The following is a 64,841-nucleotide window of genomic DNA, read 5'->3' as shown; positions in this document are numbered from 1 at the left end:
GATATTGAACAATTATGGCGAAACCTTAGTTCTCTGTGGGATTCGACTCCGGACTCTTAGACTGGATTATATTTGCAGCGACCGCTCATCCTTTCTAGGACTAGAGTTGGGCGTGATCAACGAGGTTACTAGCTCAATTAATAAGACTAAGAGTACAGTTTTCAGATTATGTAATTAAGACACTTCATCTTGATAATGCTAGTGAATTTACGTCCTAGGCCTTTAAGGATTATTGCATAGCAACTGGGATAACAATTGAACATCCAGTTGCTCGTGTTCATACTCAAAATGGTATAGCGGAATCATTGATCAAACGCCTCCAATTAATTACTAGACCAATGTTTATGGGAGCAAAACTTCCTATTTCAGCATGAGGCCATGCTATTTTGCATGCATCAACTCTTGTGCGGATCAGACTCACAAGTTATCATAAAGTCTCCCCAATACAATTGGCTTTTGGTCAGGAGCCAAATATTTTCCATCTTAGAATATTTGGAAGTGCAGTATATGTTCTAATTGCTCCACCACAATGCACAAAGATGGGACCCCAAAGAAGATGGGGGATATATGTTGGGTATGAATCTCCTTCTATAATAAAATATTTGGAACCTATGACTGGAGATTTATTTACGGCAAGATTTGCTAATTGCCATTTTGATGAATCAGTATACCCAATATTAGGGGGAGAAAATAAGCAATTTCAAAAAGAGATAGATTGGAATGCCTTATCACTATCTCATTTAGATCCTCGAACAAATCAATGTGAACACGAGGTTCAAAAGATAATTTATTTGTAAAATATTACAAATCAACTGCCAGATGTATTCACTAACCTACCAAGGGTGACTAAGTCACACATTCCAACTGTTAATGCTCCTATTCGAATTGATGTCCCGATTGGACAATCTATAAATACAAATGAGTCTAAGCCACGCTTGAAACGTGGTAGACCAATTAGTTCAAAAGATAAAAATCCTCGAAAGCGAAAAGGAGCAAATGATCTAGGAGATCATAATATGGAGGCAATTGCTCAAAAAGAGCCCCGTGACATAACAAATGACAAGACCTCATAGGAGGTCCAAGTACCTAAAAATAATAAGAATGAAGAGATTTCAATAAATTATGTCTATATGGGAAAAAAATGGAACCGAAATAATATTATTGTCGACAATATTTTTTCTTATAATGTTGTTGTTGAGATAATGCAACAAGATGAGGATCTTGAACAAAGATCTGTCGATAAATGTAGACAGAGAAATGATTGGCCAAAATGAAAAAAACGCTATCCAGGCAGAATTAGCGTCACTTGAAAAACGTGAAGTATTCGGACGTATAGTCTGAACACCTGAAGGAATAAAGCCAGTAGGATACAAATGGGTTTTTGTGCGAAAATAAAATGATAAAAATGAAGTCGTTAGATATGAAGCACGACTTGTGGCACAAGGATTTTCGCAAAGACCTGGCATTGATTATATGGAGACATATTCTCTTAGATGTAATCACTTTCGGGTATCTTATAAATTTGGTAGTCCATTAAAAACTTGATATGCGTCTGATGGATGTTGTCACAGCCTACTTGTATGGCACATTAGACAACAAAATTTATATAAAAATCTCTGAAGGGCTTAAAGTTCCTGAAACTAATAAAAATTTTCGGGAAACTTGTTTAATAAAGCTTCAAAAATCCTTATATGGATTGAAACAATTAGGGCGAGTATGGTATAATCGCCTGAGTGAGTATTTACTGAAAGAAGGGTATAAAAATGATCCAATTTGTCCTTGTGTATTTATAAGAAGGTCTGGACCTGAATTTATTATAATTGTTGTGTATGTTGATGATCTAAATATCATTGGAACTCATGGGGAGCTTTCAAAAGAAGTAGACTGTTTGAAGAAAGAGTTTGAAATGAAAGATCTTGGAAAGATAAAATTTTGTCTTGGTCTACAAATTGAGCATATGAAAGATGAAATTTTTATCCTCAATCAACTTATACCGAAAAGATCCTAAAGCATTTTTATATGGATAAAGCACATCCATTGAGTACCCCGATGGTTGTGAGATCACTTGATATAAATAAAGATCCATTTCGACCTCATGAAAATGATGGAGAGCTTCTTGGTGATGAAACTCCATATCTTAGTGCAATTGGGACACTAATATATCTTGCAAATAATACTCGACCAGATATAACTTTTGTAGTAAGTTTATTAGCAAGATTTAGTTTCTTTCCAACAACAAGACACTGGAATGGTGTTAAGCATATTTTTAAATACATCTGAGGGACTATTGATATGTGATTATTTTATTCTTATGAATCTGATTCACAAATGACTGGTTATGCAGATGCAAGTTATTTGTCTGATCCATATAAAGCCTGGTCTCAAACAGACTATCTATTTACTTGTGGAGGTACAAGTATTTCACTGCATTTAACAAAACAAACTTTAGCTGCTACATCTTCCAATCATGCAGAGATAATATCTATTCATGAGGCTAGTCGAAAGTGTGTATGACTGAGATCACTGACTCAACACATTCAACAACTGTGTTAAAACGAAGATTCCAACGATATTGTATGAAGATAATGCTGCTTGCATAGCTCAACTTAAAGGAGGATATATCAAAGGAGACAGAACAAAGCACATTTCACCAAAGTTCTTTTTCACATATGATCTTCAGCAAAATGGTGAGATAGATATTCAACAAATCCGTTCAAGTGACAATCTAACAGATTTATTCACTAAGGCATTGCCTACATCAACATTTGAAAAGCTGAGACATAAGATTGGAATGCATCGTCTCCGAGATATCAAATAAAAACTTCATCAGGAGGAGTATAATACGCGCTGTACTCTTTTTCCCTTAACCAAGGGTTTGTCCCAAATGAGTTTTCCTTGTAAGGTTTTTAATGAGGCAGCACTCAATGCGTATTACAAGATATGTGTGCTCTTTTTCCTTCACTAGATTTTTTTCCACCGGATTTTTCCTAGTAAAGTTTTAACGAGGCACATTATCTATGGACATTCAAGGGGGAATGTTATAAATATATTAAAGTGAATGTCAATTGAATACTTCATACATCCCTATTCCACAAACCATTTGAGTTCATGTATTTAGTTAAATTCATCACTTAATATTTGTAACCTTTAGGTGTATTCTTGTAACCTTTCATGTATCCCATATCCTATAAATAGGGTATACATTATCTTATGAAGTACACACAAGAAACATACTTGAATAAGATAACTTCTACATTCTCTTCCTATATATCTTATCTCTATTACTATATTGTTCTATTTTGCTCTAATTTCTTAACAAATATAAAATATTACTTTTTATCTCATTTTAAATGACGATCTTTGAAACTCATACCAAAAATATCTTTGGTACATGTGGTCATAAATATAAGAAATTAAAAACTAGTTTAAATTTTTGGAATATAATATTGGACAAAATCTTGGATTAGTTTTTGAAGCAAAAGTCATTGGGTGAATTTCAAAAATAGCCAGATTTACAAGTGATAATTGAAAAATAGTCACAGTTTCAAAAGTAATTGAAATTTAGCCACTTTTCATGTAAAGATAAATCTGAATAAAAACACTATTCAAAATCCGAAAAATATTCCAGCATAATATACTGGAGTTCTAACATAATATACCAAAATTCCAGTATAATACACTGGAGTTCCAGCATAATATGTTGGAAGTTCATACACATGTGCTCCAATCTCCAGTATATTATGCTGGAACTTTCTGTGTGTTGGAATTCCAGCATAATATGCTGGAAGTTCATACACATGTGCACCAATCTCCAGTATATTATGCTGAAATTTTTCGTGTTGCAGTAAAATAATGACTATTTTTCAATGACTTTGCAAACGCTGACTAATTTTCAATTACTAGTCCGAAAACTAACTAGCCCGTGCTATTTTCACAAAGTCATTTATAACTTTTGTTGGTTTGTAAGAAACCTACTTTTTGATTGTTTTTGATTTCTGAAACACTTTTTAGTGATATTCGAAAATCAAATTTTACTTATAAAATATCTCAAAAAAATTCTAAACCAAACAGCTTTGGAAGAGAAGTTATTTTCCAATATTCATCATTAATTCGTAAAGAAAAATAAAAAAGAAAAAACAAATCATCATTCCCGGACTGAATTACTGAAAGAATGTAAGGGTAAAACGTTACTACTTGAAACCTTAGGGATGCTTATTGTGATTAACAAAATAAAGTCCATAGGAGTCCATACATATATTGGGCCAGGATCCTACATCGGCCCAATTACCTTCCCGGTCAAACCCGCCGTCCGAGACTTCTCACTCAACCGAACAACGGCGGCGACGGGCAGCAGCCAGGTCAGTTAGCGTGTTTTCCGGCGAGAATACAGCTAAGAGATGGAAAATGAGAAGAAAATAGAGAGCTATGTGGTGGTACACAACATAGCAAAGAGACACAATGTCGGAACCCTAGCTCGTAGCGCCACTGCGTTCGGCGTCTCCGAGATGATACTAGTCGGCCGTCGAGATTTCAACGCCTTCGGTAGCCACGGCTCTACCTCTCACGTCCGGTTCCGCCACTTCCACTCCCTCACCGATGCTAAAACTTTCCTCAAGGTATTCAAAAAATTCCACAAATAAGAAATATAAACTTATTTTATGTGCATTTGAAGTATTTTATGTTATTCGAAAGCTAAAAACAGATGTTATTTTGTTCATTTTTTAATTGTACTGAACAGGAAAGAGATTGTGATATATGTGGAGTTGAAATTACAGAAAATGCGGTGGCAGTAAATGAGCATCCTTTTAAAAGAAGTACTGCTTTTCTGCTGGGAAATGAGGTTGTGAATCTATAGTATCTTTTTCGGCATTATTTTAAAATTGTTGAAATGTTGGTGACAATTTTGTAATGCAAAAAAACAAAAAAACAAATGATCCATGTAAGATACATATAACAAGTAATGGGGAATTAGGACTTATCTGTTGTTGTTACAGTTATGTATAGTCAAGTGTTTGTGACGAGTGTTTCTGGTCCAGTTTGAGACTTTTATTTCAGCATAGGGACAAGTGTTAGATTTATTGAACCTATAGTTTTAGTCCTAATTGCCTTATAGGACAAATATATAGTATTAGAATAGAATGAGCCTGAATAGAGCAGAATGGGTAAAAAGATTCACATAGCCCATCCCTACTAGTTCAAGATTGATGTGTGGTCGATTGATGTTAAATGGGATTCACATTGTAAGCAAATGATGCTCTTTCCCCAACCAAAATATAGTATTATAAGAACTCTAAGCAATTACTGAAAGTGTTGCTTAGAGGTGTTAGCAATTACTTGTTCTTTCTTATGGGTGGGAAATGTGTTACTGATTTCTGGATGGCTTTCGGTGGTCATCTGTTTTGGAAATAAACATTAGGGTTGGAAAGCAATTCGCCTATTGATATTTGTTTGCATAAATTGGTATTGTAGGGTACTGGACTTTCTGCAAAAGAGTGTGAGATATGTGATTTCTTTGTATATATTCCACAATATGGGTGTGGTACTGCTTCATTGAATGTGACAGTCGCTGCTTCCATTGTTCTGCATCAATTTGGAGGTAACTTCTATAGATAATCATCGGTTTTCCTTTTTATCTTATTTTTCCTATTCTGTTTTAGGTGACTGTTCCCATATACTCATGCTTGCTACGGTTTTCTTTGGGGTTGAGGGCTTAACTCATTTGGTAAGCTCCCTGCCTTCCACAGTTGAGGTGGAAGGTTCAAACCCCATCGTTAGCGTAGAATTCCCTCCGCCCTCCCCTGATGTAATATAAGAATTTTAAACCGAAAAAATCATCTTGTATCTCATTCTAGAAGTAAGAAGGACCAGATTTTTCTATGCGGCTTATGTCATTATTTTGTGCTTTACCTTTTGTTAGCACTGCTTACGAATAAGAAAAGAAATGTAAGGTTTTTGGTTCTCATTCCTTTTTTTAAATATTAAGTGTATGGTAAACCCCCACCCCGTCACCCCTCTATCTAGGAGCCCACACAGTGGCCAATTGGCCATTTCTCAGTTTGCTCTCCTGGTGACTCAAACCCCTTTATGGCTAGCGGTGGAGAGTCCTTACCGCAAAACTATTCCTTGTCATTTAATCTCATGCTCCACACATTGTTCTTTCATATTGCCTTTTCTTCATGCGACAGGTATTACTCTCACCTTTTGCCGTTCATACCAAATTCATATTGTCGAAGTGTTGCTGCATTGCCGTTTTCACTTATTAGCCTTCTAATCAATAATGAGAAGTTAGAGTCTATCTTTGATTGATAATGTGAACTAGGGTTATATTTGATAATGAATAGGGGATTAGTGTCACGCTCCAAAATGGATTGCGACATGGCCAACACCTAGTGCTTATCAACTTGCACCGAGCGAACTATAATTATGTATTACATACCCAATTCGCACCAAAGTGATCCAATTTATTAATTAGCAACAACGTTAAACAAATAAAGCCATATTAGAGTGCGCCGTATCATAAGTCAAGACATGATACCTATAAACCAAAATATTACACAATTCAGCTATGGAGACCTAGGATCCTATGAATAAATAGATAAAATTACGGGTGTAGCCCGCATTGTATAAAAAGAAGTAACTGAATAGAGTGATCTTACGAAGTCAAAGGCGGGCTTAGCAAAAGTATGAAGCTGCAGGAATCCTAGTTCGTCCGCTGACCGTCCTGTGCCTGACCGCTCAACCTTACACAATTTAAACAAATGATGCATGACTATTGGAATACTCAATATGCATCATCGCCACCCACGGTGGGGCGAGCGTTATACAAATATATAGAAGATATTAATGCATGAAAGATAAATTAAATAAACAGTTTAATTTATCGAAGCAGATAATGTGAACTCAATTTAAGATCAGGAGAGATAAATCAAGTAGATAGTGTTTACCCGAAAAACGGTCAGAGTTGAATTTGTACGTAGTTCTAAGGATATATGATATAACTTGATACAAACCGTAGGGATAAATAGAAATATCAAATATGGATTGTAAAGAATGCGAAATAAACAAGGTAGAAAAGAAGAAGATTTTTAGGACTCAGCACAATGGATCAATTAATGAAGCTTAAAAGAATAATTCTTGAATATAGGAGAATATGGTGCTTGAATTACAATGTAAGCAAAAAACTGCCCTGTACAGAGATATATCCATCCTCTTTATAGTGGAGGATCCTACTTTAGATATAATTAAAAATACACAGTGGAGACTCCATGATAAATCAACTTTTGCCTTATTCCCGTCGAGATTCTCTCCCTTAGTGTGTTTGCAACGGCTCTTGTCTGTGGGCTCGAGCTCGATCGGCCTCGGTGCCGGTCGGTAGTGCTTCTAGAGCTCGATACAGACTCAGGATCAGGTGATGATTCGGACTCGGTCCGGTTGGCATCTGTCTTTTAAGCTCGAAATCATCTCATCATAGTTCGATCCCGACCCGAGCTCGATGATGACTTCGAACTCGGTGTTTGACCTATACCTGAAATCCGAAGCTTGTGTGTACCATCTTCGGGACCCATCTCGATATTACGAAGTCTTTCTTCGATCCATTATATTTCGACCTTGATCAAGTACGAAGGTCGAAATCTATTTCGACCGTATACAGATAGTCCCCTCGTTTCTCGGGAAGGATGTGGTGAGAAACGATATGATTCCTCCACGGCTCGATTGGATTATAAGCTGACGTTCACATTGGGCTCGATCATGACGCACGTGATAGATGTCCCGTCAATTTAGTTTTTCAAGGCATTTAATGTATGTCAGACCGTGGTCGGCCACCGCTGACATTGAACCGCCATTGCTTTAATCTATAAATAGTCATCCCTTTTACCATTTACCACTTTTACATCTTCAATCTTCCAAATTTCCCAAGTTCTTTTTCGTACCCTCTGAGTTTATTCGCAAATTTGTGATTCCTCTTTGCAAAAGCCCTTCTTCAAAATTACCAAATCTTTGTCACTTTCTTATATTCTTGACCTTTAAATTCGAAAATGGCGAAAACATCACAAACCATTCCTCAGAAAGAGAAAGCTACATCTTCACCGTCTGCCGCCGACGAAACACCGGTAGAGACACGGCCTGAGGAGTGCGTTCCTGGGGCATGTGTTCTTACCTCTGATTTTAAGGTCGATAAAGGCTCGTCGGTTCCCGGCCGATGTGAGCTAGTATCGATATACATGTGTTCGATAACCGAGAGGCACCTCAAACAGCTGAAAAAAGATTGCAATTGGGAGGGTAAAGAAATAATAATCCCTTCTTGTGACGAAGATATCACCACTTACGTGAAAGGGTTTTTAAGTGTGTATACTTACCCTTTCACGTTAGGTCCCCTCGATTTTGTTATTATTGACTTCTGCCGTCAATACCAAATAACCCTAGGTCAGGTCCATCCTTTTTTTTGGCGGATCGTTATTTTGATTCGATACTTTGTGAACAAAATCGAGGGGATGCCGTTCACCTTCGACCATCTCATTCGATTGTACCGTCCTCGCCTTTTTGGAGGAGGGTTAATAAAACTTCAGCGTCGGGCTACCAAGGCTCTGTTCTCGAGCATTGACGAGGACAGAGATCGAGGCTGGATGGGTAGGTTCGTTCTGAGTAAGGACTTCGGACCTGATTCCGACCGAAAAAATGCCTTTTCCCGAGAAGTGGAATATGAAACGTAAGTGTGATTCTGCTGTTACTTCCTTCTATTTCGCCCTTTCATTTCTCTTCTCACCGATACTCCTCTTTCTGTGATGCAACGCTTCCCTGGATGCCCGGAGCAGTTCCCGATCTCAAGAACTGGGTACGAGCTTTGGCTTCGACCTCCACATACTCCGAGCGCTCATGGCGTGATTTGTCAAAGGGCCGATGGGAGGCAAAAAATCACGGTAAACCCCTTTCTCGTACCTTTCGGTAGTACGAACGAGATGCTTTCCATATACTTTAATAAAATTTTCCATATGTAGGTGTGGGCAAAGATGCGGTTTTGAGGCTCTCGTCCATAAAGGAAGAGGCTTCGGCCTCTGTCCCAAAGCCGGTGAAAGATAATAAGAGGAAAAGAGCCTCCGTTCCCGAAGATCCAAAATCGAAGAAGAGGACGGCTCGTAAGCCGAACAAGAATACCATTCCTTTGACCTTAGAATCAGTTATGCGTCTAAGGGATGAATACGACGACGAAGAAGAAAACAATGGGTCCGCGCTGGCGGCTCGAACGAAAAAGACCACCGACGTTGCACATGCAACTGGATCGATGGTGGTTCATAAGGCTCCGCCTCGAACTGAGGATATATCGGAGAAGGATTCGGGCAGAGTCCCCGAGTTGTTGGAGATCGAAGATGCTTCCTATCGAAGCCAACAGATAGGGGATATGTCTGAAGGGGCTCTCCTCGAATCTCTTCGAACCGAAGAGAATGCTCCAAGTGATTCACTTGGGACAGTAGCAATCGAAGACTCGTCCACCTTCCCTGCTTTTTCCGCAGGGGCGATTCGGGAAGCCCAAGCTTTGGGGGCCCTCGAACTAGATAGGCCTCATGATGGAGAGGATCCTTTTCATGACTTGTTTACCGGTGTCGAGGACGTTGCCGGTACTAATGATGCATCGGACATTTTTCACGGGGTGCAACCGGCTTTGAATCAGGTAAGCCTTAAATTATTTTGTTGGTATTACTTTAATGTTTGCTTTTCTTTTCTAACTCCGTTTCTTTTTTCTTTGTAGGCCGCGACAGTTCATCGAGAAGCATGTTCTCGGTTCCGAGCCGAGCTACGTCTATATTAGGCCGATCTTCAACGGGTTACTGAAGAGAGGAACTCCTTAAGCTCCTCTTAGGGCAAAGGGCAGAGGAAATAAAAGACCTCCGAGTTGAGTTGGCCAAGGCTCACCAAGATCAAACCGATTTGTCCGAGCAGTTAATGATACTTTTAAAAGCCTATGGGCTCGATACCGGAACGATGGCTAATTTTTCGGTCTCACAGTTGCAGCAGAAAATTGAGATGATCGGGAAACTCCGTGAGGAGGTCGATGTGATAAAAGCGGAGTCCTTGAAGTGGAAAGAAGGTATGGACCGCTTTGCTGCAGAGAAAGAAGCTGCTCGAACTCAATTATCAGCGGCCGAAAACCAACTTCAAAGTATGAAGGAGAAAGGCTCGGTTCAAGCAAAAAGAATAAAGGAGCTCGAGGCTCGGTTGGCCTCCGAACTTGCCAAGGCCGAATCTGACGCTGAAAAGGCAAAGGCCGATGCGGATGCACTCGTGGCCGTCTATCGGGCCGATACTGAAGCTGCCCAGGTCCAAGCAAGAAAGGCAATCGAGACCGCCGATACTCGAGCACATTGGGTCGCTGAACTTGCTAAGTGCCGATCTCGGAGGGAGACCCTCGAGGAGATCCATGCTCGAGGTTTCAACCTCGCTGAAGAGATAAAAAAGGCCAAAGAACTCGAAGTTGATGCTGAAGCCTTGGTTTCCGTTGATGATGACGATGATGATGATAATGATGATGATGATGAGAGTAAGAGTGGGTCCGAGAACGGGGGGAGCCCAATGGAGAAGAGACCGCTCATGGAGATAGCCAAGAAACTTAGCCCTTAGTTTCTATGTTGTAATCAATCATGTAAACAATCTTGTATATAAAATATCTTTTTGTTTTACCGACTTGCTTCTGTTTTGTTTCCTGCCTTATGAATATTTTATTCATGCCTTATGAATGTTTTCATAAGGATTTAGGCAATTTGATCGAATTTGGACCTCGTAGCCTTTATAACCGAGTGGGCGTTTACTCAAGCTTGGAATAAGGTAGACTATAGGCTTAGTAGTCGAGTGAGTGATTGTTCGAACTTGCAGTATGATGTAGCCCTTAGGTTTAATAGTCGAGTGAATGATTCGAACTCGAAGTAAGAATAGCCTGTAGGCTTATTAGTCGAGTGAATGTTTCGAACTCGAAGTAATGTAGCCCGTAGGCGTAATGGTCGAGTGAGTGCTTGCTCGAACTCGAAATAAGGATAGCCTGTAGGCTTATTAGTCGAGTGAATGTTTCGAACTCGAAGTGATGTAGCCCGTAAGCGTAATGGTCGAGTGAGTGATTGCTCGAACTCGAAATGAGAATAGCCCGTAGGCTTATTATTCGAGTGAATGTTTTGAACTCGAAGTAATGGTCGAGTGAGTGCTCGCTCGAACTCGGAATAAGAATAGCCCGTAGGCTTATTAGTCGAGTGAATGTTTCGAACTCGAAGTAATGTAGCCCGTGGGCGTAATGGTCGAGTGAGTGCTTGCTCGAACTCGAAATAAGAATAACCCGTAGGCTTATTAGTCGAGTGAATGTTTCGAACTCGAAGTAATGTAGCCCGTAGGCGTAATGGTCGAGTCAGTGCTTGCTCGAACTCAAAATAAGAATAGCCCGTAGGCTTATTAGTCGAGTGAATGTTTCGAACTCGAAGTAATGTAGCCCGTAGGCGTAATGGTCGAGTGAGTGCTTACTCGAACTCGGAGATTTATCTTACTCCTGTTTGCATAATAAATCTCGAAATAGAGGAATTTTTCTTGGATATAAGGTATCGGTAAAGAGAACTTTCTTTGCAAGTCATTACACATGTGTTCATGTTTTGCATCAGGGCTCGGGCCAACTATATGAGCATGGTTTGTTTTGACCATTTGGCTCTTACAACTTTTCCTATTGGAACCCTGTTGTTACGAAATAACTTTCTTGCATCAGAACTTGATATATTTGAGGGCTAATGCCCCCCAGTATTCGAGGTCGATTGTAAAGAGGCCTCGGATACTGTCGAATTGTTTCCAAGTACAACACGATCATTGGTTGCCTCATTAAAAACCTTGCCGAAAAACCCATTTGGGATAAAACCGGTCTAAGGGAAAAAGAGTGCAACGCGTGCTTTCAGACCTAGGGCTTCGTATTGAAGGATCCATCCTAGCTCCTGATCGGGACTCCTGCAGGGGTTAGTTAGGAAATGTAAATGAATATGAGAGGGTCGTACCTTAACAATAGTATCGTTTTAGGTGTGACACATTCCAATTGCTTGATAGTTGTTTGCCGTTTATAATACCGAGCTTGTATGATCCCTTTCCGACGTTTTCAGGAACCCGATACGGTCCTTCCCAGTTTGGTCCTAGTTTTCCTTCGTTTGGATTTCAGGTACTGAGGGTGACTTTCCTTAGCACTAAGTCCCCAGGTTTAAAATGGCGAAGCTTGGTTCTTCGATTATAGTATCTTTCGATTCGTTGCTTTTGGGCGGCCAATTGGACGAGAGCAACTTCTCGTTTTTCATCCGAGAATTCGAGGCTAGTGTTCATAGCCTCGTTATTTGACTCTTCTGTTGTATATCGAAACTTGGTGCTTGGTTCCCTGACTTCGACTGGTATCAAGGCTTCGGAGCCATATACTAAGGAGAACGGAGTTGCCCCCATACTAGATTTTGATATTGTTCGATATGCCCAAAGGACTTCGGATAGGATTTCTCTCCATTTTCCTTTAGCGTCGTTCAGCCTCTTCTTTAGGTTTTGAATGATAGTTTTGTTCGTTGATTCGGCCTGCCCGTTCCCATTGGGGTGATACGGTGTTGATAATATCCTTTTTATTTTGTGGTCTTCGAAGAATTTCGTCACGTTGCTTCCGACAAACTGTTTCCCATTGTCACAGACTATTTCGGTGGGTATCCCGAATCGACATACGATATGATCCCAGATAAAGTCTAACCTCTTTCTCTCTTACTTTCACGAACGCCTGTGCTTCAACCCATTTAGAGAAATAGTCAGTCATAAATAAAATGAACTTAGCTTTACCTGGGGCCGATGGCAGAGGGCCGACGATATCCATTCCCCATTTCATGAATGGCCATGGGGATAGGACTGAGTGAAGTTGCTCTCCGGGCTGATGGATTATTGGTGCAAACCTTTGACATTTGTAACATTTTCGAACAAACTCCTTTGCATCTTTGCCCATATCGATCCAATAATATCCTGCCTTGATTATTTTTCGGACTAATGAATCGGCTCCGGAGTGATTTCTGACTAAGCTTGATTAGTTGATTTTAAAAAGTTACACACTTGTAGAGTGTGGTATACTTGGTCATCTGTGCAATTCCTGATCAGCAGAAGAGCAAGAAAGTTTCACGTTGATTAGTTGGTTAACCGGCACGACAGTGTTGCCTACAAACTGCTTTTGCGTCGAATGTTGAGGATTCACGGCAAAATCAAGGAAGAGGCTGCTAACTGTATTGCTTATACTCTAGGTAGGAAAATCGTTCTTGCTGTAAAATGCGATGAAAATATGGGAAAGCTAGCTTGCTGGATTACTGAGAGACTATCTGCTTGATTTCTTGAATAAATAAATAAGTAATTTGAGAGGATAACTTTTCCAAAATACACTTAGCTTCTTCGATGAAAAAATGCGTAGTTTTTTGCTTTAATCTCTTCTATTGAATCTATAATACTTTTACGGAAACTGCAGCTTTCATATGCTTCATCATTGTGCAGCTGTGGCAACTGATGGACTAAAGCCGTCTTTTACACTACAATGTCTAGAAATCAGAAACAAAATCTTCTTGTAAGGCATCACAGATACTGAGATACAAAAAACACCGGAAATTAGCTATAATTAACCCTCAATCTAGTGTCAACCAACTATGAATATCCCGTATGGTGTGGCGTCCGTCTTCTGCCAGTAGATCAGTGGAATATCAGCGATCCAATGGCTCAAGAGATGACTGCATCATGTGATAGCTGTATAGAAATTGAAGTCACTGAGTGCTGCTGCTGAGAGCTATAGTTTAAAACCATTTTAATGGCTCTGATTTTATATGTTCTTTAGTTTATTTTGTCTAGATTCTCTAGAGCACTTGCAAAGGGAAGTCTTGGAGCAACGGTAAAGTTGTCTCAGTGTGACCTATTGGTCACGGTTTGAGCCGTTAAATCAGTCACTTGCCTACATCACACCCCTTGGGGCGCGGCCCTTCCCTCGACCCTGCGTGAATGCGGGATGCTTCGTGCACCGGGCTACCCTTTTTCTCTATAGCACTTGTATATGTGATATTTTTCCCCAACCTTTCTACATAGTTATTACTTTATATGATCATGTAATTTTAGCTATGTTGTGGACTGAAATTTAGAACTAAATTTTTTCAGTTTGGGCTGGATTCTCTGAGAGAACACGTGAGGGAAACAAATTTATTGTGGCTGAAAGACCTTCGAAACAGGCGAAGAAAAATTACTGCATGGAAACATCTGAATCTATTACCGAGGAGCGAAGACTGAAGAGGGAATCAAATGGGTTCTTTGAAGATACTGGAAAGGAGGAATCACCTTCAAATCTTTTAGATACCTTGTTTGATGATTAGTGCTGGAAAAAAAACAAGTTACGCATCCTTCAGCTTCATCCACAAGGCCAGGCTGATTTATTTTAGATACAATTGAAGCAAGTCAACTGTCAAAGGGGGATTTTGGTTATTAGTGGAGTAAACTATGGAAAATAGGAATTTAGAACCCTAAGTAGTGTCACTGATTGGCCATAATAGAATATAGCATTTTCACATGAATTTTGTATCTACAAGTTTTTGTAAAGAGATTGCAGGTTTAGCATGTTTCAATCTCCTGTTTGATGTATTGAAAAGCTAATACTACACGGAACTAGATCAGAGGGGCTAGGTGCCATTTTCTGATCGTGGATCAACCATGTTGTTTGTACACTTGAAGCTCGGTCTTAAGATGGCCATGGAACAATTATAATATTAAGTTCAGAGTTCAGACTAGCCAAATGATTGCAATTGTAGCTCTATTAAGCAAATGATTGCAAACATACATAATGTATATAGTATCTCCTTTTGCATCAGTGTTCCACTCCAATGTCAAAGTGTTAGGTAATTCCTGGGAATTGTGCCTTGATTGGTTCACCCCCATCTCTATTTGACTTTACCCTAGTAGATCGGTAGAATTAGAAATTTTGATGGCATTAAAGCACTTAAATGCCTTATATAAATGGTCTTTATACGCCAAAACTGAGTTGTGAGACTATGGTCATGAGTTGCATTTGCATCTGCCAGAAGAGAATGGATCATCCTGTCCTGTAAAGAATGAAAATGACATGGTTGAAATCATTTCAAAAAGGATATAAATATCATAGGATATTCCACCTTTATCTACTAAATACCTGACTAGCTGTTGCGTGTGTCATGTTGCAACTTAACTCTACACCTTTTATGTGTAGCTTCTATTAAAGCAAGCATATTAAACTTTATATTAAAAGACTAATAAACTGCTCCATTGTTAGAATTTTTCTTTGTTTTAGACCTCTTTCCATTGACTAATATGGGAAAAGCTTAGGTAGATGAAGATCATCCATTATAATATATCAATCAAGACTAGAAAAACTTCGATGATTTCTCTTTCTTTACAGTTGTTTAAATTTCCAAGAGAAAGAAAGTCCTTGTTCACAGGTATGAGTTAGGTATTGTTTTGTTGTCACAGACAAGAAGCTCAACCATTAAGCCACTACGGTCAAACATTTCTAACCCCACCTCCATTTCTTGGAGCAGTTGGGATGTGCTTTTGTCTCTTTATCTAACGTTTAACTTGCCCTGCTCAGACTTTCACCAGTAGACACAATATCCTTTTCAATGGGAATCAAAACTTTCTAAATCACTAACATGGGAAGTACTATAAATGTGATACACAAAATGCACATATGATAAATAGCCAAAATTAAATGTTACTTATGAGAGTTTAACCCTAGTATCTCTTTCATACCTTCAATTAAGGCTTAGTTCAAGAGAATTGACTAACCTCAAACTCATGCAGTCAAGAGAGGTTCCAGTGCAGCTTTCATGCAGAAAACAGTTTTCCTGCATGTTGCATGTCTTCAGCCGGAGAATCCACCGGCTTTGCTCGAGGATACGGTGGCTGATGTGGCGGCGTCCGAGGTCTAAGGTGGTGATCAAGAGGTTTGGGAAGCTGAATTCTAGAGGGCGTCACGGCCATCTCAAAGAAAAACCAAGCATCAAATCATTAACAACTCATCCAAATGCCCAAACTAGGACTATTCGACTAGCCACTTTCAATGCTGCATTATTTTCCCTTGCACCAGCTGTGCCTAAGGCTGAAAAATCAGTCATATTTGCTCATGATGATGATGATGATGGTTTCAAATTTCAAAACCAGGTAAAATCTGAGATTAATAGTCGTCCCAAGAGCATATTGAAACATTCCCCCCTTCATCCCACATTAATAAATGGTGCAAAGCCAAAGCCAAAAGTTTCAATAAACCTTCCTGAGAATGAGATTTCATTAGCTCAGAACAGGGTATTTGGCATGTTGGAAGATGATTCCACCAAGATTTTGAGTTTAAACAACAACAGCCTAGCCCCTGTGAGGTCTCCGATATGCTTCCCCGCGATGGCTAAATGGATGAATAATGATTATGGAGGCGACTACTTGAGTGGAACAAGGTCCATTCTTGATGTATTGAAAGAAGTGGATGCTGATATATTGGCTTTACAAGATGTGAAGGCTGAGGAAGAGAAAGATATGAGACCTTTATCTGGTTTGGCTCATGCTCTTGGTATGCACTATGTGTTTGCTGAAAGCTGGGCTCCTGAATTTGGTAATGCTATTTTATCCAAATGGCCTATTAAGAGATGGAGAATACAGAAAATCTTTGATGATAAAGATTTCAGGTGCCTCTCTTGGAACTTTCACTACTGTTAAAACTTTCATTGACAATATCTATGTTTAAGGAATTGTACGTACTACCTTATCTAAAAGCTTAAACTATCATAAACTAGAATACTTTTATTTTGTTCTTTAAAAGTATAAACGTAGTCCCGGAATGAAGGGTCTTTTTTTTTCTTCCTTTTGGTTCTTTACGTAGCTGATGTATTGAATGATGCAGGAATGTGCTTAAGGCTACGATTGATGTACCACGGATAGGAGAGTTGAACTTCTGTTGCACTCAACTTGATCATTTAGACGAGAATTGGAGAATGAAGCAAATTAACGCGATAATTCAATCAAATGACAATCCTCACATTTTAGCAGGAGGTTTGAATTCTCTGGATGCCTCAGATTACTCATTAGAGAGATGGACTGATATTGTGAAGGTAAAAAAAGAGAATCCCAAATTTTATACCATTCTTTCTTGGATTACTAGTTGATTACACAATTTCTCCATAACAGTATTATGAGGAGATAGGAAAGCCAACTCCAAGAGTTGAGGTCATGAAATTCTTGAAAGGGAAAGAGTACAGTGATGCAAAAGAGTTTGCAGGGGAATGTGAGTCAGTTGTTATCATTGCTAAAGGCCAAAGTATGAATCTCTATCTTAAAGTTTCTATCAAATCTTTCACTTATCTTACTTATATGAGTTGCTTACAATTTTTTCTCAATCATGTTGTATGTCATTTTGGTACAGATGTGCAAGGAACATGCAAGTATGGAACTCGAGTTGATTATATCTTGGGTTCACAAGGTCTGCCTTATGCATTTGTACCTGAATCATACTCTGTTGTTTCGTCGAAAGGCACGTCCGATCACCATATAGTTAAGGTGGAAATCATGAAAGTAGCAGGCAGTGCTAGGAAGAATAGTAAGAAACAGAAGAAAGTTGTGAGGATGACAGGTTCTTGTTCTTCAAGAGGGATTTGGCAATCGAACACTTAGCAACTATTGTTATTAGTTTTTGAGTTCTTTAGCCTTTCCTTGTCTTTATTTTTTCCGAGGTGTATACATTATTGCAATTTTCTTCTTTATGACTGACTTCAGGTTCATTACATGATATTGAGGGGAAGTCATGATGCAAATCTATGCTCTCTCTCTCTTTTTTTTAGACCTAGCTAGAGTATATTCAGTCATCAACATTCTACTTTTAAGTTCACCTTTTTAATATTTCTCTAGCTCTTAATTCAAGGTTGGCTTAAGGATAAGGGTGATCTTCAAAGAACCTCTAGTTCACAGAATATCCCTAATTGGCTATAAAAGACTAGTTATATATTGGTAAAAAATAGACTCATTACATGGACTAACTGAATCTCGACACGTGTTAAGAATATTAGAAGGTCACATAAAAGTTGAGTCCGAGATTAATTGAGTGAGAGTTACTCAACACCAGTATTATTTGTACAGTAATCATCAGTACTAGTATCATTTGTATCATAATCATTTATGACTTGGTACGGAGAATATCTCGGAGACATATAAGTACGGAAAAGAGGAGAATAAGTCAATCCCAAATAAAATGGAATTTGGTGTAACTCCTCGATCAATTATAGATTCTTAGCTAATGTGTGAAAAACGCAATTAATGGGCATAACGGGCAGACGAGATATTAGGGAAGCAATTACAGATAGTTTTTACTATTTGAATTTCTTTTTTTTTTTTTCCTTTTCCATGTTGTATCCCATTTAAGAACTCATTCTATTACTCTTTAATCATAACATTATATTTCTGGCAAGTCAAGCAAAACAAGTGACGAAAGAGAAGTCGTCTTGATCAGTAAGAATTCTCTCTCCTTATACTTTACATTTGATTTCCTTATCGTTGTTTTCATTATTTCTTACCATTTATATATGAGAAAGTGTATCAAATCGATTGTTGGTGTCCGAAAATATAAATTAATAGAGTGATTTAACCCATTAGATTAATTTTAGATTAAATAGTTTAGCGCCCACCATGTGGCCCTAATAATCGTTCATTTTCTCAAAATTGTTGATTTCGCTTTTGTTCCAACCAAATAAATTTTATTTTTATTTGTGGAGTTTAATTGGAAGATACATTATGTCTGTAAGTTAACCCTACTAACTAGCGGGTAGGTCAAGTTAACACTGCCAATAAACAGATAGATCAAGTTGAGACAACTGCAACTCCAACTCCACAACCAAAAGCTAATATAGTCATTAAAAATCCCAACTCGAGACCTGGAAACTCCAAAATTAGGGGGTTCTCAAATAGTTTCGGAGCAGGAGGTTCAGGTATTCCCCCTAATTCAATTTTTTAGAATTTAGTTCTAACCTTGCAGAAATAGATCAAGGAACAAAACAAACGAATATAACAAATTCCAAGTGTTCTGCTCCAAGTCAAAGGCATAAATATGGACAAGTATTCTCAGCAGCCTTGGAAACCTAATACAACGCCTATACCAATTTTGAAAAAATTTAAGATGCGTTGATATTTCCAAATACGATGGTACTTCAGATCCAAAAGATCACATAATAGCATTCACCATGGGAGTGGAAGACAATGACTTGACTAAACATAAAATCGAGTCGGTGTTGGTGAATGTAATATGACCAATATTTTGGCTAATGGAGTCCATCTCACATAAACATAAACATCTTTGCAAAGTGTAGACTTTGTTGGCAATATTCTTTAGGACCCAAAAATATTACATTGTATGGTGGACATCATTTGCACAAGTTATATCTCTTCTTTTACACCTAAGAGGCCAAGACTTTTTTGCCTATAAAAGGGAAGACCATTAGTTCATTTTAGACACACCAGCAAAACTTGAGTCTTCATTTTTTGTTTCTTCATTTTCTCCTTTATTAAGAGTGTTTTGTATGAGAGTTAGTGTTGGGAAGCACTTGTATGAACCCTTTCTTTGGAGTGATCTTGTGAGGTTATTCTCTTAGGGTATTTGGGATTAATTAGAGTATTTACTCTAATTTTGTACTCTCTTTTATACTCTTATTGTTATAGTGAAATTATTCCTCTCCGCTTGTGGACGTAGGTCACATTGACCGAACCACGTTAAATCGGTATTTTCTTTATCTGCTTTAATTACTGTTGTTATCAACTTTCATTGTCTTTGTTATTGTCATTATACTGTTATTTGGCTAAATTACGCACTACCCGGGTTCTCGATCCTAACAAATTGCTATCAAAGCCGGATTTACCTGGATTAGTTTCAATAGCCAAAATAACTCTAATAAAGACTTATGTTGAGAAATTTGACCGAAGTGCAAACTTCGGAATGTGGCAATTAAAGATGGAAGCTATCCTAATTCAGGATGGCTTAGACTTGGCGTTGAAAGGAAAGGAGAAGAAGCCGGATAAAATGATGGACGAGAAGTTTGCTATCATAAATAAAAAGGCAAAATCAGGTATCATCTTAAATCTCTCAAGTGAGGTTTTACGTGAAGTTTCTGTAGAAATCACAGCCAAAGGCATGTGGGAAAAATCGAAAACCTTATATATGAAAAGGACGGTGAAAAATAGACTTTACCTGAAGTAGAAGCTTTATACAGTTCGTATGAGTGAAGGTACCTCTATTCTCTCTCATCTTGACACCTTTGATTCCATTCTTATGGATTTGAGTAATATAGATGCTGAAATTAAAGATGAGGATCAAGCCGTGTTACTGCTTTGTTCTCTACCCCCATCTTTTAAGCATATAAGAGATACTATGCTTTATGCAAAGGATAATATCTCTTATAAGGATATTAAATCTATCTTAAAATCAAAAGAACAGATAGATAGTGATATTACTTGGGAAGCTAGTGGAACTCAAGCGGAAGTTGGCTTATTTGTTAGCGGCAAATCCGACTCCATATCCAGATACAATAATTTAGAGTGTCGCTATTGTCATAAGAAATGTCACATTATCTCCGAATACTATAAGCTGAAAAATAAAGAAAAGCATAAGGAAAGAAAAAATGAGCACAAAAATATTGACACTGCCGAAGCAAGTATAGCTGCTGATGAGACTGAGGGAACTATTTTTATAGCAACTAATAATAGTTTCAAATCTAACAATGAGTGGATTTTAGATTCGGATTGTTCTTATCATATGTGTTCCAATCGGGGTTTATTTATCACATATGAATCTACTGGAGGTGGAGTTGTCTTGATGGGAAACAATGCTGCCTGCAAAGTTTTTGGAAAAGGTACAGTCCAAATCAAAATGCACGATGGTGTGGTGAGAATTCTCACCGATGTTAGACATGTTCTTGACTTAAAGAAAAATCTCATCTCTTTGGGCACTCTAGAATCTCTTGGGTGTAAGTACGCAGGTGAATGTGGAGTTTTGAAAGTTTCTCATGGTGCTCTTGTGATCATGAAAGCACACATATATGGTTCGTTGCATACTTTATTGGGATCCACTGTTATAGGCCCTACTACAGTTTCAGTATCAGACAACTTGTCTGATTTTGATGGCATTAAATTTTGACATATGCCCATTGGGGCTTTTGCAGAGAGGATGGAGCAAATTTACTATTTCAGCCAAAATTAGGCCAAGGTGGAGATTTATAATATGGCTAATATTTTGACTAATGGAGTCCATCTCACATAAGTATAAACATCTTTGCAAAGTGTAGACTTTGTTGGCAATATTCTTTGGGACCCAAAAATATTACATTGTATGATGGACATCATTTGCACAAGTTGTATCTCTTCTTTTACACCTAAGAGGCCAAAACGTTTTTGCCTATAAAAAGGGAAGGCCATTAGTTCATTCTAGACACACCAACAAGACTTGAGTCTTCATTTCTTGTTTCTTCCTTTCCTCCTTTATTAAGAGTATTTTGTATGAAAGTTAATATTGGGAAGTACTTGTGTGAACCCTTTTTTTGGAGTGATCTTGTGAGGTTATTCTCTTAGGGTATTTGGAATTAATTAGAGTGTTTACTCTAATTTTGTACTCTCTTTTGTACTCTTATTGCTATAGTGAAATTGATCCTCTCCGCTTGTGGACGTAGGTCACACTGACCAAACTACGTTAAATCGGTGTCTTCTTTATCTGCTTTAATTGCCGTTATTATCAACTTCCATTGTCTTTGTTATTGTCATTATACTGTTGTTTGGCTAAATTACGCACTACCCGGCTTCTCGATCCTAATAAATTGGTATCAGAGCCAGATCTAACCGGATTAGTTTCAATAGCCAAAATGACTCTAACAAAGACTTATACTGAAAAATTTGACCAAAGTGCAAACTTCGGAATGTGGCAATTAAAGATGGAAGCTATCCTAATTCAGGATGGCTTAGACTTGGCATTGAAAGGAAAGGAGAAGAAGCCGGATAAAATGACGGACGAGGAGTTTGCCATCATAGATAAAAAGGCAAAATCAGGTATCATCTTAAATCTCTCAAATGAGGTTTTACGTGAAGTTTCTGTAGAAACCACAACCAAAGGCATGTGGGAAAAATTGAACCTTATATATGAAGAGTGAAGAAATCCTAACAGTGAAGAAATTTAGAGAAACTCTCACTAAACGAGCGCTAATTTGGTACTCTCATCTTCCCAAAAGTTTAATTAATTCATTTGCGAAACTTGCAGATGCCTTCATTAAAGCCCATTCCGGAGCACTAAAAGTAGAAAAATGAATAAAAGACATCTTTAAAATACATCAGGAAGTACAAATTGCTTAGAGAGTTCGTGGATCGGTTCAAAAGAAAAAAGATGCTCTTGCCTCCCGTCTCTGATAATTGGGCAGTAATAGCTTTCGTAAAGAACTTGAACAAAAGAATCTCGAAGGAACGAGAAAGTTAAAAGAAAGTCTTCGAGAATTTCCTCCAACTACGCGGAACAATATTTACAACAGGTTTAGTACAAAACTTCGAATAGAGAAAGATATTGTGGTTGAATCAAGAGTTGGAAGCGGGTTCAATAAACGAACACAAGGAACTCCGAGGAGATGTGAATCCGACCGGAGAAGTTCGAGGAATCGATACGAGCCATATTCTGGTCCACCTCGACATGATCACAATTTAAGAACGTGAGCAAATTGTGCAAGATCGTGAGCAAATTGTCAAGTGATGCACGTGTACTTAGTTAAAGAACTAAGGATGTGACGTGACGCTACAAAATCTTATAACTAATTAAAGTCAGAAAATTGTTAGGCATAAATATATTTTCAACCACTAGAAATACATTAAATCTATGAGTATTAGTAGTTCTCAAGAAACATGCTTTTCCTTTTTAAGCTTTCGAACGGAATCCACTATGTCATGATATTATGTCCTTTTAATTATTTTGAATTACGGGGAAGCAAAGCAATAGCTTCCTCTTGCTTCCAGCTATCTCTATCTCTCATTTCCCATTGTTTTTTCTTTTTAATTTTCTGTATCAATATAGTACTCCTAAAGAAATTTAATATCACTGCTGCAAAATTCTTTTTGAAGCTGCTGGAATGCAGGGACGATCTGATTTTAAAACGATTTCAAATTTCGTGTTTCCCTCATAAATTTTTCTAACAACAACAATAACAACAACAACCCAGTAAAATTTCACTAATGGGGTCTGGGGAGGGTAATAAATTTTTCTAACAGAGTTTGTTATTTGAGGACGTTCACTACAGATTTTGGAAATATATGTGGAGATATATTTACGATCACATAACATATATTAATTATAACTGTGTTAAAATCTAAATTTATTTCAATCTGATATAAAAAATTATATAATATAAGAACATGATATATATTATATTGAGAAGTTTTTAAGAGCAAACGTGATAAAGTTTTGGTCATGTTCCTTGGGAAAAACTATATACGTCAAATTAAAAGAGTTCGTTTTTTGTGTTTTAAGATACTAGTAGATATGGTGATCTATATATACAAATTATAACAAGATTAACAACCATTACCTCCTATATGTGTCTAAATATTTGATTCTTTTTTGTTTGTTTGTTTCAAAAACTCATAAAGTCGACGTACGTAATTGGTTATTTCACTCATCAAGTTCTTGTTCGAGTTATTGATGTTTAAACATCATAATATTTGTTTTTAGGTTAAATTTCTCAATTGAATCATCAAAGTTACTCAAGAAAAACTCATCAAACTTGCTTAGAGAAAAGAATATCAAAGCTATTATAACAATTCCAAAAGGCATGCATGAAATAGTGGTAATTAAATATATTCATAGGGTGTTTGCTCGATTAGACATACAAAGTAAACTAAGAATCCAATACTTGAAAAATCACAAACTCATTGTATATATCCCACAAAGTAAAACCCAAATATTCATTTCTTGATTTACATCATATATACACCTTATTTCACCAAATTCAAAGAATAATTCACTTGATTTGAGAAAAAAAAAGACCAAAAAAAGAAAAAACATTTCTCAATATATAGCACACCACTCAATCAAATCATCAATACAAAATATTTTTAAGCCAATAATATAAACTTTTTTTTACTTTGAGCTTGATTCATCTTGACTAGGGTACCCTATACCATGACGTTTATTAGGAAACACCATAAACACAACACTAGAAATGGCACCAACTGCTGGTGGCAACACCATTAGCAACATTTTCTGCGTTGATTCGAACGATGGAAAGAAGCAATCCACAGTGTTCCTATCCAAAACAGTCACAACCCCAAAAACAACCATAGTAAAAAATGCATGAACAAAGTCACCAACGCTAATTTTATAAGTTGTTGTATCAACTGCTGAAGTTGTTGGCCAGAGTCCCTTCATTGTGGCTATGCCATAATGAGTGGCGCCGTCGTTATCGGTGTAGCTATCGGTGAAGCAAGAAAATGCACAAGAGAAGCCACAAAGGGCAATTAGGATGCCAGAGAGGTATTTGTTGACAATATTGCAATGGCCATTGTTTGTGAGAATAGGGTTTAGGAATTGGTAGATGAAGACTGTTCCTGTTGGGAGAACTCTAATGAGATTGCCAATGCCATTTAAGGTCTTAGCTTTCAAGCTAGAGCTAGATTTTGCCATTTTCTTGGGAGTATTTTTAGGATTTAGTTGGTGCGCTGGTATTGCAAAGGCAGAAATGAGTTCACGCCGTCCGAATAAGCTACTCAACCGAGCTAAAAGGAAGATGACTTTAGTTGTTATGTTTTGTTAGCAATTGGGGAGTTGATGTTTTTGGAATGTGCATGAAATTTTGTAGGATTTATATAGAGGGAGGAAATTAAGCCATACACCCCCGCCCCTCCCCCCAAAAAAAAAGGGGGGGGGGGGGGAGGGGGAGGAGTGATGTTGCTTCTACGAAAAACAGTTTGAGCTTTAAATGTAAGTAGAAATATTGTGTTTATTTTACTTTTACTCTAATTCGGAAGATGGCCAAAACTTCAAGTAATGAATTGTCCTTAGTGCTTTTATTATTATTATTATTATTATTATTATTATTATATATATGCTCCATGTAGCTAGATAATTAGTAAATCTATTTTAAATTCTACCATGTTGAAGTGATGATATTCTGTTCACGATAATTTAGTTGGAAAGCAAGAAAGTTTTATTTGTTTAGAAATAATTATACACAAACCATACATGTACTTGTTTATAGATGCATTAATTTTCGGTGTAAAAGATGTTGATTCATACCAAAACTTTGATTGTTATATGTGTTTTGCGCGCAAATTTTAAGACGTGTTTTCAAGTTGAACCTTGCAAATTCAAGTCTGTGCGTAATTACTAGCTGAAAACAGTTACTGATTAATGTTTTGAAAGTATGCACACAAGTCAGCCTCTCTAGCTTTGGAATACGTATTCTTATTGGTTCAATTTTACTCAAATTTGGCAAGTGTCGTAAGTTTTAATTCTTATATTAAGTTGAAAATATGGACAACGCAATCAAGTTTACTAATATATCTATGTTAAATAAATAATTAATGTCTTCACCTTGGATAGTTCACCCCCTCCATTTTCTCCAACTCTGAAAGAAAAATAAATAAGACTGCAATATTCTATTCTATGCACTTCTGTCACTCTTTAGGAGTATTTACCTTTCCTATCTATCCCCTAACAAGGAAGTTGAATCATGGAGTAGGTGGGGTGGGGTGCTCCAAATCCTTCCTCTTTAATAAAAAGTTATGAGTTTGAATATTAAAAATGAAGAACAATTCGATAGATAGAGATTTACCACCTTAGTGAGCCTATATGCTTAAATTTAAATTAGTCGAATCCACAAATTTCGAACACCAACTAGTTAAATAAATAAAGTTTATAGTAAACTCTTTTTTATGGACAATTTACTCAACACTTTAGCACTGCCGACTCTTGGGTAAGGTACGTAAAGCAACGCCTTTAGGCCGCCAAATTTTGGGGCTTTCATTTGGAAGAAATTCAAAATTAGCTAGATTTACAAGTGGTAATTGAAAAATAGCCGCAGTTTCAAAAGTAATCGAAATTTAGTCACTTTTCATGTAAAGATAAATTTGAACGAAAACATTGTTCAAAATCCGGAAAATATTCCAGCATAATATACTGGAGTTCTAGTATAATATACCGGTCCGACATAATATGCTGGAAGTTCATACACATGTACTCCAATCTCCAGTATATTACGCTGGAACTTTCCGCGTGTTGGAGTTCCAGTATAATATGCTGAAAATTTATACACAGGTGCACCAATCTCTAGTATATTATGCTGGACCGGTCCGTGTTGCAGCAAAATAATGACTATTTTTCAATGACTTTACAAATAATGGCTATTTTTGAATTATCAGTCCTAAAACTGGCTAGCCCATTTACCTTTCATTTCTCATTGATAGTAAATTTATTGAATCAACTATTCTTTAAGAAAATTGAGTATTTAAAGTAAAAAGTATAGTTTTTTAATAAAACAAGCTAAGGAAAAGAAAACTTCAAAATAGATTTGAATAGTTTGAAGCATCACTATGTGATGAAAATCTGGAGAGGAAAAAAACATCACCTTAATCTCGAAAGTTCCTTTAAACATATAATAGTCACTTCGAATTAATCTCGAAAGTTCTTGAAAACATATATATGGTTTAGACTTATCTTCGGAATTAAACATGTTACTACTAGAAATTCGGCAAAAACCGTCTAAAAAAACCAACCAAAGTAGGTCGGTAATGGCCAATAACTGCCCAAAACGCGACCATTAACGTGTGGTCGGTATTTTGAAGGTCGGAAGGACATACCGATCAAAGTTGGTCGGAAATTACCGACCGACCTTGGTCAGTCAATTAAATTCAAAAAAATAAATGCCAAAAAAAGGACCAAAGTTGGTCGGTATTTTAATTATGTAATTAAAAAATATACCATATGGGAATCGAACCGGGGTCTGTACTGTGGCATGATACTATTCTACCACTAGACCATTGGTGCATTTTATTTTAAGTCTGTCTTTTATTTCATTTACACTCTTTAATTGTATTTTCGTACAAAAATAACCGACCAATATCGATCGATTTTATTAAAAAATAAAATTACCGACCGAATTCGATCGATTTTTTAAAATGACCGGCCGAATTAACCGACCGATTGGGGTCGGTTTTTTAATATTAATTTTAATTTATTTTAAATAAAAAACTGACCAAAGTTGGTCGGTTTCTTGAAAAATATATTTCACGGGACTCAAAAATAGTTTCCCGTATTTTTGCGCCAAAGAAAACCGACCAAAGTTGGTCGGTTCCGTAAAAAAAAAATATTTCGAAAAAATGACCGACTTTGGTCGATTTTTTGGCCAGTTTTTGACCGACCAAAATTGGACGGTAAACCGCGGTCGATTTTTGCCGAATTTCTAGTAGTGTTAAGGGAAACAAACTAGTAGAAGATAAAATTTCAATCGACATACTCAATCAAATAAGAACGCTTGATTCTTTTCCAAATGTCTATATTGCTTAAGGAATAATGTCCTCAATTCCTGTAACCGTTGCATATGCGAAAAGAAATTTTTCAAAATTAAAATTTGATAAAATCTTACATGTGATCAATAATGTCTCAAGAGAGATTAAATGGATATATATTGAAAAACATTATCAGAAAAATCAACTACATAAAACTAATTAATAACTTAACATCTCCAAAAGTTAGGAAAATAGATTTCAAATAAAACTATATACAATTTTCTTAAATATTTAGGGCCTCTCATCAAGGTTTGGCTTTATTGTTGAGCCGGCCTGCGGTTTAGAAACTCCCATAGAGACGTAAGAAAATGAGAATGGAAAAACAGATGTAACAAAAGTTACTCATACTAGCACTAGGTTAAAGAAGAAAATAAATGAAAAGACAAGAAAGCATATTGTGATATTATTATTGGATAGCTTTATTTCTTTGACCAGGATAATTCAAAGTGCCTTGAACAGAAGCTTTACACAAATTTGTTAAAAGGATGAACGTCGTGTTATAAAGTTTATTCCAATTAATGAAATGGTTTGGTAGCCTCACACTTCAACTACTCAAGTTTAGATAAATTGTGACATTACAAGTAAAACATTTAATCATGGGAATCAAAATTAAAAGTGCAGTACATGGAACTAGGTACATACCACAATGCTACTGATTAGGTTACAAAATACAGATATGGATATGTTGAGAAACTGTACTCCCCAACAAATCAATAGCTATTTTCAATTCATCTCCATAATCTTTCAGTCTCCCATATGAGATTAGGGCTTTAGAAAGAATTGTTGTTTAAAGTTTGTGGGCGGCCCGTTTCATTTACTCAGCAGGAGCAGTAGTCCAGTGCACTAAACTCCCGCTATGCGCAGGGTTTAGGGATAGAACGGACTACAAGAGTGTTTTCATGCTTCACCAATTAAATTTACTTAATACAAGTCAAGTTAGAAAAAAACTTCTAACGACTGTTTTACCAAATCAATGCATATTGCAAATAATTCTTTGTTTCGATCGTAACACTCAGTGAAAACAATAAATTTACTCAAATCATTGGACCTTGCGTCAAATCTAATTGTCTAAATCTTGATCCCATGACACAAATGATTCTCTATTGAATTCCTAAGCTCTTAAGTCATTGTCATTGTTTACCTATAAAATCGAATAATAATTAAATTTGTAAATGATTTTAAGGATACACAAATTAACTTGATACAAAGCGATAAATTAAGTTACTATTGAACAAACATGGATAAAATAAATTCAAACCACACTAGTTGGATAGTTTCAGCCTTAGTGAAATAGTCACTCTCGAGCCGGGCTCACCACGACCGGTACAGATGAAAAAGAGCAAGAGCTAGAGAGAGAGAAATTAATAGTATATTACTTTTGGCTGTATGTTACAATGTATTTCATGAATTATCAGACCCCATTTATATAGTAGGGGAGTCATATTTTAGGTACAACTCTATAAAAGGTAAAAAATATTCTGATTCTCTATTTGCCGGATCCTTATCGATATGTGCCGAGATCCCCGCCATAATATTCGGCCGGTCACGGATATTTCGGCCTTCTGTTGACTATGCTGGATTGTCTGACAATGTTCTTCGAAGTCATTCGAGGCTAGGACCGATTCCGGGATCATGGCCTCGATATTCTTGAAGGCAGGCATCATGCCCCCAGGTTCTGGCCCGGTGGGACTTTAGCTCGATTTCGGTCCCTTGTTTCCATGTCTCGAGCCTGGCTTATTTTGTCGGAGGCTAGGATGTACCATGAGCTCGATTTCACCCGTATACAGATAGTCCTCTCATTTTTCAGAGAGTAAACGACGAGAAACGATATGAGCTTCTGATTCTTAGTTCGATACACCGTGACAGAAACGACAAAACAACCGAAACGTCTCGTTAGTCAAGTCATAATGACATTAAATGCATGTCAGCTGCCGGTCGGCCGTCCCTGGATGCGAAACATCGCTGAACTACTATAAATAGCCCCTCTTTTGTTCATTTTAACTTTACATCCAAACCTTCTACCCTCGTTCCTTTAAGATTTCAATACTCTTTAGCACTTTTACCCCGGTTATTCGAGGTCCTTTGCAAGAATTTTTACCCATCTTCATCTCTAGCCAACAAGTCTAATCCTTCAACTTCCTTTCTTTATTCACCTTTCTCAAATTTTCCTCCATTTTCTAAAGAAATGCCAAAGACTTCCAAAACCGTTCCCTAGAAGGAAGCTCCTTCTACTTCGCGGCCGGCTACTGAGGCCGAGGAGACCGTTCCGCACGTGGCCATTGATGAACAAGTACCTGAACCCCCTTTGAAAATGTTCATCCCGGGGGATGCTCTGTCAACGTCGATTTCAAGGTTGAAAAGCCTTCCTCCGTACAGGGCCAGTGTGAGGAGGTCTTGAGATACATCTGCTCGATTATCGAAGAGGTCCTCCCTGCGGTCCAAAAAGACTGCAACTGGGCCGATAAAGACTTAGCGGTCCCCGACCTCGATTAAGTCAATACCACCTAAGTCGTGGGTACCTAAGTATTTATACTTATCCCTTTAAATTGGGCCCGGAGGACCCGATCATTTTAGATTTCTGCAGAAGGTACAACGTGTGCCTAGGCCAGATTCATCCAATGCTCTGGAGGATCGTGATCCTCCTTCAGTTCTTTGTGAACAAAATCGATGGGTGCTTGTTCATCACCGACCATCTTCTTCGCTTATACAGACCCCGAATCTTTCGGGGGGGGGGGAGACTGATAAAGTTTGTGCGTCGGGTCAATAAAGCCCTGTTCTCAAGAATTGATGAGGACCGGAATTGGGGCTGGCAAGGCCGTTTTGTCCGAGTGAGGACTTCGGACTTGATCCCAACTGAGTGCAGGCCATTCCCCGAGAAGTGGAATACATCATGTAAGTATAACTTACATTCGAATGTCAGTTTTATACTTACTTCTCTTTTCCTTATCGGTGCTTTATGATGGTTGTTGATACCCAATTTTGCTCTCATATTTTTATAAATGTCATATATGCTTTAAATATCATTCCTGCACCATCACCAATTTACAAGAGTCATACAAGTATTTTTTATAATTTTTCATAAATTTTTAAAGCTTTAAAATTAATTATCTTGCATTTAAATTATTTAAATATGTATTAGTTACCCCTTTAAATTATTTTGTGATGACTTAATCATCCAAATCTATTATTAAAAATCACACATATGCTTTACAATATTTTATCTTATTTTATATAATCACATTTGCATTTCTTTTAACTATTTACGTATTTTTGCAATAATAGCCCATACTTTACAATTAATTGCGTTCATCATTTTATTTAGGGTCAAAATAACTTCTTTATATTTTTATAACCTTCACCTACTATTTTCTAAAATATTTAGTTTCATAAATAATATTTTTTAAATTTATACAATTATTTTATTAATTTATTTCTTTTATTTCACTTGTTTTGAAAAATAAAAAGCCCAATATTGAGCCAATTTTCGGACCAAAATAAGCCCAAAACACCTGTCCCTTTCTACATCCCAGACCAGACAACCCTTTTAGCCCAACCCGGTCGTGACCCATCTTATAACCCGCCCCATCTCCCTTTTAATCTTGGCAGTTGATCTCAGATTTCCCTTTTTTTTATCCACCAAACCCCCTAACCCTAAAACCATTCTCATTCTGCCACCTTTGAACCCTCTCTACTCTCTTCTCCTCTCAAATCCTAATAGCCTCCTCCTCAATCCTCCCCAATTTCAGTTCTAATATGGAATCTCCCCATGATTTTCCTTTCATATATGCTCAATCTCTCCGTTATTTACATGATTTTGGTATCACATAGTACTTGCCTATCTTTGGCAAGTATACGATCCTAAATCAAGCACAATTATCTCCAGGCCTTCGAGATTTAGATGATATTTCGTCTATATACACTCACTACCAGGCTATATGGGTCCGATTTACCAAGATCTTCGGCTAATCTTTGATTTCCGTCGAGCTAGGGTTTGACATTTCAATTTTTCTTCTTTACCAGTTCTATTACTGATTGCATGTGATATTCTTTCCTTATTTGTAATTGATTAATTATTTTTGATATTTGGTTGTTCGATTTCTACCACTATATAACCCCTCCCCAATTTCCCCTTTGAAAAAAAAAGACCGGACTACTATTATTACTTTCACTGTTCTCCTCTTTCACTCAATCACTTACTCTGGTACACTCAAATATTTTCTGAAACTATTGGATTCTTGGCTGGCTGAAAGCCAAGGCCATAATACTATTAAAACGACCTCCTCCGGTGCAAGCACTACTCGGAGTCCTTCTCGAGACTCTTGTGAACTCTGAAGCACTGGAGATTTGAGGTCTTCCTTCAATTGTTGCTGCTAAATCATTAGTGATATTATAAATTCCTCACTCTTTTTCTCATTTATCTTTGCAACTAGTTAGTGTTCTTAACCTTTACAACTCAAATTACTTCCCTCATATATGATGATTGTGTGTGCCACTATTGTTTAGTTCAGTTTCCCTATTGAGATTTCTAATATTGTATGATTATCATATGTTCTACTGACTATCAGTCTTGATGATGTTTCTAATATCACCTAAGTTCAAAGCTTCTAAATGGGCAGCTTGTTCTTTTCTAGGTGCAATAAAGTTCTGGCCCTCTTACATGTTACTTGAACTTCTGTGATCCTTTTATTGTGCTACCTTTGTTTTCAATCTTGTTTGCCTTAATGTCTCTTTGTAGTTTTAATGCCCTAATGCTATTTAGGTTCTACTCTTAGAATCATGAGTAGTTAACTAAGGTAATTCCTACTCTTTGTATGTTTGCCTGGTTCAAATATTAATGCCTGGTAAGTGTATCTCCATACTCTGCTTTGGATTCCTGTGTTAAAACTTACTAGTAATTCATATTTGCCCAGAAATTATTCCAAATGCATTCTTCCCTCTTCATGTTAAGTCACTCATATATACAACTTTCAACTTGCTCACTTTCTTAAAATGATCATACCTATGTGAATCCTGAACCTTTCAGAATGTATATCTATGTTACTTGCAAGCCTCAACACTGTACTATAGTTGCATGAATTGCTACCATTTTTGTTACCATAGTATTGTTCTATAGGCCATGTTTGCTAGTGCTAGTTTGCTCAGTTTCATGCCTATTGTAATCCTTGGTATGTACAAATGAACTTGCTATAGACTTACATTCTTAGAATTAGATACATGTCTGCTAATTAGCTGTTGAGCAGAGTTTTCAATACTGTTGGCCTTTAATTTCTTAATAGGTTTTCTTATGAATACTATCTGCTTGTCACAAGCTTACAAATCTAAGTTATGTTTTGCCCTATGTGCTTATGCTAATATTTTCTTGTGAAGTTGGTCCTTGTCTCTCAAGCACGTCACTGCTATTTGTTAACCTTCTGGAAATTAATGCATGGCCCTGCTGACTTTGACTTCTCATGCTTAACTCCTTTATTTGTCGATTCTCATATGCTAGATTCCTGCAATCGAATCATCTGTATCCCAAAAAATCTGTTACCTTGAACTTGTCTGTTAATCTGTAAACCTCTGTATATGTCCAATCTATGTGTTCTGTATACTCTCTATATCCTATAGGTGCTTATGTGATTTTCAAGGTGCGTCTTATCCTTGGGACATGTAGAATTCTTGTTTTTGTTAGTTGTATTATTAGGGTCCCAATGAGCATATGCTCCACTTTAGAATTTGCGTTATCTTAAAATGATTTGGGGTTTGCATGAGTTGCCATTCATACTTCAATTAGCTATAAATGGTAATGGATGGGTAAGAGAATTGTTTTGTTATTAGACATGGACTGCTGAATCTGGCACTGTGATTTTGAGCACACTATTTGTGCCTTGAATATGGGCATGTCCAAATTTTAAGCCATTTGAAGGCCCAGATGCATCGTTGGGTTATTTTACATTTATGATTAGGCATGTATTTATTCCATTTTGGGTTTGTAATAATTTGTAATAACGAATAGCAGGGAGATTAATGAAAAGGGGCTGAGGTATTCTAATATTTGCATGAAATGGTAGAAAATATGCCTATAGGGTCTCTGTGTTATATTTGCTATTTCGTTCAGCATGCCTTGTTTGTTATTCTGTTTGGTATGTTGCACACTAATAGAAATCATGCATATAGGAATCATGCACACCTCACTTGTACACTGTTCAAACATATTAGTCTAGCTATCTACCATGCTCATTTCTATGTTACTACTATACATTTAGATAGCATGCCTATAGGATTATAACATATGCTTTGTTAACCTAGATACTATGTCTATAAGACTTCAAATAATCAATTGGTCAATTGCTTCTATTACTTTAGTGTATTGCCAATCTAGATATCATGACTATAGGATTCTAATCTTTAATCGACTATTTCCGTTGTTTTCATTATGCTGCCCAGCCTAGATGATATGTTTATAGGAATAGAGTGTTATAAAATCAAGCATAATTGTCAATTGTTAGAAATCCTGCCTATAGGATGTTATTGTACGCATAAGAACTTGTTTATGAGATCAACATTATTAGTACTAGACTCTCAAAGTTGTCTCACTGCCTAATTATGTAACTATTAGAAACCATGCCTATAGGACATTAACGTCTGCTTAAGGAGCGCTCTTATAAAATCAGCATTAGTAATATGGTAACTCGTATAGCTTTATTGCCTCACCAACAATTAGAAATCATGCCTATAGGACTTGCGATGTTTTAACCTGCCTATACGTTGCTTATATAATACGGGAATCCAGAATCACCTAGAAACCATGCCTATAGGACTTTAAATTTTGATTCTGAAATTATATATTGCCTGAACCGCCCGCGTGCATTTGTTGTTTATGTGTGGAGGCTAACTTGGGCCTTTAATTGTCTTTACATGAAGTCCTATCTGTTTTGAGTATCACCTAGTTTTATCATTTTGAGCAACCTAAATTGAGTCTAGAACCGCCTAATAGTAGGTCCAAAGCCTCCTGGACCATAGGTATGGGACCGGTAGTACACGTATACGGTACGATTTAGAATCGAATTAGAGCGCCTTTAAGTAACAACCTCAACATAGTAATTGGGTAGCAAGAAATGATAGTCTATTCCCGATGAATAATATGAGCAACTCCTACCTTAAGGGAGTTGCGAAATATTATTTATGTTGCACGGGGTGATCCTTCAGGCTAAAAATCTTTGTGTCGGGCCCTGTTTTCTCGCGAAAGCGGGCCTCAACGTGCGACAACTCTTTTGAGTCGGAGGTAAAGTGTTAAAGAAGAAAAGAGTCGCCACCTAACAATTTTTAAGGTGCGTTAGGACACCTATCATGCAGATAACTCTGTTTGACTAGTCAACACCTCCAAAGATCGGGTAAGGGCTCAAATTTCCTCAAAGAGAAGGTGTTATGCACTCTTCGAGGTCCACAACTGTGGGTCCCGCCCGAACTTAAGACTATGTGGATTATAATTAGGCAAGATAAACAAAGAGAGTACGGGTGAAATGAATTTATTAACACAATGAGAAGTAAGGATTACAAGGATATAACTATTAAACCTATATTAGATGATAAAACGAATAAAGAAGAGAATGGGGGGGTCCTGAGTTTTTTAGCCTAAAGGATCACCCCATGCAACATAAATAATACTTCGCAACTCCCTTGAGGTAGGGAGTTACTCATATTATTCAGCGGGCACAGACTATCATCTCTTGCTACCCGATTACTATGTTAAAGTTGTTTACCTAAGCGTTCTAATTCAATTCTAAGTCGTGCCCTATGCGTGCACTGCCCGTCCCATACCTATGGTCCAAGAGGCATTGGACCTATATTTAGGGTGATTCTAGACTTAACTTAGGTTGCTCAATGTAACAACCCGACATGTAGTTTTAAGAATATATGCCCCGTTCAGTGACTTAAGGTCTCGAGAAACTTCGTAATATGTATTATGACCCGCGGGTGTGGTCTAATTTTATTTTCGGGTGTGGTATATTTGGTTAAAGTCCCGAGGGCCTCGGGTGGATTTTGGATGGCTAATGGGTTGATTTTTGGACTTGTTGAAAATGCTGGAATTTCTGCTATTTCTGGGCAACATCTGTTGGAATCGCACCTGCGGAATTTTGGGCGCAGCTGCGACCACGCAGAAGCGAGGGATCGATTGTAGACGCGACATTGGCAGGGCTGGTGTTTGGTCGCAGAAGCGGACGAAAATGCACACCTGCGACACCGCAGTTGCGGTGCCTGGAACGCAGAAATGGTGGATTTTGCAGATGCGAAATATTGCATCGCACCTCCGATTGCGCAGAAGCGGGAATGAATCCGCAAGTGCGAAACTGGACAGAATCATTAAGGACCAATATTGGTCATTTCGCCATTTTTCGATTGAGATTTTGGAGCTCGATTTTTGGGAGATTTTGGAGGAGTTCTTCAAGACTTTGACTTGGATTTGAGAGGTCCGGAGGTCAATTCAAGAAAGAAGGCAATTTTGGAAATTCGGCATAACTTCAAAAAGGTAAGTATCTTGCCTAACCTCGAGTGGAAGAATTACCCTTTAGGCATCGAGTCTTATGTGCCATTTGTGAAATGTGAAAAACCGTGTACGCGAGGTGACAAGTACGTACTCGGGCTTATATGTGCAAATTTTAAAGTCTTAGGATTATTGTGTAGTAAATTGAATAATCGCTGGCATTTATTAAATCATCTATTTTCCATGCCTAAATCATTGTTTGTTGAATTTATTTTTATATGACAATTTAATGTGATTGTTATTTGAATATCTATGTAATTCTGTGAGTTTGTTAGTTTGATATTTCTTGGAATTTAATTACATTATGAATTTTTCCTCTGCAAATAATTAATTAAATGAGCTTAATAAGAGGTGATTATATATTTATTGAGAATTTGGATTAATAAAGGCGTTGCCTTATGCTGAGTAATTTCTATCTCTGTTGATTATTTTTGAGGTCTTATACACATTGTGTGGAGCCGTCGGCTATTTATTGTGAAATTTATTGATTTGTTGTATCTTTGGAATTTGTTGTGGCCATTGGGCAAATTATGATATGAATTGATTTTGTTATGTTGCCGTGATAATTTTTCGTGTAAATTATTGTGTTGTGTGAGTTGTTATTTTGAGGATATAAAGGTGGCATTTTACTGTTGATATTATGTGGGTATAAGGGAGGCATTTCACTATTGTTATGTGTGATGGGATATTGTCTGAGCAGAGTATTAAGGGTGGCTATAAGAGCGATAAAGGTAGCTATAGGAGAGATAAGGATGGCTATAGGAGCGATAAGGGTGGCTATTGATATTGTCAGGGCGGAAGGATAAGGGAGGCTATTATAGGAGTGATAAGGGTAGCTATAGGAGAGATAATGGTGGCTATTGTTAGGGATGATATGTGATGATGTGGAGTGGTTGCATTGGTGATTTTTATGTGATGTTGTGATTTTCCTTGTGTTTATTTCTATACCTTGTGCAATTTGTCTTGTTGTTGGTAAATTGATAATAGTCCGATTTATGTTGAAATTGGGAGCCTGTGGCTATTGCCAAGCGGTTGAGATATGAAACGTGGGCACGAAGTGCGAGGGAAAATATGATGGTTTTATTATTGGCACGTGAACTGTCCGTGCAGATATGATATGAAAAATGGGCTCGAGGTACCGGAAAAATATGATGATTTAGTTACGGGCACGAAGTGCCATGAAAATATGATAGTGGGATAAGACCCGTGTTTACGAAAAATATGAAAAGTGCTGAGACCCGTATTTTTATGATTATGAAATGAGGTGTCACATGGTGACTTTTTATTGAAAGAATTATATGCAAAATATTTATTTGGAAGGATTTTTATTCAAAAAGTATTTATTGATAGAATTATATTTGAAAGATATCCAATTGAGGAAATTATGTTTGAAAGAGAATTATGGAAAGAATTATATTTGAGAGATTTTTATTTGAGGAAATTATATTTGAAAGAGAGTTATTTGGAAGAATTATATGTGAAAGATATTTATTTGAAGGACTTGATTTAATTGGGTGTACTTGTATTTATTAATTGTTGAGCGATATTACTGGTTGATTTGTGTTGCCCTTATTGTTATTTGTTTCCTATTATTTTGTATATCATATTGCACAGGTTATTAGACTAGTGAGTGTCTTTACTGTACGTCGTCTCTACTCCACTGAGGTTAGTCTTGATACTTACTGGGTACCGACTGTGGTGTACTCATACTACACTTCTGCACATTTTTGTGCAGAGCCAGGTGTTGGAGATATCGGACTCGGACAGAGCTAAAGTGTGATCGTAAGGATTCAAGGTAGAGATGCTTGGTCGTCGCAGTCCCTTGGAGCCTTTCCATTTTATTGTACTGCCAACTCTTATTCGAACAGTATTGTATATTCGATCCTTGAGATCATTGCATGTATTCAGTTAGAGTTCGTGACTCAGTACTACTAGTCTTGGGAGGTTGTTTAATTATTTTCGTTGTTAGTTTTGATTACTTATAAAAACAAATGCTTGAAATATAATTGAAATCGGCTTACTTAGTCTTAGAGACTAAGTGCCATCACGACGCCTGTTGTGGGATTTTGGGTCGTGACAAGTTGGTATCAGATCTCTAGGTTCATAGGTTCTATGAGTCACGAACGAGTCTAGTAGAGTCTTGCGGATCATTACGGAGACGTCTGTACTTATCTTCGAGAGGCTACAGAACTGTTCGGAAATTTCCACTTCTTTCATTCTTGTCGTGCAGAATTTGTTGGATTTGAAATTTGAGCCTTTGAATCTCTATTCTCTCAAAGATGGTGAGGACACGTGCTACCGGGTTAGCTGAGGTGATACCCGTGCATACTGCTAAGGCCGCTAGAGGTCGGGGCCGAAGTATAGGCCGAGAAAGGGCACGTGCCGTGACTGGAGTGCCTGTCAGAGCAGCAGTTGAGGAGCCACCAGTAGCTCCAGTTGGGAGACAGGTTCCAGAAACACATGTTGTTACCCCCGGACTCCAGGAGACTTTAGCACAGTTCCTGAGTATGTTTGGTACATTAACTCAGGCGGGATTGATCTCTGTTGCACCAAATATTTTGCATATTGGGGGACTAACTCAGACTCCTACCATGACTCCAGAGGAGCAGGTTCACATTGGTCAAGTTCCGGGTGTAGTACCGGTACAACTTGTTATTTTGGTTTGGCCTGAGGTCAGGCCAAAGGTATCAGAAGAAGAACAAAAGAGACTTGAGTGGTTTAAGAGGTATAGTCCACCTACTTTCAGTGGCACGACTATAGAGGATGCCTAAGAATTTATAGAAAATTGTCACCGTATTCTCCGCACCATGGGTATTGTGGAAGTGAGTAGAGTAGCCTTTACTACATTTCACCTGTCAGGCACAGCGTATCAGTGGTGGCAAATCTATAAAGAAGGTAGACCAGCCGATGCACCACCACCAACTTGGGCTCAATTTTCGGAAATGTTCTTGAAAAAGTTTGTTCCCCAGACTTTCCAAGATGCGTGGCGTACAGAGTTTGAACGGTTGTGTCAGGGCACTATGACAGTGTCAGAATATGCAATCAGGTTCAGTAAGTTAGCCCGTCATGCACCTATCTTGGTTCCTACAGTCAAAGAGCGAGTCCGCAGATTCATTGAGGGTCTCGATTATGATATTAAAATATGTATGGCTTTCAAACTAATACTCCATTTCAACAAGTAGTGGAGATTGCGAGGAAGATTGAGGGTGTTCTAGGCGAGGAAAAGGAGTCTAAGGAGGCCAAAAGGTCTCGAAGCTTTGGAGGGTTCAGTGGATTTTACTCTTCAGCTAGGACCCATTATAGCAGAAGCTCGAGCAGTCGGCCAGCTCAGTCCGCACATCAGATTACTCGGGGTGCTCCAGTAAGTTCTTATAGTGCACCACCGGCACGGGATTCCTATAATGGTTATTTCAATTATCCGGCACAGACTCAGTATGAGCAACCGCGACCTCAGAGAGGCTCTTATGAGTGTGGTGACACTAGGCACATTATGATAGATTGTCCAGACTTGGGAGGGGTGGATTTTATCAGAACACTCAGACTATGGGACAGTGCAGCTACTACCCAACGTGCACAACCAGTTAGGGGTGGAGGACAGACGGGTAGAGGGAACCTAAGAGGTGGAGGCCCAACCCGTTGATATAATCGCTATGATTTGGCTGAGACCGATAAACCAGATGATGTCGTTACAAGTACGATCCCTATTTGTTATAAAAGAATAGTTTCCCTTAATTTGATTCATATCTGAATATTGAGGTGGGTACTCCTATTATGCTCCGCTTATGGGTGAGCTTCATAATTTTGTGACCCACTTATATGTTTATCTCTGTTGGGAGATTTGAAGATGTGAGCCTGTGTCTGTCATTTTTATTTTTGGGCACCATTGAGGGCTGTAAGACCCAAAGTAATATTTATCATTCATTATAGTGGGTTTGATGTGTTTTCGGAATAATTGATTGCAATTTTATGAATTATATGCCCTACCGATATGAGGGTTCATTATGTGTTTAAAAAACATGTTTACGAAATTTATTGAAAAGAAGAAAGAAAGGAAATTGAAATTTCAGTTGGCACAATGTGGAAAATACTTGTGATTCGGAGTTGAGAACGAGATCCTGGCATTTTTATATAATGTGAAATATTGAAATCGGGCTACAAGCCGCAATGGAAGTTATATAAGGACGAGATCCTTGTGGTGAAATATTTATGAGTTTAAATTCTCCCTTTGTGAAGTTTAATTTGTACTATAGTACTAATAGGGAGTTATGCCTGATAGGCTTATGTGATAATTCTTTTATGTGTTTCTGTGCCATAATTTTACTATAATTATTGAGTTTTAGCCTACGAGGTGAGTACCCAGGTGACGTTAAATGTGACTCGTTAAGTCGGGTAAATAGTTATGAGGTCTTCATGCCTTACATTTTGTTGTTAGTATTGTGAAAATTCGAAATGAGGTTTTGGTTAATATGAGGTTAATTGGCGATGTTGTAATCGATGATGAACAACTATTAAGACCAAAGATGTGGTGATGGGCATACATATGATGTGTTTCATGTCCTGATATCATTATGATAATGTAGTGCTTGTAATGCTGAGACTAGTGTTATTGATATATACATTGTGGTGCTTTGTGGGATTGTGGATGTGTTGTTAGGAGTTGTTTTGGTGTTACTCTGGCAAGTGGATGGACCCAATTACAAGGGAGACTCTGCTGAAATTTCTGATAAGTTGATATGTGCGTAGGCACGAGTTGTTATAGCATGTTGAGACTAATACTGTGCGTTGATGTAAAAATTGGACTTTTTGAAAATGTTTGGAGTGTAAGAAATTTGGTCTTACAGTTTACAAATATGGATAAAAGAAATAATCTCAATTGAGATGGTGTTGTCGGGTTTATCTAAAAAGCGGAAACGTGGGATCCACCGTGAGTATATGTGTAAAAGTAAAATCATCAATTTGGTAACCTGAGAAGAATTCTTAGCACGTTCGAGGACGGACGTTTGTTTAAGAGGTGGAGAATATAACGGACTGACTTGTCGTTTTAAGAATTTATGCCCCGTTCAGTGACTTAAGATCTCGAGAATCTTAGGAATATGTATTATGACCCGCGTGTGGTCTAGTTTTATTTTCGAAAGATTCGGAAATAAATTGAAAGAACAATTCTTATTTAGAAGCTTAAATTGAAAGAGTTGACCGGAGAGTTGACTTTGGAGCAAACGACCCCAGAATGGAATTTTGATGATGGCAAAAGATTTGTATGATGATTTCAGACTTAGGCGTATATTCGTATTTGGATTTGGAAGTCCGTACGACAATTCGACGCATTTTGGCGAAAGTTGAAAAATAGAAGATTTTTGGAAAGTACGACCGAAGGTTGAATTTTTGATAACGAGGTCGAATTTCGATTCCGGAAATTGGAATAGCTCCATTACATCATTTATGACTTGTGTACAAAATTTGAAGTCATTCCGGATTGATTTAATACGTTTCGGCGTAAAATATAGAAGTTGAAAGATTTGAAAACTCATAATTCGATTCAATGCGCGATTCATAATTTAGGCATTGTTTGACGTGGTTTGAAGCCTCGACTAAGTCCGTATTGTATTTTGGGACATGTTGGTATATTTGGTTAAAGTCCCAAGGGCCTCGGGTGGATTTCGGATGGCTAACGGGTTAATTTTTGGACTTGTTGAAAATGCTGGAATTTCTATTGTTTCTGGGCAACAGCTGTTGGAATTGCACATGCGGAATTTTAAGCGCAGGTGCGACCACACAGAAGCGACATTGGCAGGGCTGGTGTTTGGTCACAGAAGCGGATGAAAATGAGCACCTGTGACACCGCAGGTGCGGTGCCTGGAACGCAGAAGCGGTGGACTTCGCATATGCGAAATATTGCATCGCACCTGCGATTGCGCAGAAGTGGGAATGAATCCGCAGGTGCGAAACTGGACAGAATCATTAAGGACCAAAATTGGTCATTTTGCTATTTTTCGATTGAGATTTTGGAGCTCGGCTTTTGGGCGATTTTGGAGGAGTTCTTCAAGACTTTGACTTGGATTTGAGCGGTCCGGAGGTCAATTCAAGCAAGAAGGCAATTTTGAAATACCGGCATAATTTTAAAAAGGTAAGTATCTTGCCTAACCTCGAGTGGGGGAATTACCCCTTAGGCATCGAGTCTTATGTGCCATATGTGAAATTTGAAAAGCCGTGTACACGAGGTGACGAGTACGTACTCGGGCTTATATGTCCAAATTTTATTGGGTTAAAGTCTTAGGCATTATTGTGTAGTAAATTGGATAATCGTTGGCATTTATTAAATCATCTATTTTCCATGCATAAATTATTGTTTGTTGAATTTGTTTTTATATGACAATTTGATGTGATTGTTATTTGAATATCTATGTAATTCTGTGAGTTTGTTGGTTTGATATTTCTTGGAATTTAATTTCATTATGGACTTTTCCCCTGCAAATAATTAATTAAATGAACTTAAGAAGAGGTGTTTATATAATTATTGAAAATTTGGATTAATGAAGGTGTTGCCCTATGCTGAGTAACTTCTATCTTTGTTGATTGTTTTTGAGGTCTTATACACATTGTGTGGAGCCTACGGCTATTTATTGTAAAATTAATTGATTTGTTGTATCTTTGGAATTTGTTTTGTCCATTGGGCAAATTGTGATATGAATTGATTTTTTTATGTTGCCGTGATAATTTTCCGTGTAAAGTTTTGTGTTGTGTGAGTTGTTATTTTGAGGATATAAGGGTGGCATTTCACTGTTGATATTATGTGGGTATAAGGGAGGTATTTCACTGTTATTATATGTGATGGGATATTGTCTGGGAGGAGTGATAAGGGTGGCTATAGGAGCGATAAGGGTGGCTATTGATATTGTGAGGGCGGAGGGATAAGGGAGTCTATTATAAGAGTGATAAGGGTGGCTATAGTAGAGATAAGAGTGGCTATTGTTAGGGATGATATGTGATGATGTGGAGTGGTTGCATTGGTAATTTTTATGTGATGTTGTGATTTTTCTTGTGTTTATTTTTATACCTTGTGCAATTTATCTTATTGTTGGTAAATTGATAATAGTCTGATTTATGCTGAAATTGGGAGCCTGTGGCTATTGCTAGGCAGTTGAGATATGAAACGTGGGCACGAAGTACCGAGAAAAATATGATGGTTTTATTATTAGCACGTAAACTGTCCGTGCAGATGTGATATGAAAAATGAGCACGAGGTGCAGGGAAAATATGATGATTTAATTATGGGCACGAAGTGCCATGAAAATATGAAAGTTGGCTGAGACCCGTATTTACGAAAAATATGAAAATGGCTGAGACCCGTATTTTATGATTATGAAATGAGATATCACATGATGACTTTTTATTGAAAGAATTATATTCAAAATATTTATTTGGAAGGATTTTTATTCAAATAGTATTTATTGAAAGAATTATATTTGAAAGATACCTAATTGAGGAAATTATGTTTGAAAGAGATTTATGAAAAGAATTATATTTGAAAGATTTTTATTTGAGGAAATTATATTTGAAAGAGGGTTATTTGGAAGAATTATATGTGAAAGATATTTATTTGATGGACTTGATTTAATTGGGTGTACTTGTATTTATTAATTGTTGAGCGATATTACTGGTTGAAATGTGTTGCTCTTATTGTTATTTCTTTCCTCTTATTTTGTATATCATATTGCACAGGTTATTAGACTAGTGAGTGTCTTGACTGTACGTCGTCTCTACTCCACTGAGGTTAGTCTTGATACTTACTGGGCACCGACTATGATGTACTCATACTACTCTTCTGCATATTTTTGTGCAGAGCCAGGTGTTGGAGATATCGGACTCGGACAGAGCTAAAGTGTGATCGTAAGGATTCAAGGTAGAGTTGTTTGGTCGTCGCAGTCGGCCAGCTCAGTCCTCACATCAGATTACTCGGGGTGCTCCAGTAAGTTCTTATAGTGCACCACCGGCACGGGATTCCTATAATGGTTATTCTAATTATCCGGCACAGACTCAGTATGAGCCACTACGACCTCAGAGGGGCTCTTATGAGTGTGGTGACACTAGGAACATTATGATAGATTGCCCAGACTTGGGAGGGGTGGATTTTATCAGAACATTCAGACTATGGGACAATGCAGCTACTACCCAACGTGCACAACCAGTTAGGGGTGGAGGACAGACGGGTAGAGGGCACCTAAGAGGTGGAGGCCCAACCCGTTGATATAATTGCTATGATTTGACTAAGGCCGATAAACCAGATGATGTCGTTACAGGTACGATCCCGATTTGTTATAAAAGAATAGTTTCCCTTAATTTGATTCAGATCTGAATATTGAGGTGAGTCCTCCTATTATGCTCCGCTTATGGGTGAGCTTCATAATTTTGTGGCCCACTTATATGTTTTTCCCTGTTGGGAGATTTAAAGATGTGAACATGTGTCTGTCATTTTTATTTTTGGGCACCATTGAGGGCTATAAGACCAAAAGTAATTTTTATCATTCATTATAGTGGGTTTGATGTGTTTTCGGAATAATTGATTGCAATTTTATGAATTATATGCCCTACCGATATGAGGGTTCATTATGTGTTTAAAAAAAATATTTACGAAATTTATTGAAAAGAAGAAAGAAAGGAAATTGAAATTTCATTTAGCACAATGTGCAAAATACTTGTGATTCGGAGTTGAGGACGAGATCCTCACATTTTTATATAATGTGAAATATTAAAATCGGGCTACAAGCTGCAATGGAAGTTATATAAGGACGAGATCTTTGTGGTGAAATATTTATGAGTTTAATTTCTCCCTTTGTGAAGTTTAATTTGTACTATAGTACTAATAGGGAGTTATGCCTGACAGGCTTATGTGATAATTCTTTTATGTGTTTCTGTGCCATAATTCTACTGTAATTATTGAGTTTTAGCCTACGAGGTGAGTACCCAGGTGACGTTAAATGTGACTCGTTAAGTCGGGTAAATAGTTATGAGGTCTTCATGCCTCACATTTTGCTGTCAGTGTTGTGAAAATTTGAAACAAGGTTTTGGTTAATATGAGGTTAATTGGCGATGTTGTGATCGATTATGAACAACTATTAAGACCAGAGATGTGGTGATGGGCATACATATGATGTGTTTCATGTCTTGATATCATCATGATAATGTAGTGCTTGTAATGCTGAGACTAGTGTTATTGATATATACATTGTGGTGCTTTGTGGGGTTGTGGATGTATTGTTAGGAGTTGTTTTGGTGTTACTCTGGCAGGTGGATGGACCCAATTACAAGGGAGACTCTGCCAAAATTTCTGATAAGTTGATGTAAAAATTGGACTTTTTGAAAATGTTTGGAGTGTAAGAAATTTGGTCTTACAGTTTACAAATATGGATAAAAGAAATAATCTCAATTAAGATGGTGTTGTCGGGTTTATCTCAAACGCGGTAACGTGAGATCAACCGTGAGTATATTTGTAAAAGTAAAATCATCAATTTGGTAACCTCAGAAGAATTCTTAGCACGTTCGAGGACGGATGTTTGTTTAAGAGGTGTAGAATGTAATGATCCGACTTGTCATTTTAATAATTTACGTCCTGTTCAGTGATTTAAGGTCTCTAGAATATTCGTAATATATATTATGACCCGCGTGTGGTCGAGTTTTATTTTCGAAAGATTCGGAAATAAATTGAAAGAACAATTCTTATTTAGAAGCTTAAATGGAAAGAGTTGACCGAGGAATTGACTTTTGAGCAAACGACCCCGGAATGGAATTTTGATGATGGCAATAGATTTGTATGATGATTTCGGACTTGGTTGTATATTCGGATTTGGATTTGGAAGTCCGTAGGACAATTCGACGCATTTTGGCGAAAGTTGAAAAATAGAAGATTTTTGGAAAGTTCGACCGAAGATTGAATTTTTGATAACAAGGCCGGATTTCGATTCCGGAAATTGGAATAGATCCATTACGTTATTTATGACTTGTGTGCAAACTTTGAAGTCATTTTGGATTGATTTGATACATTTCGGCGCAAAATATAGAAGTTGGAAGATTTGAAAACTCATAATTCGATTCAATGCGCGATTCGTAATTTCGGCGTTGTTTGACGTGGTTTGAAGCCTCGACTAAGTCCGTATTATATTTTGGGACATGTTGGTATATTTGGTTAAAGTCCCAAGGGCCTCGGGTGGATTTCGGATGGCTAACGGGTTGATTTTTGGACTTGTTGAAAATGCTAGAATTTCAGTTATTTCTGGGCAACAGCTGTTGGAATCGCACATGCGGAATTTTGAGCGCAGGTGCGACCACACAGAAGCGACATTGGCAGGGCTGGTGTTTGGTCGCAGAAGCAGACGAAAATGCGCACCTGCGACACCGCAGGTGCGGTGCCTGGAACGCAGAAGCGGTGGACTTCACATATACGAAATATTGCATCGCACCTGCGATTGCGCAGAAGTGGGAATGAATCCGCAGGTGCGAAACTGGACAGAATCATTAAGGACCAAAATTGGTCATTTTGCTATTTTTCGATTGAGATTTTGGAGCTCGGCTTTTGGGCGATTTTGGAGGAGTTCTTCAAGACTTTGACTTGGATTTGAGCGGTCCGGAGGTCAATTCAAGCAAGAAGGCAATTTTGAAATACCGGCATAATTTTAAAAAGGTAAGTATCTTGCCTAACCTCGAGTGGGGGAATTACCCCTTAGGCATCGAGTCTTATGTGCCATATGTGAAATTTGAAAAGCCGTGTACACGAGGTGACGAGTACGTACTCGGGCTTATATGTCCAAATTTTATTGGGTTAAAGTCTTAGGCATTATTATGTAGTAAATTGGATAATCGTTGGCATTTATTAAATCATCTATTTTCCATGCATAAATTATTGTTTGTTGAATTTGTTTTTATATGACAATTTGATGTGATTGTTATTTGAATATCTATGTAATTCTGTGAGTTTGTTGGTTTGATATTTCTTGGAATTTAATTTCATTATGGATTTTTCCTCTGCAAATAATTAATTAAATGAGCTTAAGAAAAGCTGTTTATATAATTATCGAGAATTTGGATTAATGAAGGTGTTGCCCTATGCTGAGTATTTTCTATCTCTGTTGATTATTTTTGAGGTCTTATACACATTGTGTGGAGCCTTCGGATATTTATTGTGAAATTAATTGATTTGTTGTATCTTTGGAATTTGTTGTGGCCATTGGGCAAATTGTGATATGAATTAATTTTGTTATGTGCCGTAATCATTTTCCGTGTAAAATTTTGTGTTGTGTGAGTTGTTATTTTGAGGATATAAGGGTGGCATTTCACTGTTGATATTATGTGGGTATAAGGGAGGCATTTCACTGTTGTTATGTGTGATGGGATATTGTCTGGGAGGAGTGATAAGGGTGGCTATAGGAGCGATAAGGGTGTCTATTGATATTGTGAGGGCAGAGGGATAAGGGAGGCTATTATAGGAGTGATAATGGTGGTGGTTGTTAGGGATGATATGTGATGGTGTGGAGTGGTTGCATTGTTGATTTTTGTGTGATGTTGTGATTTTTCTTGTGTTTATTTTTATACCTTGTACAATTTGTCTTGTTGTTGGTAAATTGATAATAGTCTGATTTATGTTAAAATTGGGAGCCTGTGGCTATTGCCAGACGGTTGAGATATGAAACGTGGGCACGAAGTGCCGAGGAAAATATAATGGTTTTATTATTGGCACGTGAACTGTCCGTGCAGATGTGATATCAAAAATGAGCACGAGGTGCCGGAAAAATATGATGATTTAATTATGGGCACGAAGTGCCGTAAAAATATGAAAGTGGGCTGAGACCCGTGTTTACAAAAAATATAAAAATGGCTGAGACCCGTATTTTATGATTATGAAATGAGGTATGTCATGGTGACTTTTTATTGAAGGAATAATATTCAAAATATTTATTTGGATGGATTTTTATTCAAAAAGTATTTATGGAAAGAATTATATTTGAAAGATACCCAATTGAGGAAATTATGTTTGAAAGAGATTTATGGAAAGAATTATATTTGAATGATTTTTATTTGAGAAAATTATATTTGAAAGAGGGTTACTTGGAAGAATTATTTGTGAAAGATATTTATTTGAAGGACTTGATTTAATTGGTTGTACTTGTATTTATTAATTGTTGAGCGATATTACTAGTTGATTTGTGTTGCCCTTATTGTTATTTGTTTCCTATTATTTTGTATATCATATTGCACAGGTTATTAGACTAGTGAGTATCTTGACTGCATCTCGTCTCTACTCCACTGAGGTTAGTCTTGATACTTACTGGGTACCGACTGTGGTGTACTCATACTACTCTTCTGCACATTTTTGTGCGGAGCCAGGTGTTGGAGATATCGGACTCGGACAGAGCTAAAGTGTGATCGCAAGGATTCAAGGTAGAGCTGCTTGGTCGTCGCAGTCCCTTGGAGTCTTTCCATTTTATTGTACTGTCAACTCTTATTCAAACAGTATTATATATTCGATTCTTGAGATCATTACATGTATTCAGTTAGAGTTCGTGACTCAGTACTACCAATCTTGGGAGGTTGTTTGATTATTTCCGCTATTAGTTTTGATTACTTATATATAAAAAAGAGCTTGAAATATAATTGAAATTGGCTTACTTAGTCTTAGAGACTAAGTGCCATCACGAAGCCTGTGGTGGGAGTTTGGGTCGTTACACTCAAAATGATAAAACTAGGCGGCATAAAAACAAATTGGACTTCAAATGAGAGAATTTAAAGGCTCAAGTTAGCTTCCACACTTAGACAACAAATACACGTAAAATAGGTTCTCACATTGAGCATTGGACAGTTTCAGAACTGAAGCCAATTAGAAATCATTAAGTCATGTAGACATGGTTTCGATGTGACCTTGGATTCAAACGTGCATATATGACATTACTGCTTCTAGTGACTTAGACGAGGACGCAGTAAACTATTTGCTACTAACGCTGGTTTTAGATACCAGTTTTAGAAAGGTGACATTGTCCTACAAACATGATATCTAATCGTGGCATAGTTAAGCAAATGAAACTAGTTCTGGGAACCCAGCCTTGATAAGGGGATAAAGAATATTAAGCGAATGACAGTATCCTATAGGTAGGATCTCTAACAATTGACAACCGAACCTTGATTTTATAACACTTTATCTCTATGAGCAGGTTATCTAGGCGGAGCAATAACAATAACATTATCTAACTGATTAGTCAAGGTCCTATAGGCATGATTTCTAGGTCAAAATAGAACATAAGCTAGTGAGATCCTATAGGCCGGGTATCTAATGAATATGCTATAATCATACAAATCGAAAGAATGTTCACTGCATTTATTTCCTGTATGATGTCTAGTAGCCCATAGCAGTAGAATATATAGAGGGTTTACATCCGTGCTTTGATGGTAGACAAGTTATGTGAGTGTGAGTTTTCTGAAGGCATGATTTCTACCAGTGGAAGTTAAATGGCATATACAACAAGTCGGATAACAAGTAAATCACATGAATCCTATGGGCATGTTTTCTACCCTTGCATGCAAATATCAGAGTATACCCGCTCCCCAGTTTCACTATCACCCCAATTGTTTATTACAGAGGTATTACAGACCCAATGATAAACGTAATTACAAAATATTATACAAGCAATGACAATAGGACACAGCGGGCCCAAAAGGAAATACCCAGTATTGCATGGGCCTTCAACAACTCTCACATAGCATACCCAGATCCCTAACAGGAAACTATATTCATCAGCACAACCCATAAGCCATAGGAGAACTCAAGCCAAACCAAACAACCATAGAATGACCAATATTACCCAGACATTGAATCACTTAAACTAACCAGTTTACATATTCAGTAGACAGTAGGAAGAAAGAGCTCAGTGTCAGAGATAGCTCAGGTCTCAGTGGTAAAGAGAGTGGCTAAAAGACCCCAAATCCTAGTGTGTCAGAGTTCACAAGGGTCTCCAATGGACCCCGAGTAGTGCTCACACTAGGGAGATCAGTAGTAAGAGTCTTTGTGGCCTTGGCTTTCAGCCGGCCAAGAATGATAGGTTCAGAATAGCACAGGTAACAAATGAGAGGGAGTGGACAGTGGTAAAGGGGCAAAAGTTGAGGAAATACACTTATAGTTTAGAAAGCAGACATAGCAAAGTTGAGAACACAGAACAATTAATCATAAAGGTCAACAAGATTTAGAAGTAGGTGCAACACTTAGCAAAAATAACACATTGGCAGGAAGCACATTGGGATTTGGAGGAGAATCAAGTTCCCTGAGATTACAAGATCAACCAGATTATCATACTAAGGTGCATATTACCAAACGAGTCTAAGTAAATCACTAACTTAAAGGGTTTAAAGCCTAGGGGTCCAAATCATGCTGAATATCCACCACAACACCAGAAAGCAAACATGCCAATTTATCACTAAGACAAACAATCTCAAACATTGCAAGGAAACACAGATTAAGATAGCCACTCTAAAGGTCCCAAATAATTGCTAAGGATATAGAATCAAGCAAAACAACGACATGCTGAGTGACACAATAGCAGGGGAGCAAGTCATAGTTAATAACACATTACAAATGTGAGGTGGCCATTGCAGGAATTCAAAGTGGAGTAGGAAAGCAAATTCTTGTCAAACAGTAATGTAGACATTTAGGTACCAATACATTAGGCTAAATGAACTTAAGAGGGTCTAAATCATTCAAGGGAAGCATATTCAAATAACATCTCTAAAAAACTGGAGATTTTAAGTAAAAGGTCAAATGCTAAAGAGGTTCAAATAAGAATACGAGTGCAGTGCTAGTACAATTACACATAGAGATGGTCTAAGAGCATATTTAGGTCATGAAATTCAGAGGCGTGAATATGCAGAACATGAACACAGAAGAATGAAACCGTAAAGCCAAGAGACTTACCAGTTATCAGTTGAATAAATCAACAACAAGAAAGAACAAATTCCACAGTGCTATGGATATCAACAGAGAGTAAGAACCTAGATTCGTAGTGCGTCAGAGTTCCCAAGGGCTTCAAATGAACCTCAGGCAGTGCTCACACCAAGAAAAGTTGAAAATCGAATCTCGGTGGCCTTGGCTTTCAGCCGGCTAAGAATTAGAGTATAGAACAAGAGAATAAGAGAACAATAGAGTAATAGCTTCGATTTTTAGTGAATCCGGGTGAAAAAGTCTGTTTCAAAAGGGAAAGGGGAGGGGTTTATATAGTAGTAAGAATCAAGCGAACAAACAAGGAAAACAATCAATCAAACATAAATATGGAAAGAAAGTACCACATGCTATCAGTAATGGAACGGGTAAAAGGAAAAGTAAAAAATTCTGAATCCTAATTCGACAAAAATCAAGGAATCGACCAAAGGCTTTGGTGAATCGACTTCATATCACCTTGCCATGAATGTATATAGACGGAATACCGTCTAGATATTGAAGATTGAAGATGGTTTTTAAATAGGCAAGTATTAAGTGATACCAAAAATCGTGTAAGTAACACGGATATGGAGCATATATAGAAGGCAAATTGTGGAGAGATTCCATATTAGAATTGGAGTTGGGAGATTTAGAAGAGGCGACTACTATGGTTTGAGAGGAGAATAGAGAACAAATGGAGGGAAATGGCGCGACGGTCTTTAGGGAAATGGGGATTAGGGTTAGAGGGTTGGATAATTAAAAGGGGTTAGTTTATTAGGGGCCGTTGATCATTTTAGATTAACGGCCAAGATCGGATAGGGAATGGGCGGGTCAAGTGAACGGGTCTCTGGCCGGGTTAAATTAGAGGGTTATTTGATTGGGCTGCTGAGGTGAATGTGCTGAGTGTTTGGGCCACAATTGGTCCGAAAATTAGCCTAAATATTATGCCAGTTTTTAAATAGGAGATTAAAAGGGAAATAATTTAATAAAATAGTTAAATAAATATTAAAAAAATGCTATTTATGCAAATTAATACTTTAAAACAATATTATAAAATTAAAAAAAATGTAAGATATTATTTTGACCTTGAATAAAATGACAAATGCAATAAAAATGCAAATATAGGCTATTATTGTAAAATTATGCAAATAGCTAAAAAATACTATTGTAATTATATAAAATGAAGTAAAAGTATTTGAAACATGTAATATAGGTGCAAATAATAATTTTAGATAATTAATTCGTCACAAAATAATTTGAAGGAGTAATTAATGAATATTCAGGTAATTTAAATGCAAGAAAATCAATTTTGAAGTTCTAAAAATTATGGAAAATTATAGAAAATTCTTGTATAGATTTTGTAAACTAAATAATGATGCAAAATGATGTTTTGAAAGGTATATATACTATTTGAGAAAATATGAGGGGAAAAATTGGGTATCAACAGTTGCCCCTCTTTACTCGGGAATGATGAAAGAGTTGTCGGGTAAAGAAAATAATGACCAATTTTGGCCGAATTGAGTGAGGAATGGTGTGATTTTAAAAATTGGGGGTCGAACCTTGGTTCCTGAGTTGCCTACATATCCCTGGTATTAAGGGACCCAACGGTGAACGAAACCGATTGAGTTGTTATAGGAGTGTTCGCATGTTTTGGAGAGGGTTCTTTCGGGTAGGATAGTATCAGATGAATTTATGCGGAGTCATGCATGTGAATATGAAACGTTAAGGATGTATCACGGAGCGAGTATTTGAATGGTCATAGAGTAAAAGTGGGCAATGGTGGTCGGTTATGTTTGAAATAATTGCAGTATGTGAATGTTGTGAACGAAAACCAGAGCGAAGATTGCTCCCGTTTGGAGAACTGTTACCTCCTGGATTACCTGCAAAACTTAAAACATGGTGCATGCGAATATATACGGGTTACTGCGAGAATTTAAACATGATGCAAATTCCCTTTGTACCATGAAGGTTGTCTTTGGCTGGCGAGGATGATATCCTTAGACCATGACGTCCTGGGCCATAAAGCGTGTGATAAGGGATTCGCAGGCCATGAAATGGTGTCCTCGGGCTATGAGGATGGTGCCTATGGACTATGACGCCTTTGAATAATGGTGTGCAATTTTGAGAGATCCTCGGGCCATGGAATGGTGTCTCCCGGTTATGAGGATGATGCCTTCGGACTATGACGCCTTTGGACAAAATGGTGATGTTTCAGCCCATGAAATGCAAAGATATGATGCTTGGTCATGTGCGAGGTCAAGACAAGACAAGGCTTAGTCTTGTGTGAGATGAGGGCAATGCTTAGCCCTAGGTGAACAAAGAGATAGCGTAGTGGAGATAGTATTTAATCTTATGCGAGGAAAAGGCACTGCTTAGCCTTATACAATTAGGGAGGCAATGTTAAGTCTCGATGCGAAGAAAGGCAGTGCTTAGCCTTATGCAATTAGGGAGGCAATGTTTAGCTTCATGCAATTAGGGAGGCAATGTTTAGCCTCATGCAAAGAGGAGATAATGCTTAGTCTCATGCAGGGAAAGGCAGTGCTTAGCCTTATGCGATTAGGGAGGCAATGCTTAGCCTCATGCATGGAAAGACAGTGCTTAGCCTTATGCAATTAGGGAGGCAATGCTTAACCTCATGCAAAGAGGAGACAATGCTTAGTCTCATGCAGGGAAAGGCAGTGCTTAGTAGGGAGGCAATGCTTAGCCTCATGCAAAGAGGAGACAATGCTTAGTCTCATGCGGGGAAAGGCAGTGCTTAGCCTTATGCAATTAGGTAGGCAGTGCTTAGCCTCATGTAAGAAGAAAACACAATGCTTAGTCTCATGCGGTGAAAGGCGGTGCTTAGCCTTATGCAATTGGGGAGGCAATGCTTAGCCTCATGCAAGAAGGCGGTGAGAAAGTAAAGTATTTCTTAGCTGGAGGTGTCTGCACTAGGTAATTTGTCGCCATGAAGGTAGTGACTTGATGTATCTGCGGATAATGTTGTTTTATCATGCCTGCATCCATAGAAAATCGTGAATTCTTTAGGGGGAAGGTTGGTTGGTGCTTTTGTCTTCTTGCTCGGCCTTTGCTCCTGTCCAGAGGTCCCGTTTAAGTTACCCTGGGCAATATCTGGCTGTCATAGAAACAGAATTTTCAAAACATATGCAATGTATTTGATAAATATAGTTATTTGAAATGTAGTAGTATGCGACATCAAATAATTTAGATGAACAGATGACTGTGACATATTTTAGAGACATTGCGACCTCCTTGCCTTAGAATTTTGAGGGTCTTCTGCCCCAGTTTAAATGCATACTTCTAACAATACTTTTGGTTGTTCCGCATATGACGAAGTTGGCTGAACTTGCGATCTTGCCCCAGTTTATGATCGTGTGGAAAATAAAGATTTTATTAAGATGTGACCAAACCCACAGGGCTGCCTACATATCCCCTCTTAAACGGGAATCAGGTCAAGCATAATTTAGTTACATCAAATGAAGAAATGTAAACAATCCTAAACATAGTATCTCTTGACTGCATCTGAGTTGATAGGTTTTGGCCAAATCTCTCCATCCATTTCTACAAGTATAAGTGCTCCTCCTGTTAATACTCGATGAACCATGTAGGGACCTTGCCAATTGGGTGAAAATTTCCCTTTAGCTTCATCTTGATGCGGAAAAATTCGCTTTAGCACCAACTGTCCCGGTGTGAATTGCATTGGTCTGACCTTTTTGTTGAAAGCTCTCACCATTTTGTTCTGGTAGAGTTGACCATGACATACTGCATTCATTCTCTTTCCATCAATGAGGGCCAGTTGTTAATAGCGGCTTTGTACCCATTCTGCGTCGATGAGCTCAGCTTCTTGTATGATTCTTAGAGAAGGGATTTCTACTTTAGTAGGGATAACCGCTTCCATACCGTAGACCAGCAGGTAAGGAGTTGCCCCAGTTGATGTGCGAATTGTGGTACGATACCCGAGCAGAGCAAAGGGCAGCTTCTCGTGCCATTGTTTGTAATTGTCTACCATTTTCCTTAGTATTTTCTTGATGTTTTTGTTGGTGGCTTCTACAACTCCATTCATCTACGGCCTGTATGCTGTGGAGTTCTTATGCTTGATCTTGAAAGTTTCACACATGGCCTTCATTAAATCACCGTTGAGATTGGCGGCGTTGTGGGTGATGATTGACTCTGGTCATTCAAACCGACAAATAATGCAATCCCGAACAAAATCTGTGGCGACCTTCTTAGTTACAGCTTTATAAGATGCGGCCTCAACCCACTTTGTGAAGTAGTCTATGGTCATTATAATGAACCTATGCCCATTTGAAGTAGGGGTTCAATTGGACCGATGACATCAATGCCCCAAGCAGAGAAAGGCCAGGGTACGCTTGTTGGATTGAGTTCATTGGGTGGAACTCGTATCATATCAACATGTATCTGGTATTGGTGACATTTCTGAACATACTTTATGCAGTCTGTTTCCATAGTCATCTAGAAATACCCCACTATTAGTATTGTTTTGGCTAAGACGAAGCCATTCATGTGCGGTTCGCAAGTTCTGGCATGTATTTCCTCGAGAAATCTAGATGCTTCCTTGGCATCGACACACCGTAGTAACCCCAGGGCAGGAGTCCTTCTGTACAAAATTCCTCCGCTTTGAAAGTAGTGGTTGGCTAACCTTCAGAGTGTGCGTTTCTGAGTATGATTTGCGTGCTCTGGGTACTCTCCTTTTGCCAAGTATTCTTTGATGTCGTGGAACCATAAATTTGCATCACTTTCTTATTCAACATGAGCACAATAAGCTAGCTGCTTATGAATTCCTATTGGGATAGGATCGATGAAATTCTTGTCAACAATAAGCTGGTTGCTTATGAACGCTTGCCCTTTGACCGCCTTCTGAGTTACATAAATGATGTCGAACTCACTCAGCAATATCTGCCATTTTGCTAACTTTCCCGTAGGCATGGGTTTCTAGAAGATGTATTTTAGCGGATCCATCCTTGATATGAGATATGTGGTGTAGGCACATAAGTAGTGCCTCAACTTTTGAGCTATCCATTTCAAAGCATAGCAGGTGCGCTCCAACAAAGAGTATCGTGCTTCGTAAGGTGTGAATTTCTTGCTCAAATAATATATTGCATGCTCTTTTCTTCTAGTTTCATCATGTTGTCCCAAAACGCAACTGAAAGCTCCATCCAGTACAGACAAATAAAGCATCAGTGGTCTTTCTGGCTCTAGTGGGACCAGAACGGGCGGTTTGGATAAATACTCCTTGATTTTATCGAAGGCTTTCTGACATTCTTCAGTCCAGCTTGTTGCAGCATCTTTCTTCAGCATTTTGAAGATCGACTCACGTATCACGGTTTATTGTGCTATGAAACGGCTGATGTAGTTGAGACGCCCTAAGAAGCTCATCACATCTTTCTTATTCTTCGGCAGTGGAAAGTCCTGGATAGCTTTGATCTTTGACGGGTCCAATTCAATCCCTCGATGACTGACGATTAATCCTATCAATTTTCTGGCAGGGACTCCGAAGGTACACTTTGCAGGATTCAGTTTCAGATTGTACCTTCGAAGCCGATCAAAGAATTTCCTCAAGTCTGCTATATGATCTGTGCTTCTTTTGGATTTGATGATGACATCATCCACGTACACCTCTATTTCTTTGTGTATCATGTCGTGAAAATGGTTGTCATGGCTCTCATGTAAGTGGCTCCAGCATTATTCAAACCAAACGGCATCATTTTATAGCAGTACATACCCCATGGTATGATAAAGGCTGTCTTTTCGGCATCCTCTTCATCCATCCAGATCTGATGATACCCCACGAAGCAATCCATAAAAGACTGGAGTTCTTGCTTGGCATAGTTGTCGATCGGTATTTGTATATTGGGCAATGGGAAATCATCTTTGGGACTCGCTCTGTTTAAATCCCGATAATCGACACACACTCTAACCTTCCCGTATTTCTTCGGGACTGGCACGATATTGGCCAACCAAGTCGGATATTAAACCACACTAAGAACCTTGGCTTTGATTTGCTTGGTGACCTCCTCTTTTATCTTCAAACTCATATCCGACTTGAATTTTCTGAGCTTCTGTTTTATCGGTGGACACATGTGATCGGTAGGTAGCTTGTGAGCCATTATGGATGTGCTCAAACCAGTCATATCATCGTAGGACCATGCGAAGATATCTGCATATCCTTTTAGGAATCGGACATACTCTTCCTTCTCTGATGGTGATAGGTGAATGCTTATACGTGTTTCCTTGACCATTTCAGAGTCCCCTAAGTTAACTGTCTCAGTCTCGTCCAAATTAGACTTAGGCTTGTTTTCAAAGTTTTCCACCTATATGACAATTTCCTTAGGTATTATATCGTCTCCCAGATCCTCTGAATCATTATCCTTATATCGTGTTGCCTCATTACATGTCACAATCGTAGGTTCATCGGGATAGGTAATAATAATACCAGGAACTCGACGGGCCCGGGATGGTGCAGCAGTCCAATTCTTGAGAGCAGCTCCTTTTTCAACGATTTGAATGGTAAGGTCTTCCTCCTCCTCAACTATCGCACTGCAATCCATGTATTTTTCATCCAGAAACAGCTTCCTTATGCCAGCTGAAATGTTTGGTGCAAATGTGGTACCGGTTGTTCCAACGAATAATAAGGACCTCGCCATGGTGGCGACCAATCCTGGTACTCTTGCCAAGTATATTCGTACCCAAGTCTGAAAGTTGTACCATAATTCTTCGGTTGTACCAGTTTGGTGATCCCTTGGAGGTTATTGCCGATACCCTTGCCAAGTTCATACCCTATCCATAGCAGTATGCTTTCTATCTTACTTCTCCACCACTTGTCCTTTTTAATTGCGTTGACGTGCTCAATGCGATGGTATGCTTATCCACCTAACTTCTTCTTATTCTCGATGACTGGAACAGTCTGATTGGTATAAATCAGATTACTTTTGTCTCCGTGGAAGATCACCTCCTGGTGGTTCCATTCAAACTTCACGGCCTGATGCAGAGTAGAGGCCACTTCCCCAGCGGTATGTATCCAGGGTCTTCCCAATAATAGATTGTAGGTAGAAGATATATCCAGCACTTGAAACTCAACATCAAACCAGGTTGGCCCCATATGTAGGTTGAGGTTGATTTCTCCGATTGTGGCTCTTTGAGATCCATAAATGCCTTTACATTCATGCTTCCTGCTCGTATCTCGTACATGCCTTTACCCAATCTCTTTAGAGTGTTTAGTGAACATGTATTGAGACTCGAACCCCCATCTATCAGGACCCTGGCGACGAATTTATCTTCAAATTGCACTATGATATGTAGTGCCCCGTTATGACTTATTCCTTCTAGTGACAGCTCGTCTTCATGAAAGGTGATTTTGTGGCTTTCCAGTACCTGCCCAACCATGTTGGCCATTTCCCCACTAGTGATGTTGGTGGGTACATAGGCTTCACTCAGCACCTTCATCAGGACATTCCTGTGTGTCTTAGAGTTTTGTAGCAGTGACAAGATAGATATCTGAGCTGGATTTTTGTTCAAATGGTCAACCACAGAGTATTCTCTTGCTTGCACTTTTCTCCAAAGGTCTTCAGGGCCAGTTTCGATGACAGGCGGCTTAGATGCAGCTTCCTTGCTTGTTCCTCCCAAGTGCTCAGGTGTATAAACCTTGCCAGATCTGGTCATGCCTTGTGTTGTACCTGTTTCTTCCATTTTTACTTTTCCTTTCCTTCTCGCTCCCGTAATATAATCCCATAGTATAACATCAGACTTGTAAGATGGCATGGGTGCTACCATCACAGTGAAGGGTGGGGTTACCTCAACTTCAAATGGTGTTGGTGCGGTTACCTCGACTTCAAGCAGTACTTAGGTTTGTACCACCCATGGGTGTGAGGGTTACTGGAGATGTTTTAGGATTATCCCCCTCCCGAATGAGTCCAATTGACCCTTTCGGATCCTATTCCTCATAGGTCTCTATCGCATTCACTCCTTCACCTCTATGATCCGGAAGAGGATTGTTACGAGCATTGGGTGCGGCTTCTTTTGCCTTTATGACCTTGGTGTCGATCAATGTCTGAATCTTGTCCTTCAGAGTGCGACACTCATCAATGGTATGGCCCTTCATGCCTGAGTGGTAGGCACGTGTCTTGTTTGGGTTAATCCACTAAAAAGAGTTTTCCATAGAAACAACAGGAATGGGAGTGACATAACCAGCAACCTTCAGTCTCTCATACAGTTGGTCTATCGGTTCAGCGATTGTAGTGTATTGTTTGGGTAGTTTGCAGTCGAAGTTTGGTCTTGGTTTTTGGTAGTTTTGGCGGGCGGGTGGTGATGAGTGATAATATGTGGGTTGGGTGTTATAGGCATGGTAACTGGTGGCAAGTTGTTGATATCTGGGGGTGAGTACTGGTATGTGGGTGGAGGTGTTTGGTATGTGAGAGGATACTTAGGACCCTAGGCCACCATTACAGCACCCACTTCTTTCTTCTTAGAGATACCTCCTGACTACAAAGCTTTATTTGTGGCATGTAGTGCTTCGAAATTTGTCACCATTCCACTCTTAATTCCTTCTTCCATTCTTTCTCCCAACTTGATGATGTCAGAGAATATATGGTTTTACAATAACCATCAGCCTTTCATAGTACTGCAGGTCTTGAGCTATGATGAAGAACTTATTTATTTGTTCTTCTTCAAGTGCTGGCCTTACCTTTGCAGCTTCAGATCTCCACCGAGTACCATACTCGCGAAAAGTTTCTGTTGGTTTCTTCTTGAGATTTTGAATGTAGAAAACATCTGGTGCATTTTCTGTGTTGAACCTAAACCTATCCATGAAATTTGAAGCCATGCTCACCCAATTAACCCACTTCATCGGGTTTTGACTGATGTACCAAGACAAAGCATCTCCTGTGAGGCTTCTCATGAACAACTTCACACGGATTCGTTCATCTTTGCCCACTCCTACAAGTTTGTCACATTATGTCCTTAGATGTACCTTCGGATCACCAGTTCCATCGAACATTTCGAACTTGGGAGGTTTGTAACCCTCCGGCAGTTCCACATCTGGTTGAATGCGCAAATCCTCATAATTCAAACCTTCAATTCCCTTACCACCTTCGACGCTCTGAACTCTGCCGGCGAGCTTCTTGAGTTCTTCCGCCATGTTCTTGATGAGCAGTTCCTTCTCGGTTGATTCCGGTATATATAGGGTTTGTTGTATGATGTAGGGTAAAGTTTCCACATATATAGGATTGCTTTGGTGAACTCCCGGAATCTGGGCATAAGGATGGTCATTGGTTGAGTTTTTGGGATCAATAGAAGGTTGTGGCTCATTCTGGGGAGCGTGATAAGTGGTGGTTTGCGGGTATTGAGTCGGATAATGGTGGTGGTGTTGAGGAGTCGGTATTGGTGGAAGGTTGTGATTCTGAGGAGCTGTGGTGTATTGATGTGGTGCGGGAGGATTTGGTAGTGGATTTTGGTTCTGCGTGTTTTGGGGTGGTGTCGGGTTTTGGGCATTTGGATTTTGTTGGTTGATATTAGGGACGTTTAGGGTGAGGGAAAGATTTGCCAAGTTTTGGACCTGCTCATGTTCTCCTTGTAGCTCCAAGATTTTCTGTTCCAGGTGTAAGACCAATTAGTTATGTGCCAGAATACTTCGGCCATCTGAAGTTTCAACGTTTTCTGCTATAGTAGCATTGTCTTTTTCTGATACCGCTCAAATCATCCATTTTTCCTTTCCCTTTACTTATGCCTTTAATATCACTTGGTGGAGGAGGATGTGGAGGACCTCTGGATCTAGTGTGATATATAGATGATGCCAGTATGCACGAACCAACCTTGGAGAATGGGAATAATCAAAAGAAAGAAAAACAAACAAAGGTAACCAAGTTGGCAGGGATATTTGAAAGAATGCTTGCAGTATTTAAACATGTTCTATAAAATCATGCAATAATCCGCGTCCTAATTGGGGACCTCATTGTGCCCGAGGTAGGCCCAAGCGGCACATAGACTCGGAGAAAATTGATGTCAATATTGCGTCATTTCATTAATGTGAAAATGAACCAAACTTTTACTAAATCAACAATAATAATGAAGTTACTAATTGCGTTTAGCCTTATTATAATCGAAATCTAAACTAAGCTAGAAAATAGTAAAGAACATCATTTGCTAAATCTATTTGGTCCCTGAAGGACCTTCTCCATACTTGGCTCTCTTGACTCTGTCAATCAGGTTCCCTGGTCGTGCATATCCAATAATAGGTAAGACTTTTCTAGATGCCCTCCTTCATTGCCATCCGTGTTCTGACAATCTGAAAGCCTCTTCCTCATTTTCCCCTCAAACTCTATCAACCCTTGCTCCAAATATTCCAATTTCTCGGTGGACTTAGTGGCGATTTTCTTCCATTAATTAATTGCCTCCATGTCCACATTATGTTGTTCCAGATGTCTAGCTTCAGACTCAAAAACACTTTTGCGAAGCCATCTATATTTGATATGTGCCTCAACAGCATCATCAATGGTCCTATTTTCCAAATTGACCCCTGGCTTGACGTCTCCCGCTATATCATCTACCAACCATGATGGATAGAAATACACATGACCGGCATGGTACCTGTCTGGCTCGATAGTCTCTCTTTCCACAATGACCTTCTGGTTCCACATATGTTACGCCTCGAACTTGAAAGAAACGATGTCCCCTTTGAAAGCTACCTTATACTGGACCATGTTGGAAAACCGAGGTATGACATGTTTGACCTGTTTTCTTCCTGCTTGTCTTATTACCCTTATAGGAGCATAAGGATAAATGCCTCGCAACCCGATCAATACCAAATGAGTAGTATCCCTTGACTTGATGATGAACTCGTTGTTGGGAAACCACTCAAACATCCAATGTACCTTCTCATCTGTCAGATTGTTGAAAAAACGTACCCAACTTACAGCACCTCCGAGCTGTGCAAACCTATATGGTATGTGTCATTTTCTTTGGGTGATGGTAAGCTATGTAGTCATTCAACGGTCATCGCAGAAGCTCTTGGCGGTATTCTCTCCTCTGAAAGTGTTCCAATAACCAGACTTGCAATAATAGATTACAACCTTCAAAATGTCTGAACCCCTGCTTGCACCGATCTAGAGCGCAGTGCAGTTCATCTAGGATCATAGGGATGATGGTGTAGGTTTGCACCTCGATGCCTTAAATTAAAGTTCTTGCAACCATAGCTAAACGAGTGTGAATCCTTTCCCCTTTCATTGGAAATATCAACAAACCCAAGAAGCAAATGATGAATACATAAACTCGACGGTGCGTCCAACCTAAGGAGGTAATGGCAAGTTCCTCATGATGAAGATGATATGACATACTGTGCTCGTAATGCTCATAAAGGAATTCAAATGGGATGTATGACGTTTTCAAATAAAGTAACTCATCATTTTTCTTCAAACCTAGCATTTTTAGAAAATCGTGAGGGGTGTGATTCTATGGCACTAATAACCTTGCACTATCCCATGGAAGCTTAGTGAAACCTCCTATTTCTTCTAGGAGAGAAGTCATTTCTATGTTACCAAAGAGGAAGATGACCCTTTTCTCATCCCAGAACATGGTAGCGGCCTCAAGCAATACCCTATTTGGTCGGATGTCTAGCAAGGACGGAAAATTACCAAGGACCCTTCTCACATGATTCTTGTCGCAAGGCGCGAGATTTTTCCACCAATCAAGTAGCAGAGGTGGGATGTTTTGGACCATGCCAAACCTGGGAATTTCGTCCTTCATTTTCTGCAAGCAAATAGAGTTAGCCCTCTCTCCCTCCAAATTCGACCATTTACACAATAATGATTAACATATTGGCACATTTTCTCCAAGTGATGCACATAATATGGTAGTTTCCATTGAGATTGTGGAAATCCTGTCGGACTTTGGACAAGGATTATCTTAGCGGGCTATTATGTTAGCAACGTCATAACCTGTACTAGGTTTAACATGATGCATGTACATTTGATGGTGGAGTAAGGTTTCTAGAATGGTCTAGACTGGTACTCTCAAGTGGATAACTTGAGAGGGAAAGGCACGGGACTGTCGACTATACCGCTGATCGACTAGTCTACCGTAAATAAGCCTTTCTGATTTAAAAAGGGTAATTCTGGAAGAGCACGGACAATCATCAAGTGCCGCTATGTTGATAATTGGCAGGAGTGGAGTATGATGTGGAGCATACTTTATGCAGAGATAATAACACGTTGCCAAGTATTTGCATGATAAATATGTAAAAGTAGCAAATATGGTAATAAGTTGAAACATGAAAAGCATAAGAAAGAAAGACAAAGGAAGAAGTTAGTTCGTGGAATATATGAGAATGTAATAAAGCAAGCAAGGGAGTAGGGATAGGAGAGGCATGATATAGCAGTCTTTAAACAAATGAAGAGCAGTTAGAGCAAATAAGGGTGAATAGGGAAAGAGATGTGCATGTTATAACAAGTTTAAGCAAATAAAAGTGGAGAGGGGAAGGAATGTGTATGTTATAACGGGTTTAAACAAGTAAAGGTGAACGGGAAAGGGATGTGCATGTAATAGCAAAATTTAACAAATAAATATGGAAAAGGAATGTGTGTTTTATAACAAAGAAAACTAATCCATATAATCCAAGTTCATTATGGTAAGAGCCTAAGTATTTTTCCAGCACAGTCACCATGTTGCCGTGCCCCGTTTTCTCGCGAAAGTGGGACTCGACGTGCGACAACTCTTTTGAGTGGGAGGTAAAGTGTTAAAGAAGAAAAAAGTCACCACCTAACGGTTTTTAAGGTGCGTTAGGGCACCTATCATGCAGATAACTCTGTTTGACTAGTCAACACCACCAAAGATCGGGTAAGGGCTCAAATTACCTCAAAGATAAGGTGTTAGGCATTCTTCGAGGTCCACAACTGTGGGTCCCGGTCAAACTTAAGACTATGTGGATTATAATTAGGCAAGCTAAACAAAGAGAGTACGGGTGAAATGAATTTATTAACACAATGAGAAGTAAGGATTACAAGGATATAACTATTAAACGTATATTAGATGATTAAACGAATAAAGAAGAGAAGGGGAGTCCTATTTTTTTTAGCCTAAAGGATCACCCCGTGCAACATAAATAATACTTCGCAACTCGCTTGAGGTAAGGAGTTACTCATATTATTCAGCGGGCACAGACTATCATCTCATGCTACCCGATTACTATGTTAAAGTTGTTTACCTAAGCACTCTAATTCAATTCTAAGTCGTGCCCTATGCGTGCACTACCTGTCCCATACCTATGGTCCAGGAGGCATTGGACCTCTATTTAGGGTGGTTCTAGACTTAACTTAGGCTGCTCAAAATGATAAAACTAGGCGACATACAAAACAAATCGGACTTCAAATGAGAGCAGTTAAAGGCTCAAGTTAGCCTCCACACTTAGACAACAAATGCAAGTAAAATAGGTTCTCACATTGAGCATTGGACAGTTTAAAAACTGAAGCCAATTAGAAATCATTAAACCCTGTAGACATGGTTTCTATGTGACCTTGGATTCAAACGTGCATATATGACATTACTGCTTCTAGTGGCTTAGACGAGGAAGCTTTAAACCATTTGTTGTTAACACTGGTTTTAGATACCAGTTTTAGAAAGGTGACATTGTCCTACATACATGATATCTAATAGTGGCATAGTTAAGTAAATGAAAATAGTTCTAGGAACCCAGCCTTGACAAGGGGATAAACAATACTAAGCGAATGACAGTATCCTATAGGCAGGATCTCTAACAATTAACAATCGAAACTT

General features: G+C 38.3%; 4 protein-coding genes across 4 annotated transcripts; 3 read left to right on the top strand and 1 right to left on the bottom strand.

Annotated features, from left to right (window-relative positions):
- The first annotated feature begins 4,157 nt into the window (after nt 1-4,157).
- On the top strand, nt 4,158-14,783 carry LOC104118918 (uncharacterized). The gene is made up of 4 exons (XM_009630306.4): nt 4,158-4,616; nt 4,739-4,840; nt 5,470-5,596; nt 14,161-14,783. Exons 1-4 carry the CDS (start codon nt 4,398-4,400, stop codon nt 14,370-14,372), a joined length of 660 nt encoding a protein of 219 aa, XP_009628601.1. The 5' UTR covers nt 4,158-4,397; the 3' UTR covers nt 14,373-14,783.
- Nucleotides 9,179-9,867, top strand: LOC138899574 (uncharacterized). The gene is made up of 2 exons (XM_070186145.1): nt 9,179-9,667; nt 9,746-9,867. The coding sequence occupies exons 1-2, from the start codon at nt 9,179-9,181 to the stop codon at nt 9,803-9,805; spliced, it is 549 nt and encodes a 182-aa protein (XP_070042246.1). The 3' UTR covers nt 9,806-9,867.
- Nucleotides 14,784-15,302: 519 nt separating the features above from the next.
- On the top strand, nt 15,303-17,853 carry LOC104118917 (uncharacterized). Its single transcript, XM_009630305.4, has 4 exons — nt 15,303-16,703; nt 16,919-17,126; nt 17,203-17,332; nt 17,438-17,853. Exons 1-4 carry the CDS (start codon nt 15,823-15,825, stop codon nt 17,683-17,685), a joined length of 1,467 nt encoding a protein of 488 aa, XP_009628600.1. The 5' UTR covers nt 15,303-15,822; the 3' UTR covers nt 17,686-17,853.
- Nucleotides 17,854-23,933: 6,080 nt separating this feature from the next.
- Nucleotides 23,934-24,866, bottom strand: LOC104118916 (protein DMP2-like). The gene has a single exon (XM_009630304.4). The coding sequence runs from the start codon at nt 24,701-24,703 to the stop codon at nt 24,161-24,163; it is 543 nt and encodes a 180-aa protein (XP_009628599.1). The 5' UTR covers nt 24,704-24,866; the 3' UTR covers nt 23,934-24,160.
- Nucleotides 24,867-64,841: the final 39,975 nt, after the last annotated feature.

Source organism: Nicotiana tomentosiformis, chromosome 9, assembly GCF_000390325.3.
Source record: "Nicotiana tomentosiformis chromosome 9, ASM39032v3, whole genome shotgun sequence".
Classification (NCBI taxonomy): domain Eukaryota; kingdom Viridiplantae; phylum Streptophyta; class Magnoliopsida; order Solanales; family Solanaceae; genus Nicotiana; species Nicotiana tomentosiformis.
This window is presented reverse-complemented; position numbering and strand designations above follow the sequence as displayed.

Excerpts from the sequence above, each read along its gene's own strand:
- LOC104118916 (XM_009630304.4), bottom strand. The coding sequence starts at position 24,703 with ATGGCAAAATCTAGCTCTAGCTTGAAAGCTAAGACCTTAAATGGCATT.
- LOC104118918 (XM_009630306.4), top strand. The coding sequence starts at position 4,398 with ATGGAAAATGAGAAGAAAATAGAGAGCTATGTGGTGGTACACAACATA. Across the intron at positions 4,617-4,738 it reads ATGCTAAAACTTTCCTCAAG|GAAAGAGATTGTGATATATG; the intron begins GTATTCAAAAAA and ends TGTACTGAACAG. Across the intron at positions 4,841-5,469 it reads CTTTTCTGCTGGGAAATGAG|GGTACTGGACTTTCTGCAAA; the intron begins GTTGTGAATCTA and ends TTGGTATTGTAG.
- LOC138899574 (XM_070186145.1), top strand. The coding sequence starts at position 9,179 with ATGCGTCTAAGGGATGAATACGACGACGAAGAAGAAAACAATGGGTCC. Across the intron at positions 9,668-9,745 it reads TGCAACCGGCTTTGAATCAG|GCCGCGACAGTTCATCGAGA; the intron begins GTAAGCCTTAAA and ends TTTTCTTTGTAG.
- LOC104118917 (XM_009630305.4), top strand. The coding sequence starts at position 15,823 with ATGCAGTCAAGAGAGGTTCCAGTGCAGCTTTCATGCAGAAAACAGTTT. Across the intron at positions 16,704-16,918 it reads TTTGATGATAAAGATTTCAG|GAATGTGCTTAAGGCTACGA; the intron begins GTGCCTCTCTTG and ends TGAATGATGCAG. Across the intron at positions 17,333-17,437 it reads TATCATTGCTAAAGGCCAAA|ATGTGCAAGGAACATGCAAG; the intron begins GTATGAATCTCT and ends ATTTTGGTACAG.